Source organism: Oncorhynchus masou, chromosome 6, assembly GCF_036934945.1.
Source record: "Oncorhynchus masou masou isolate Uvic2021 chromosome 6, UVic_Omas_1.1, whole genome shotgun sequence".
NCBI lineage: Eukaryota > Metazoa > Chordata > Actinopteri > Salmoniformes > Salmonidae > Oncorhynchus > Oncorhynchus masou.
Window position 1 is genome coordinate 29,145,003 of NC_088217.1, and position 72,089 is coordinate 29,217,091.

The 72,089-nt window shown below is 42.9% G+C and overlaps 1 protein-coding gene across 5 annotated transcripts; it reads right to left on the reverse strand.

Moving 5' to 3' along the window:
* Positions 1–18,537: 18,537 nt before the first annotated feature.
* LOC135541849 (LIM domain and actin-binding protein 1-like) lies at positions 18,538–55,231 on the reverse strand. 5 transcript variants are annotated; one of them, XM_064968269.1, is made up of 11 exons: positions 54,939–55,231; positions 46,109–46,239; positions 38,507–38,552; positions 29,920–30,372; positions 23,905–23,959; positions 23,106–23,203; positions 22,531–22,596; positions 22,129–22,180; positions 21,730–21,812; positions 21,417–21,550; positions 18,538–21,094 (listed from the first exon to the last, which is right to left on the reverse strand). In XM_064968269.1, the coding sequence occupies exons 2-11, from the start codon at positions 46,231–46,233 to the stop codon at positions 20,014–20,016; spliced, it is 2,193 nt and encodes a 730-aa protein (XP_064824341.1). In that variant the 5' UTR covers positions 46,234–46,239; positions 54,939–55,231; the 3' UTR covers positions 18,538–20,013. The 5 variants fall into 5 exon arrangements, with proteins under 5 accessions (XP_064824341.1, XP_064824340.1, XP_064824343.1 ...); XM_064968268.1 differs by lacking the exon at positions 54,939–55,231 and adding an exon at positions 52,549–52,715; XM_064968271.1 differs by lacking the exons at positions 38,507–38,552; positions 46,109–46,239; positions 54,939–55,231 and adding an exon at positions 37,958–38,484.
* Between the last annotated feature and the right edge of the window lie 16,858 nt (positions 55,232–72,089).

Here is a 72,089-nt window from a genome sequence, read left to right on the forward strand (position 1 = left end):
ATGCAACGCAGGACAAGCTAGTTAACTACACATGGTTGATGATTATTACTAGTTTAACTAGTGATTATGTTAAGATTGATAAGATATGTTGCGTAACACAGGTGGTCAGCCTGCCATGCAGTCTCCTCGTGGATTGCAATGTAATCGGCCATAATCGGCATCCAAAAATGCAGATTACCGGTTGTTATGAAAACTTGAAATCGGCCCTAATTAATCTGCCATGCCGATTAATCGGTCGACCTCTAGTATGTACGTACAGTCACTGTGGGTTACGACGTCCTCAATGCAATTATTGATGAAGTCAGTGACTGATGTAGTGTACTCCTCAATGACATCGGAGGAATCCTGGAACATATTCCAGTCTGCTAGCAAAACAGCCCTGTAGCTTAGCATCTGCTTCATCTGACCACTTTTTAAAATTTATCTAGTCAATGTTGCTTCCTGCTTTAATTTGAGCTTGTAAGCCGGAATCAGGAGGATGGAATTATGGTCAGACTTGCCAAATGGAGGGCAAGGGAGAGCTTTGTATGCGTCTCTGTGTGTGAGTAATGGTGGTCCAGAGTTTTATTCCCCCCCTCTGGTTGCACATTTTAACATGCTGATAGAAATTTGGTTAAACGGATTTAAGTTTCCCTGCATTAAAGTCCCTGGCTACTAAGAGCGCCTCCTCTGGTTGATCAGAATACAGCTCATTCAATGCTGTCTTAGTGCCAGCCTCTGACTGTGGTGGTATGTAAAACAGCTACGAAAAGTACAGGTAACTCTCTAGGTAGATAATGTGGTCTACAGCTTATCATGAGACTTCCTTGGATATTGTGCATCAGCTGTTATTTACAAAAAGTACATAGTCCACCGCCCCTTGTCTTACCAGACGCTGCTGTTCTATTCTGCCAGTACAGTGTATAACCAGCCAGCTGTATGTTGATAGTGTCGTCGTTCAGCCGCGACTCCGTGAAGCATAAAATATTACAGTTTTGAATGTCCCATTGGTAGTTTAATGTTCCGCGTAGGTCATCGATTTCTTTCTCCAAAGATCGCACGTTTGCGAGCAGAATGGAAGGAAGTGGAGGTTTATTCGATTGCCTACAAATTCTCAGAAGGCAGACCGCCCTCTGGCCCCTTTTTCTCCGCCTCCTCTTCACACAAATCCCGGGGATCTGGGCCTGTTCTCGAGAAAGCAGTATATCATCCGCATGGGGCTTGTTAAAAGACTTGTTAAAAGGGGAAAAAACGATTCTGCCAATCCTTGGTGAGTAATTGCAGTCCTGATGTCAAGAAGATATTTTCGGTCATAAGAGATGGTAGCTGCAACATTATGTACAAAATAAGTAAAAAAATAAGTTACAAACAACGCAAATATACAAACAAAAAACACAATCGGTTGGGGACACGTAAAACGTCAGCCACCTTCTCCAACCCCATACAGTACATGTGTGCTCCAAAGACAGCGGCACTAACCGCTACATCACATGCCATGTCCTCCTACATTATCATCATCAACTTGATCATTATCATCATTCATTGCTATTGTCAATATTGTCATTATCTCCAGCACAATGAACATCAATGTCACCATTATGATTGTCATCATCACTCTACATTCTCATTATCCAGCCTAGAATGAGTCCATCGGAAACATGTTATACTTCCTTAAAACATTCTACGGTTCTTAATTCACTCTGTCACATCAAATGTTTTCATTCATTTTTTGTAAGTCTTCACAAGGTTTTCACACACTGTTGCTGGTATTTTGGCCCATTCCTCCATGCAGATCTCCTCTAGAGCAGTGATGTTTTGGGGCTGTTGCTGGGCAACACAGACTTTCAACTCCCTCCAAAGAGTTTCTTTGGGGTTGAGATCTGGAGACTGGCTAGGCCACTCCAGGACCTTGAAATGCTTCTTACGAAGCCACTCCTTCGTTGCCCGGGCGGTATGTTTGGGATCATTGTCATGCTGAATGACCCATAAACGTATCGTCTTCAATGCCCTTGCTGATGGAAGGAGGTTTTCACTCAAAATCTCATGATACATGGCCCCATTCATTCTTTCCTTTACATGGATCAGTCATCCTGGTCCCTTTGCAGAAAAACAGCCCCAAAGCATGATGTTCCCACCCCCATGTTTCTCAGTAGGTATGGTGTTCTTTGGATGCAACTCAGCATTCTTTGTCCTCCAAACACGACGAGTTGAGTTTTTACCAAAAAGTTATATTTTGGTTTCATCTGACCATATGACATTCTCCCAATCTTCTTCTGGATCATCCAAATGCTCTCTAGAAAACTTCAGACGGACCTGGACATGTGGACTGGCTTAAGCAGGGGGACACGTCTGGCACTGCAGGATTTGAGTCCCTGGCAGCGTAATGTGTTACTGATGGTAGGCTTTGTTACTTTAGTCCCAGCTCTCTGCAGGTCATTCACTAGGTCCCCCGTGTGGTTCTGAGAATTTTGCTCACCGTTCTTGTGTTCATTTTGACCCCACGGGGTGAGATCTTGCGTGGAGCCCCAGATCGAAGGAGATTATCAGTGGTCTTGTATGTCTTCCATTTCCTAATAATTGCTCCCACAGTTGATTTCTTCAAACCAAGCTGCTTACCTATTGCAGATTCAGTCTTCCCAGCCTGGTGCAGGTCTACAATTTTGTTTCTCGTGTCCTTTGACAGCTCTTTGGTCTTGGCCATAGTGGAGTTTGGAGTGTGGCTGTTTGAGGTTGTGGACAGGTGTCTTTTATACTGATAACAAGTTTGAACAGGTGCCATTAATACAGGTAACGAGTGGAGGACAGAGGAGCCTCTTAAAGAAGAAGTTACAGGTCTGTGAGAGTCAGAAATATTGCTTGTTTGTAGGTGACCAAATACTTATTTTCCACCATAATTTGCAAATAAATTCATTAAAAATCCTACAATGTGATTTTCTGGATTTTTTTCCTCATTTTGTCTGTCATAGTTGAAGTGTACCTATGATGAAAATTACAGGCCTCTCTCATCTTTTTAAGTGGGAGAACTTGCACAATTGGTGGCTGGCTAAATACTTTTTTGCCCCACTGTATAACACCGACACACCATCTGTTGTACAAATTCTAAATGTGCATTCAATATACAGTTGAGGTCTGAAGTTTAAATACACTTAGGTTGGAGTCATTAAAACTAGTTTTTCAACCACTACACAAATTTCTTGTTAACTAACTATAGTTTTGGCAAGTAGGTTAGGGCATATACTTTGCATGACACAAGTAATTTCTCCAACAATTGTTTACAGACAGATTATTTCACTTGTAATTCACTGTATCACAATTCCTGTGGGTCAGAAGTGTACATACACTAAGTTGACTGTGCCTTTGAACAACTTGGAAAATTCCACAAAATTATGTCATGGCTTTAGAAGCTTCTGACAGGCTAATTGACATCATTTGAGTCAATTGCAGGTGTACCTGTGGATGTATTTCAAGGCCTACCTTCAAACGCAGCGCCTCTTTGCTTGACATCATGGGAAAATCAATAGAAATCAGCCAAGACTTCAGAAAATAAATTGTAGACCTCCACCAGTCTGGTTCATGCTTGGGAGCAATTTCCAAATGCCTGAAGGTATCACGTTCATCTGTACAAACAATAGTACACAAGTATAAACACCATGGGACCACTCAGCCGTCATTCCGCTCAGGAAGGAGACACATTCTGTCTCCTAGAGATGAACATACTTTGGTGCAAAAAGTGCAAATCAATCCCAGAACAACAGCAAATGAGCTTGTGACGATGCTGGAGGAAACAGGTACAAAAGTATCTATAACCATAGTAAAACAAGTCCTATACTAACATAACCTGAAAGGCCGCTCAGCAAGGGAGAAGCCACTGCTCGAAAACCGCCATAAAAAAAGCCAGACTACGGTTTGCAACTGCACATGGGGACAAAGATCGTACTTTTTGGAGAAATGTCCTCTGATCTGATGAAACAAAAATAGAACTGTTTGGCCGTAATGACCATGTTTATGTTTGGAGGGGAAAGGGAGATGCTTTCAAGCCGAAGAACACCAAACCCAACCGTGAAGCACAGGGCTGACAGCATCATGCTGTGAGGGTGCTTTGCTGCAGGAGGGACTGGTGCACTTCACAAAATAGATGGCTTCATAAGGAAGGAAAGTTTTGTGGCTATATTGAAGCAACATCTCAAGACATCAGTCACGAAGTTAAAGCTTGGTCGCAAATGGGTCCTCCAAATGGACAATGACCCCAAGCATACTTCCAAAGTTGTGGCAAAATGGCTTAAGGACAACAAAGTCAAGGTATTGGAGTGGCCATCACAAAGCCCTGGCCTCAATCCAATAAAAAAATGTGTGGGCAAAACTGAAAAAACGTGTGCAAGCAAGGAGGCCTACAAACCTGACTCCGTTACACCAGCTCTCCCAACTTATTGTGGAAGGCGACCCGAAACGTTTGACCCAAGTTAAACAATTTAAAGGCAATGCTACCAAATACTACTTGAGTGTATGTAAACTTCTGACCCACTGGGAATGTGATGAAAGTAATAAAAGCTGAAATAAATAATTCTCTGTACTATTATTCTGACATTTCACATTCTTCAAATAAAGTGATGATCCTAATTGACCGAAGGCAGGGAATTGTTACTAGTATTAAATGTCAGGAATTGTGAAAAGCTGACTTTAAATGTATTTGGCTGAGGTGTATGTAAACTTCCAACTTCAACTGTATATGCAGGCCTCAATTCCAAATGATTGGGAAAGATGGGCACCATCTAAAAAGGTGGAATTAGTCTAAATGCCAATCAAACCTTAATTTTGGGGTGCAAAGGAGGTAAAATGAAAAATAAAATGAGGCAGTTGTTTAACCAGTCAGTGTCTTTGGTCAAATGTTGCTGTCACTTATCTCGCTAGCTCAGCCATGACTATCCTATCCTCCTTCAACTCCTTCTCCTCCACTTCTCTCACTATTTCCACCCCATTCAGTGTGATGAATGACGGAGAGGGGAAAAGCAAACCCCTCATTTGGTTTTCCGTAGAAAACACACGGTGTTCCATTTACATGCTAGCCAATCGTACTAACATGATAGCAACTCTGACTGAAGTGGAGTGTGGAAAATGTGCTGTATCGAAACCGGTCTCCACCTCACAAGATTACAGCCATATATGTCTCTCTCTCTCTCTCTCTCTCTCTCTATCTATATATATATATATATATATAGAGACATATATATGTCTCTCTCTCTATCTATCTATTTATCTATCTATATCTCAAATTATCCACCTATCGCTGCTACAAGCATGGTTTATTTCACTATTTCCAAGTGAATGACAACTTTCACAGTGTGGCAGTTTTCCAAGCATGGCTATTTAGCCGCTAGGTAGCTGGGCATTTTTGTCTGATGAGTTGCTTACCACTGAGTAGCACCATACACAGAAAGAAACTACATAAAAAGAAAAGTATGCAGCAAGTGCTGGTATTCTCTGGGTTACAAAGATCAAGTTGATATCCTAAAGTAATTAATTTGGACCCCTTCCAACGATGTCTCTCTGTATAATTCATGATGGTGATTATCTCCATATTGTGGGAGGGCTTGTCTAATGACTGTTTGCTCAATACAGAGACACCCGAACACATTATGACAGCAGAGATTTAATCCATATGGAATCTGCACATCCTGTTTAATATAAATCAAAAGAGCTGCTCCTTCAGATATGCCAGTTATTTGATCAGATAAGAGAACCTGGAAATAAGAGCCCCTCGTTACTGCTGGATCCTTCTTGATCTTTTTGACTGCATCTGGAGCTCCCACTCTTGTGACATCATGGAGAGTTTCAAGTAAGTCACAGTTCAGGTAGGCCTCCCGGTTTCAGCAAACAAAGGGGAGTAGGTTTGCTCAACAACAAATGGCAGGAAAAAACGATCCAAAATGACTTATTCAGAGGAGAAACGTGAGGATACCTGTGCTTCACCAGAGAATGGAGCAAAGCCTGAGCGTAAGAAGTAGATCTCTGCCTGTTTTTTTTAGTGCTCCAACTCCTGTTTACCATGAATTGTGCTTTTGGAAGTTTTTCCTGGGTAAGCCCTATTATTGAGGTTTTAATAGGTGTTGGTGTCTTCTATCTTTGGCCTGTACCTCCTGATAGCTAACCACTGTGGTCCCATGGCTGTTGTAAGGATGTGTTGTACCCAGACAATGAATGAAAGTCCTCCATTGGGCGTTGAAGCGAAACCATCCTGATGTCAGTTAGTTACGTTTGCCCAATTCATCTACCTTTGATCAAGTCCACACCCTTGTTAATCTCTGGGGTTGCCTAATGTCATATCACACACAGTCACTCTCCCTACCTCCTAAACCTTTGCACTCTTGTCTGTGTGTGTTGCTTGGCACTAAAGGCTGGATGAGGGCGAGAGAATAGAGCTCTGTGATTTCACTGATTTGTTTTCCGGGAATTGTTTTCTGAAGCAGTCGGCGGTTCTGGTGGGGCATCATAAATCCAGCAGTCTGCCATTCCTGAGGTTTCAGACTTCCACTGCTCCCCTTCACCTCCTAGCAGGCCCAATGAGCCATCCTGTCATTAATGTGTTGATTGTGAACCATTACCTCTCACAGGAAAAATCAAAGGCGGACGTCATCCCTGTTGAAAAACCACTTGTGAAAGCAGATCAGTGACAACTTTGACTCCTCTTTTTTTATTGGAGAACAGTGGGATGGTGTGATACACATTCCTGTGTCACTCTATCTCTCCGTCTCCTACCTCTCCATCTCTTTCTCATCTATCATGGTCTTCATCTTCACTTTTTCATCCCTTAAACATACTCACATTTAATCTCATCTTCCCATCTCTCCATTGCCTCACCTGTCCATCTCCATACCTCTCCCACTATCTGACCCTCTCTTTATCTACTGTCCTCTCCTCCCTGCGTCTCTATCTCCCCATATCTGTACCAATAAAGCCCTTGCCACTGTGGCCATAGGGGCTTCCATTGGCACAAAGGCAGCTGTTTTAATTATTCTCTAAAACAGTTAGCGTTAGTCGTGACCTGGTGGCACTACAGCCACCCTAGCTTCTATACCAGCAAAGAAGCTAGGGCTATTAGCTCCGGTGATGCCATCCCCAGCTGATGTTACGGTGTGTTAAAGATTAGCATCTGAGTGTTTTGGGAAAGCTGTTTCATTAATGGATAGCGGTTGCTGTGGGTAAAGCCTATAACAAATGGTGTCTTCAGAGTAGCAGTGACTCATCATAGTGTTTTATGGCTGCAAATCCAGATCATTTTAATGACACTTATGTGTCAAAATGTATTGCAGAGATGGAGTAGAGGAGGCTGGCTGAAAAACTAGAAAATAAATGCTCTTATTGTTCCTTCATGAGGACTTCCATTGTATGGGCTGATGGACAGGATGCACCCCCATTAAATGTGACTCATCTTCAGATCTTATCAGCTACAACACTGGGCCTTTGTTGGGGTTTCTTTGGATTACCTGGGGGCTCAATGGCACATTGGCAGGAAACTAAATCAATGAAACATCAATGAAACAAACTCAGCAAAAATAGTCCTCTCACTGTCAACTGTGTTTATGTTCAGCAAACTTAACATGTGCAAATATTTGTATGAACATAACAAGATTCAACAGCTGAGATAAACTGAACAAGTTCCACAGACATGTGTCCCTGGACGAAGGGGGGGGGGGGTCAAAATCAAAAGTAACAGTCAGTATCTGGTATGGCCACCAGCTGCATTAAGTACTGCAGTGCATCTCCTCCTCATGGACTGCACCAGATTTGCCAGTTCTTGCTGTGAGATGTTACCCCACTCTTCCACCAAGGCACCTGCAAGTTCCCGGACATTTCTGGGGGGGAATGGCCCTAGCCTTCAACCTCCGATCCAACAGATCCCAGACGTGCTCAATGGGATTAAGATCCGGGCTCTTCGCTGGCCATGGCAGAACACTGACATTCCAGACTTGCAGGAAATGTCAGGATGAGCCTGCCGGAAGGGTACCACATGAGGGAGAAGGATGTCTTCCCTGTAACGCACAGCGTTGAAATTGCCTGCAATGACAACTAGCTCAGTCCGATGATGCTGTGACACACCGCCCCAGACCATGACGGACTCTCCACCTGCAAATCGATCCCGCTCCAGAGTACTGGCCTTGGTGTAACGCTCATTCCTTTGGCGATAAACACGAATCCGACCATCACCCCTGGTGAGACAAAAGCGCAACTCGTCAGTGAAGAGCACTTTTTGCCAGTCCTGTCTGGTCCAGCGATGGTGGGTTTGTGCCCGTAGGTGACATTGTTGCCGGTGATGTCTGGTAAGAACCTGCCTTACAACAGGCCTACAATCCTTCAGTCCAGCTTCTCTCAGCTTATTGCGGACAGTCTGAGCACTGATGGAGGGATTGTGCGTTCCTGGTGTAACTCGGGCAGTTGTTGTTTCCACCCTGTACCTGTCCTGCAGGTGTGATGTTCGCATGTTCAAATCCTGTGCAGGAGTTGTTACATGTGGTCTGATACAGCGAGGACGATCAGCTGTCCGTCCTGTCTCCCTGTAGCGCAGTCTTAGGCGTCTCACAGTACGGACATTGTCCTGTCCACATCTGCAGTTCTCATGCCTCCTTGCAGCATGCCTAAGGCACGTTCACGCAGATGAGCAGGGACCCTGGGCATATTTCTTTTGGTGTGTTTCAAAGTCAGTAGAAAGGCCTCTTTTGTGTACTAAGTTTTCATAACTGTGACCTTCATTGCCTACCGGTTGTCAGCTGTTAGTGTCTTAATGACCGTTCCACAGGTGCATGTTCATTAATTGTTTATGGTTCATTGAACAAGCATGAGAAACAGTGTTTAAACCCTTTACAATGAAGATCTGGGAAGTTATTTGGATTTTTACGAATTATCTTTGAAAGACAGGGTCCTGAAATGGGGACTTTTCTTTTTTTGCTGAGTTTATACAATGGGGAGAACAAGTATTTGATACACTGCTGATTTTTCAGGTTTTCATACTTAAAGCATGTAGAGGTCTGTAATTTTTTATCATAGGTACACTTCAACTGTGAGAGACAGGATCTAAAACAAAAATCCAGAAAATCACATTGTATGATTAAGTAATTAATTTGTATTTTATTGCATGACACAAGTATTTGATACATCAGAAAAGCATCATTTTTGGTATTTGATACAGAAACCTTTGTTTGCAATTACAGAGATCATACGTTTCCTGTAGTTCTTGACCAGGATTGCACACACTGCAGCAGGGATTTTGGCCCACTTCCATATAGACCTTCTCCAGATCCTTCAGGTTTCGGGGCTGTCGCTGGGCAATACAGACTTTCAGCTCTCTCCAAAAATGTTCTGTTGGGTTCAGGTCTGGAGACTGGCTAGGCCACTCCAGGACCTTGAGATGCTTCTTACGGAGCCACTCCTTAGTTGCCCTGGCTGTGTGTTTTGGGTCGTTGTCATGCTGGAAGACCCAGCCACGACCCATCTTCAATGCTCTTACTGAGGGAAGGAGGTTGTTGGCCAAGATCTCGCGATATATGGCCCCATCCATCCTCCCCTCAATACGGTGCAGTCATCATGTCCCCTTTGCAGAAAACCATCCCAAAAGAATGATGTTTCCACCTCCATGCTTCACGGTTGGGATGGTGTCCTTGGGGTTGTACTCATCCTTCTTCTTCCTCCAAACACAGCGAGTGGAGTTTAGACCAAAACCTCTATTTTTGTCTCATCAGACCACATGACCTTCTCCCATTCCTCCTCTGGATTATCCAGATGGTCATTGGCAAACTTCAGACGGGCCTGGACATGGGCTGGCTTGAGCAGGGGGACCTTGCGTGAGCTGCAGGATTTAAATCCATGACGGCGTAGTGTGATACTAATGGTTTTCTTTGAGACTGTGGTCTCAGCTCTCTTCAGGTCATTGACCAGGTCCTGCCGTGGAGTTCTGGGCTGATCCCTCACCTTCCTCATGTTCATTGATGCCCCACGAGGTGAGATCTTGCATGGAGCCCCAGACCGAGGGTGATTGACAGTCATCTTGAACTTCTTCCATTTTCTAATAATTGCGCCAACAGTTGTTGCCTTCTCACCAAGCTGCTTGCCTATTGTCCTGTAGCCCATCCCAGCCTTGTGCAGGTCTACAATTTAACCCTGATGTCCTTACACAGCTCTCTGGTCTTGGCCATTGTGGAGAGGTTGGAGTCTGTTTGATTGAGTGTGTGGACAGGTTTCTTATATACAGGTAACGAGTTCAAACAGGTGCAGTTAATACAGGTAATGAGTGGAGAACAGGAGGGCTTCTTAAAGAAAAACTAACAGTCTGTGAGAGCCGGAATTCTTTCTGGTTGGTAGGTGATCAAATACTTATGTCATGCAATAAAATGCAAATTAATTACTTAAAAATCATAACATGATTTTCTGGATTTTTGTTTTAGATTCCGTCTCTCATAGTTTAAGTGTACCTATGATAAAAATGACAGACCTCTACATGCTTTGTAAGTGGGAAAACCTGCAAAATCGGCAGTGTATCAAATACTTGTTCTCCCCACTGTATGTGCGCACACACACTATTAATCAGTATCAGGAAGGTGTCATTAGATACACACACACCTCGTATGAGTCAAAAGAGACCTCATTGACATATTATCACTTAATTTCCCAGGATTACCCCAAAAACAGACACCCTGGCTGGAGCAGGGGCTCCATAGCCTATCATGCAGGTGAGTGTCCTGAGTCATGTAACGTCTGTCCGTCTGCAAGTGTTTCTGTAAGATGGTTTGTTTTGTTGCTTGAATGTTTCTATCTCTGTACCTGCTTGCCATACATGATTCTAATTATTGGTCAGACTGACTCCTGTGGCACCCTTCCTGCCCTTAGGGCTCTAGTCAAAAGGAGTGCACTATGTAGGGAATAGGGTGCCATGTAGGGCTCAGCAAGAGATTGCGAGATAAGCAGAGAGTTGTCCAAGTCCCCATGAATGGTGGGACACCATTATCAGTGTGTTACTGTTATTATAAGCCTGTGTGTTTATCTCTGCTTATCTGCCAAAGTGGTGATTAGGTGAAGCCCCACCTAGTGATCTCTTCATGTTTCATCTGTTCCATGTCATTGTTTCTTTCTTCCTAAAATCCACCCTAAAGATGAGAAAGTAGCTCTTTCCTCTCGCATTCCCCCTGACCTCTAGTTGACTATTCCACTGCCGAGGGAGGTTGAGATGAGGACAAATGGATTTTTAAGTTAATGTTCTAGCTCAGGAACACAGCAGTCATCTCACTCATTTGGAAGTTCTGGGTTGGGCTCATTTTCAATTCAGTTAATTTAGGAGATTCATTGAAATAGGAATTTTCTGTTTCCCTTGAACTGATTGAATTTGCATGGATTTGAAATACAGAATGATTCAAACTTGCATACATGCTCTCATATACACACACGCACTCTCTTTTCTCCTTCCCTCTCAGATGATGGGAAGCTCTTCCAGGGTAGTGGGGTGGGGGACGCCTTTGGCCCTCGCTGTTTTGAGGGGGGCGTCATGGGCTGTGGCATCATGTTCCCACGGGACTACATCCTGGACAGTAGAGGTGAGTGCACCATTAGGCTGCTGCCATCTGAGACAGACAACCATGAAACAAACAATGTCATTAGATTATAAAAAAATGTAATAAAGCAGCAAATGTGAGGAGGTATTTTGAATGGTAAACTTAGTTAACTGTATCCACGTCCTCCCTGTCTATCAATCTGTCTGTCTGTCTTTCTGAGCATTTCGGTGTGGCTCCCTCAGATGAACGTGACGACGGGGACTCAGAGTTGCAGCCTAAGCAGCAGCGTGTCCAGAATGACCTCTATATGAATAATGAAGACGAGGAAGAGGATGGGGAGGAACTGGAGGGGAGGAAGGTCGTGGTGAGAGACTTTTGTCTACATCAGCAAACCTTCAAACAGGGCCAGAGCGTCAGCTCTGTGAGAGGCATGAGAGGGGTTATGTTAAATTATTATGTTATGTTAAAATTCAGTGCCTACTGTTTTACCACTCCTATATCCAATCAGAACACATCACATATAAAACCCTAACTAATTTGTCACTTTTGTTCATATCCTAAATTCATTTAAATGGATTCAACCCCAACCCTAGTGTGAATAGTAGATCACTGTCGCCCCCTTGTGTTGTGCTAGGTGTTCTTCACACGGAATGGGAAGGTGGTGGGCCGCAAGGAGGTGGCAGTGCCAGCAAGGGGGTTCTATCCTACCATCGGCATGATGAGCACCGGGGAAAAGGTCAGGGTGGACCTGCACCCTCTAAGCGGGTGAGAGGAGAGGGGGAGGATGGAGGAGAGGAGGGTGGAGTGAAGAGAGTAGGGACATGACCAGAGAGAAGTAGCTCCAACACAGACAGACACACACACCACAAACTTGGAGGACAGGGCCAGCTGCATAAGCGGTCACTTATGGCTCCAAGCCACTAGCCCCCCCCCCCCCCCCCCCCAAAAAAAATATGTGGTTGTGCATTAGCAATTTTTCTCTTGGTATGTCAGTCACTTACAGTCACTCAATTAACCATGTCAGCTAACTATTTTAGATTGGTAAATTATTCTTGCCAGCTATCTAAACTAGTAATCATGGTAAAATACTCACAGGTCACGCAGGATGCATGCCCAGGGGCCCATTGCTTTTGTTAGTCACTTTCACTCAGATATCATTAACATGGCAAAATGTGAAGAATTACAGGAAATTAGCTTTAAACTGCAAAAAAAAAAATCTGCCCCATGGCAAGATGGGCAGAATTGGCCAACAAAATCTCGCTTAGGGCCCCCAAAAGGGAGGATGACGATATGATGCTAGACCAAAATGGGAATTTGTTGTCGTCACAGTGCAGTATCCCTTTTCTTCACATCACTCCTGGATCCAGCATGTTGTCTGGGAAGTCCCACCTCAGTTTAGTTGACTCTGGGTTGACTCCTATCAGTAGAGGAAACTCATGCTACTAGATAGTATGAAGATTAATATTATTCAAAGCTGATATGTCAAGACTATACTGTATGGGTGCCTCAAAGTGCTTACTTTTATCATGTCGATAGAAAATGCTAGAACCAGTTTAAAAAGATGCTGGACCAATCCCAGTCTTTAGCAACAATCATTCAAGTCTTATTAGTTCAACTATATTTTGAGATTATTAAAGGAATGCATTCAAAATGCTGAAAAAATGTAACCCACAGACAAAAATACAACTCTCAGGTATGCCAAAATCCAAATAACTATAACTAGGATGTTGTGTTATGTCATTTTTTTCTAAGACTATGATAATACCATATCATTTTATCACAAGCACTTTATTGTAGATATACTGAATTATGATGCATACTACAGGCATTTGAGAGGCTTTTTGTTTGGGCATGTCTATGTTCCTTCTCTTTTGGGTTCATTTAATATTGTGGAATGACAGGTTAAATGAAATACTAAATCAAGATCTGCCTTTCCAGACCATTTTAATTTGTTTTGATTAATCTTCTGTAATATCAGAACTGTACTCAAGCAATGTGCTGATTGATTGTATTTTATGATTAAAAAACTGAAGATCATGCACTAAACTGTTCCTGACAGAGTCATTTGATTTCATATTAGGTTCATTTAATCATTGATATGAATGTATGTGTCACCTCTAAATTGTGCACTTGTATGCAATGTTTATAAATAAAGATGAGTATCTATTTATAAAGGATGGCCTGCTTTGTGTTTTTTCTCTCATTTGGATGAGACTTATAGCCAGCAGAGGGAGCTATATTATTTTATTTAACTAGTCAAGTCAGTTAATTAAGAACAAATTCTTATTTACAATGACAGCCTACCAAAAGGAAAATACCTCCTGCGGGGACGGGGGCTGGGTTTCAAAAAAGAAATAACAAAACACACATCATAACAAGAGAGAACACTACATAAGAGAGACCTAAGGCAACAGCAAGGCAGCAACACATGACAACAACATGGTAAAAACATTATTGGGCAAGGGCAAGAAGGGAGAGACAATAATACATCAGGCAAAGCAGCCACAACTGTCAGTAAGAATGTCCATGATTGAATCTTTGAATGAAGAGATTGAGATAAAACTGTCCAGTTTGAGTGTTTGTCGCAGCTCGTTCCAGTCGCTAGCTGCAGCGAAATAAAACGACGGGCGACCCAGGGATGTGTGTGCTTTGGGAAATTTTAACAGACTGGCAGAACGGGTGTTGTATGTGGAGGATGAGGTCTGCAGTAGATATCTCAGATAGGGGGGAGTGAGGCCAAAGAGGGTTTTATAAATAAGCATCAACCAGTGGGTCTTGCGACGGGTATACAGAGATGACCAGTTTACAGAGGAGTATAGAGTGCAGTGATGTGTCCTATAAGGAGCATTGGTGATAAATCTGATGGCCGAATGGTAAAGAACATCTATCCGCTCGAGAGCACCGTTACCTGCTGATCTATAAATTATGTCTCCGTAATCTAGCATGGGTAGGATGGTCATCTGAATCAGGGTTAGTTTGGCAGCTGGGGTGAAAGAGGAGCGATTACGATAGAGGAAACCAAGTCTAGATTTAACCTTAACCTGCAGCTTTGATATGTGCTGTGAGAAGGACAGTGTACTGTCTAGCCATACTCCCAAGTACTTGTATGAGGTGACCACCTCAAGCTCTAAACCCTCAGAGGTAGTAATCACACCTGTGGGGAGAGGGGCATTCTTCTTACCAAACCACATGACCATTGTTTTGGAGGTGTTTAGAACAAGGTTCAGGGTAGAGAAAGCTTGTTGGACACTAAGAAAGCTTTGTTGTAGAGCATTTAACACAAAATCCAGGGAGGGGCCAGCTGAGTATAAGACTGTATCATCTGCATATAAATGGATGAGAGACTGCCTGAGCTATTTGTTTATTTTATTTTACCTTTATTTTACTAGGCAAGTCAGTTAAGAACAAATTCTTATTTTCAATGACGGCCTAGGAACAGTGGGTTAACTGCCTGTTCAGGGGCAGAACGACAGATTTGTACCTTGTCAGCTCAGGGATATGAACTTGCAACATTTCGGTTACTAGTCCAACGCTCTAACCACTAGGCTACCCTGCCTCCCTGAAATATTGTTGATGTAAATTGGAAAGAGCGTGGGGCCCAGGATTGAGCCTTCGGGTACTCCCTTGATGGCAGGCATTGGCTGAGACAGCAGATTGTCTGACCTTATACACTGCACTCTTTGAGAGAGGTAGTTAGCATACCAGGCCAAAGACCCCTCAGAGACATCAATACTCCTTAGCCGGCCCACAAGAATGGAATGGTCTACCGTATCAAAAGCTTTGGCCAAGTCAATAAAAATGACAGCACGATATTGCTTAGAATCAAGGGCAATGGTGACATCTTTAAGGACATTTAAGGTTGGACCTTCAAAAAAGAAGGTCCAAGCGTCTTCGATAGAGGGGATCAAGCTGATTCTATACCATTTTACAGAGGCTAGTTCATGAAGGAATGCTTGTTCATTAAAGTTTTTTAGCAAGCGTCTATGACAAATCAGGACAAGTTGTTTCACTAAGCAGCCATTACGAACACAGGCTGTAAAACAGTGATCACTAAGGTCATTACAGAAAACACCAGACTGATACATATCAGGATTATTTGTAAGGATAACATCAAGAAGAGTAGCCTTTTCTGGGTGTTTGGAGCCATAGCTTGTGGGATTGGTAATAATCTGAGAAAGATTTAGGGAGTCCCGTTGCTTTAGGACTTGGTCAGGTGGTTAAATGTTAGACATCCCAGTTTAGGTCGCCTAGCAGGACAAATTCAGACTTTGTGTAAGTGGACAGGAGAGAGCTTAGGGCATATAGGGTACAGGCCGGGGCTGATCAGAGGACAATAGCACCCAGCAACAGTCAACAAAGAGCTATTCGAAAGTTGAATACTTAAAACCAGCAAATCACATTTTTTGGCGAATGACTTGGTGGAGACAACTGAGCACTGAAAGTGATCCTTGGTAAAGATTGCCACTTTGGAAGATCTGTCTTGCCGAAAAAGGTTATAACCAGAAAGTTCATATCAGTATTCAAAACACTCCTCCTTAACCACGTCTTAGTAATGAACAACACATGTGGATTGGAGCTGTGAACCTACACTTTCAATTGATCAATTTTAGGTAATAAGCTTCTAGTGTTAACGTGCAGAAAACCCAGGCTTTTATGAGAGCAGAAATCAGTGAAGCAGATATCAGAGCACAAGTCAGAATTGGGGCTAGCAACAGTAGATGGGTCAGGGTATATGCACCTTTCCAGATATTATCAACAGTTATACAATCAAGGCACGGGAGAGGACAGGGAGAGCTCTGCAGTGCTGATTTATGACATCCGAATGTGCATTAGATGGAAACAAGATCCTATTGTACAGCAATTTCATCAGGTAACATGAATACAAAGCCGGCAAGAGGTGGTTAGAATGGGATGGGAGGCCAAAAGTCTGTGTAACCAATAGAGAGTCAGAGTCCCGAATGTGGGAACAAACATAGTCTGTCCCACGGTTGGGCAAAGAAAGTTCGTAGTCAACAAAGCATGCAGGAGTCATGAGGCAAATAGCAAAATGCACAACAACAAAAAATAATATACACTGCTCAAAAAAATAAAGGGAACACTAAAATAACACATCCTAGATCTGAATGAATGAAATATTCTTATTAAATACTTTTTTCTTTACATAGTTGAATGTGCTGACAACAAAATCACACAAAAATTATCAATGGAAATCAAATTTATCAACCCATGGAGGTCTGGATTACAGGCTGATCCAACTTTACAGGCTGATCCAACTTTGATGTAATGTCCTTAAAACAAGTCAAAATGAGGCTCAGTAGTGTGTGTGGCCTCCACGTGCCTGTATTACCTGCCTACAACGCCTGGGCATGCTCCTGATGAGGAGGCGGATGGTCTCCTGAGGGATCTCCTCCCAGACCTGGACTAAAGCATCCGCCAACTCCTGGACAGTCTGTGGTGCAATGTGGCGTTGGTGGATGGAGCGAGACATGATGTCCCAGATGTGCTCAATTGGATTCAGGTCTGGCGAACGGGCAGGCCAGTCCATAGCATCAATGCCTTCCTCTTGCAGGAACTGCAGACACACTCCAGCCACATGAGGTCTAGCATTGTCTTGCATTAGAAGGAACCCAGGGCCAACCGCACCAGCATATGGTCTCACAAGGGGCCTGAGGATCTCATCTCGGTACCTAATGGCAGTCAGGCTACCTCTGGCGAGCACATGGAGGGCTGTGCGGCCCCCCAAAGAAATGCCACCCCACACCATGACTGACCCACCAACAAACCGGTCATGCTGGAGGATGTTGCAGGCAGCAGAACATTCTCCACAGCGTCTCCAGACGGTCACGTTTGTCACGTGCTCAGTGTGAACCTGCTTTCATCTGTGAAGAGCACAGGGCGCCAGTGGCGAATTTGCCAATCTTGGTGTTCTCTGGCAAATGCCAAACGTCCTGCACGGTGTTGGGCTGTAAGCACAACCCCCACCTGTGGACGTCGGGCCCTCATACCACCCTCATGGAGTCTGTTTCTGACCGTTTGAGCAGACACATGCACATTTGTGGCCTGCTGGAGGTCATTTTGCAGGGCTCTGGCAGTGCTGCTCCTGCTCCTCCTTGCACAAAGGTGGAGGTAAAAGGCCTCCTCCACGTCTCCTGATGTACTGGCCTGTCTCCTGGTAGCGCTTCCATGCTCTGGACACTACGCTGACAGACACAGAAAACCTTCTTGCCACAGCTCACATTGATATGCCGTCCTGGATGAGCTGCACTACCTGAGCCACTTGTGTGGGTTGTAGACTCCGCCTCATGCTACCACCTAGAGTGAAAGCACCGCCAGTATTCAAAAGTGACCAAAACATCAGCCAGGAAGCATAGGAACTGAGAAGTGGTCTGTGGTCCCCACCTGCAGAGCCACTCCTTTATTGGGGGTGTCTTGCTAAATGCCTATAATTTCCACCTGTCGTCTATTCCATTTACAACAGCATGTGAAATGTATTGTCAATCAGTGTTGCTTCCTAAGTGGACAGTTTGATTTCACAGAAGTGTGATTGACTTGGAGTTACATTGTGTTGTTTAAATGTTCCCTTTATTTTTTTGAGCATTGTATATAACGACTTGGGGCTAGCCATTGTAAGTTCAGAGTCACTCGCCCCAACAGTGTGTGTGTGCTGGCCAAGGCCAGGGCAGATGGTGAACAGATCGCCAGGTGGAATCCAAGCAGCAGTGCAGCAGGTAATGGGAGTAGGTGTCACACCCACTTGGGGGAAACTTTTATTTCTGGAGGCAGATTTCTTGAAGAAAATGCCAGTGGATGGTCTTTGAACAGTATCATAACGCTGTACTGAGTTAAGCACGCTATAAACGCAGATCTGACATTTAAAGGTAATTTACATTTGGGCTGACATTTACAGCATTCACCATGAATGTGATGTCAGCAAACGCGGAAACATTTCCTTTCAAAGCTGGCTACAAGGGCGATCGTATTGAATCCCGGCCTTAGTTCATGTACTGAAACAAGACAACAGATGTATCAATGATAGACCATTTATTATTTATTTCAAACACATCAAGACGTACAATTCTAAGATTACTTTATGGAGGACCCAAAAAAATGAAGTATAAAACATTGAGGGTAAATATAATAATCTGTATTTATCCAGTTTTCTAAATTCATTATAAAATAGGATGCTTTTTATACAATTTAAAACAGGCACTGTGTCAAAGGACAACTAAAAATATACACCCAGGAAGAGAAAGGGCCCAAACATACATCACAGATAGTACATTGTTGGTTTAGTCATCACGGATCAAATTACCACATTCTGTCACAAGCCTTTTTTGATTCTTAAGGTATATTACAAGATCAAGTACTATCAAACCCATGAAGCGACTGCTTGTGATTATTTAAAGCAGCTCTGATCCTGGAATCCATCTGGCAGTGCTTTGTACTAGCACACTTAAAGGGGCAGTGCAGTCAAACGTGATTTCCCTATTTTATTGATATTTCCACACTTACGGGGTCGAAATAACACTGAAATTGTGAAAATGTTGACAATGCCCTTTTAGTGTAACAGCTTTTGAAAAAAGGGGGGTGTAGTTTTTGGCCCACAGCATTACATCACAATCTGATTATTCTGATTACTCTCAAGGGATAGGCTCTAGAGCCCTCAAACTCATCTCTGGACCTCCAAGCTAGTTCCACTGAGTTGTTCATTGTTCCCCTCTTATCAGGGACTGATTTAGACCGGGTGCAATTAATGATCAGATAGAACAGAAAACCAGCAAGCTCCGGACCTCGTAGGGTAAGAGTTGAATAACCCTGCTCTAGAGTCTAGGCCAGGTTTTCCCAAACTCAGTACTGGAGCCCACCCTGGTTGCGTATTTTGTTTTCTGCCCTAACACTACACAGCTGATTCAAATAATCAAAGCTTGATGATGAGTTGGTTATTTGAATCAGCTGTGTAGTGCTAGGACAAAAACCAAAACGTGCACCCAGGGGGAGGCCCCAGGACCGAGTTTAGGAAACCCTGGTCTAGACGATCCTATCCGCCAATCAGGGCTGTGTATCCTATCCGCCAATCAGGGCTGTGTATCATAAAGATCGTAACTGTATTCACTCCCAGTTTTTAAAAAGACACAGACCAGCCTTTCCAGCGTAAAAATACAAAACATGGAAAACGGTACTAAATGTTTTTAATCCAACTGTCTACAATCTACCAGTCCCTTCTATCAAGCTCCCTCAGAAATCACTAAAATAATCAGGCTATTTGGTTCAATGTAGTGTAAGACTGATGTATTGCTAACTTTTCTACTGTGAACGAAACAAACACTCAAAATGATCACAAATTACACACAAACAGAGAAAAATCACAATTGTTGTGTCCCTGCACTTAAGAACTCCCTGGGTTTTATAAAGTGGACAGGGAGTACTAGGGACATAATATGTTGGTGTGTGTCCATGGTGTGTGTCCAGTCTAAATCCAGTCTGATTCAGAGCTGTCTATTCAGACGTCGTCTTCCTCCTCATCTTCCTCATAATAGCGGTTCCTCTTGATCATCTCCTCTATGGTGAGCTGTTCCTCCTCCCCTTCGCCTCCCTCCTCCCCCTCCCAGAAGCCCACATCCTGGGAACTGCGGTTGTGTTTGGGCTGCGGGGGCGGAGATGATATGATGTCTGGAGTGGCACTTTTGCATTTTAAAGAAGCCCTTTCCTCTTCATCTTCCATTGCTGCTTCTTTTCCTTTCTTCATCGGCTCTTCTTTCTTGTCCTGCGTTGCCAGGAGACTCTCTACCTCCTCGCAGCTGATCTCTCCGTTCACCGCACTGCCGCTGGGCGGTGTGGGCCTTCTCCCCTCTTTCTCCTCCTCTCTCCCCCTCTGGAGTTGGGGTTCAGGTTCCTTAAGCGTGGAGCAGCTGTCCTCCAGCGACCCCCTCCTCTCCATCAGGGATTTGAGGGGCTGGCGGGGCTCCCGTGGCCCCAGGGTGTTGGTGAGGCTGGGGGCCACCGAGAAGGGCCGACTGCGCTCCTTCAGAGACGAGCTCCTCCTGAGGCTCTTCAGCTCGGCCCTGTCGGGGCTCAGGGTGGACGATGACACCTCACCCTCCGGGGGCCACTTGGCCCTCCAGGGCCGGCCCACACCACCACCCTCCAGAGCAGGAGAGGCTCCAGCATCACTGTCAGCAGGAGGGGGCCAGGCAACCCTAAGCCTGCAGGCCTCTGGTATTTTCTCGGCGGTGGAGAGTTTCTCAGTGGAGGAAATGTGGCTGTGTGTCTCATGAGAGGCAGTCAGCTCTGTCACCTTGGCCAGGGGAGACTCCTCCACCGTGGGGCTGGACTGCTTGGCTGGGGAGAGTGGTGTCTCGGCTGGATGAGACACCACCACAGCTCTTTCTGCCCGCTCCGCAGACCTCATCTCCACTACCCGGTCAACTCCTTCTTCCTCCTCTTCCTCGGCACGGGGCGTCCACAGGTCCTTGTGGGGGCGGTGGCCAAAGCCCTCGTCGTAGTTGCCTTTGGCCTTGAACAGCTGGCTGAAGTGGGGCTTGCAGTAGACCTTACCGTGTAGAGAGGCATAGCTCCCCAGGCTGAACAGCAGAGGGCAGCAAAAAAAAACACAAAAACATACATTAGCTAGATGCAGACACCGGTCACTGAAACAAATGTACATTTCAAAGCTAATGTTTTTCCAATAGATTCAGCTTAGGATAAATCCAATTAAAATGGCATATTGAAAAGATAAAAATATTGTCTATCGTGCATGATAATTCTATCATGTTCTTTTTTCTTTTCCCCCAATGGTTTCTAAATGTTTTGGAATGTGACATTTGAATGAAAAAGTACATTGACAAAATTACAATATAACGTTATTTGAAGTGTCCAGTAGTGAGTGAGCATCCCTACTAGTACCTGAGCTTGGTGTTGCAGTGGAGACAGCGGAAGCAGGTGGTGTGGAAGATCTGGGTGTTGGCCACCAGCCTCTCCAGCGGGTACACTGTCTTTAGGCACGTGATGCACGTCTCCCTCGCGGAAAGGCAGAACTTCTACACACACATTAAGGATTTGCCTTTCATACACTGAATTGTGGTTGTCAGTAACAGTAATGGATAAATACAAAAATTAAAAAACTCTTACTGTCAGATTTTATATGGATTTCCTTGATTTAATACATGTTACTACAGTTGTACGTGTCATTGTGATGGAGGCTAGGGAGAGAACTCACCCAGGCTGTCTTGGGCAAGTCACTGTGGACTGAGGATGAAGATGAGGTGCTACCCTTAAAACTAGATATGTCCATGCCATCCCCTGAAACAGACCAAACACATAACATACCGGTCAGACTACAGGGACTCCATCTTGACTCCAGAGGTCAGTGTCACAGCTGGGCAGAGCAATATCTATATATATTTTTAAAGGAGCCAGGCTTTTCACTAGACACAGAGCAGTAACTCAGTAACGACCCAGTCGGTACTCCACCCCTCTCTGCCCTTTAACCTAGAATACAGAGGACCAATCAGAGGCAAGAGCAGACGTTGCCCCGCTGTCCCCGGCGCCCCCAGCCAAGAGCTGTGGGGTTGACATCATGCGAGATAGGGAGGGAGAGAAATTAAAGCTTACTCACCATTGGTCTCTGCTACAGCAACTTTTCTGCTGTAGGACTCTAAAGCCTGGCTCTGAGTGGAAAAAAAGAGAGAACCTTGTTATAGAAATCCAAAAAACAGTATAGCTTGTTCATCCATTTAAAATAGTACAAAAAAATAGTTTACTGTCACTGTGTATTCATGTTTAAGAGCAGGTATTTCAGGAGACTATGTTCAGTCTTGTATGTTAATTTACTCACAGCACATCAGCTTTGATTGGTTTACAGTGTGTATCTGCTTAAACGCTGCTCCCCTATCCAATTAACTAATCTTCACACACTAACACAGTTTATCTCAAAGACTCACTATGTTCACTCAGTCGCTCGCTCTCTCACGTACCCACCTCAAAACCAACTGTCTCACACGCACACGTAGGTACTTACCACAGCCACACCACTAGGGGGCACATTCTCCTTCAGGCTGTTATACTCTCGCTCTGACTGACTGGTCTGCAGATGAATGGAGGTTGATCAGTAGAAGAACACAGTGACAAGAGAGACATGAAATGACAAACCAAGGCCATCTTTACAAAATATGTGAAGTATGATCTGTCTTTCTTTGACATTAGTTTAGCAACTTTTCCCATTTACACTATCCCATTTACACTATCCCATTTACACTATCCTTACATTAGCCATGAATGTTTTATTTTTTCTTACTGACTTTGCTGATAGCTACTTTGTACTTACTATGACTGTGATATGTGGTTGTCCCACCTAGCTATTTTAAGAAAAATGCAGTAAGTTGCTCTGGATAAGAGCGTCTGCTAAATAACTAAAATATAATGTGACCATTTAACAAGAGCAGAGGACCACTTTCTAAAAAGGATATTTAGGGCTGATGACTGAGTCAAAGGTGTCTCTAGTCTCTCCTAAATAGAGGAGACTAAATGTGAGGGGAGTGCGTAAAAAGTGTAGGATAGAGTCTATAATAAACAAACACACACACACAAACTCACAGTGTGTGCTTGTGGGCCCTTTTTGGTAGCGGCTGACTGGTACTTGGCCATTCTTTCCTTCAGGGAGGTGGTCTCAACCACTCTGTCAGGGGACAACACTACGAGGAAACACACACACAGAGATGAGCATAATGAAGTTTCTTTCTCATGATCCACCAACTAGTTCTGATACAATGTTATCAGAAGCTCTGTATGTTTATTTGAGACCAAAAACAAACAAAAAAATGGGAAAGCACAATCCTACATTAGCTACTATGACAAAAAACCTGGGCAAAGGGTATATAAAAGCTGCCAAAAGTGTATGAATTAAGTAAATAAAGCTGGTCTTTTTCGATGGAGCACAGTGCCCTCACTATGAATTGACGCACTGTTCTGCCACACAGTTCAACCACAGCCCTTCTAAAAAAATACAAATAAACCTGCAATTGTCTTATTCCTACTAGCACCAACTTAGCTGATAATGCTTTTATTGAGGTGAAATGTACTTACTATGACATGTGGTTGTCCCACCTAGCTATCTTAAGATGAATGCACTAAATGTCAGTCGCTCTGGATACGAGTGTCTGCTAAATGACTTAAATGTCAAATGTTCCACCGGTGGATAACAAAACAAAAATCTGTCAATGCAAACCCTGCATCCTCATCTGTAACATTCATGGATAGAATGAGTGCACTGGCACCTCTCAGCATGGGATCCTTTGTCAGTTGGTGCATAGTGCTGGTGATACCAGCTGTGAATTTGATTATACTATATGGGTCTTGTGCAGTGTGTGTGTATATGTGTGTGCTCATGCATTACCTCCTAGTCTCTGGTCCATGTCCTCGGAGGAGCTGCGGTGTAGTCCTGTCCTCACCTGGATGATAACACAGGGGTCAGGGTTCAGCTTATTACACAACCTCAGACAGGACTTGTACAATGTCCTCACCTTCAACCACAGACTCCTCCTGCTTTCTCTACTTCCATCTATCTTTAAGCCTTAGTTTGTTGGTCTCTGCGTTGCTACCCAAATCAACACTCATACAACATTAAGCTCCGTCATTGGTCACTCTTGACCACCCCCACAACTCCCACCTCTCACAATGGTTTGGCCCATTGACATCAAAGCCAGTTCCTGCATATCCTTTACATTACAATGAGCCACTGATGGTTGCTTAAACAAACCCCTATTAAACACAGGTACACACACCCATTTGGAGCATGTTCTATTCCCCCACACACCGTGCTCTATTTTATTTGATTTATTTGACCTTTAAGTCAGTTAAGAACAAATACTTATTTACAATGACGGCCTACCCCTGCCAATGCTGGGCCAATTGTGCGCCGCCCTATGGGACTCCCAATCATGGCCGGATGTTTATACATCCTGGAATCGAACCAGGGACTGCAGTGATGCCTCTTAGGCCGCTGGGCCACACGGGAGCCAGTATTTTAGCTCTAGACCTAACCAAAAACCAAGTGTTCACGTCAGTGATTAATCTATCTATTAATCTAATTTGCCCAAGAGAGAGACTGATGACAGTCAGGGACACTTTACTGTTAAACAACAAAACAATCACCAAATATCTATGGTGATATCATATTTCATAAGAAGCTCAATTGTCTCAAGTTGCTGAAACATTTCAAATTTGAACAAGATGGTGAATTTACTGCATTCGGCAAATTTTGGACAGCAGATGTAATGAATTCTACAGCTAAACCCAATTCTTAATGGTTATTAACCAAGAACCATTATGCATAATATGTATTTAAAATTGGAAAATAAACAAATATGACAAGACAAACCACTTCATAGATGTAAAACACTTCTAGCACCACACAACAGATGGAAACGGCAATGAACCATATAATGACTTACCAGAAAGTCAAGGGAGACGTGCCCCCTACACCACCACAAACCACACACACTACTGTATGTACACATACTGTATGGGTGCGGACATGTGTACACAGAGTTAATCCCCTAATAAGCTCAAGAGCCAGAGTCAGATAGGACTGTCTGTCCCCCCCACCAACTCCCCCATGACACAGCCACTCTACCCATTAACACGCACACCCAGCCTCTACACCAGTAGGCTATACACTTTAAAACACGGAGGGATGTTTTTCACAGAAGGAGCTCTATTTTGGTGGCCTTGACTCCATCTGAAATACACAGTGAAATGATTGAATACCTTAGTGAGTTTACCTCCTAGATTGGAAACATTTGTTATGGTATTCAAATCTAATTGCATGTGTCACATGCTTAGTAAACAACAGGTGTAGACTAATTGAAATGTTTACTTTTGTATTTATTCTGGATCCCCATTAGCGGCTGCTACACACAATAAAACAGTACTCAACACAACACATTATGAGACACTACTCTACCATGACAGAGTACCAGTCAAAAGTTTGGTCATACCTACTCATTCAAAAGGTCTTTATTTGTACTATTTTCTACATTGTAGAATAATAATGAAGACATCAAAACTATGAAATAACACATATGGAATCAAAACAAAATCAATATATACTTCAGATTCTTCACCCTTTGCCTTTACAAATTTGCACACAAAAATGTATTGTGTAAAAAGACATGACTTTACAATTTAAAATGACTGAAAATGTATGATTTCAGTGTATTGTTAGATGTTTTGGATATTGTTTAGGTCTAGGCCTATATGATTAGGACTATTTTTTCTAAGAGAACATGAAACCTTTAACATTTAACCTGTCTTCTCTTGAGATTAAAGTATTATTTACAATTTTACTGCAAGATGTGATTGCCACAAAAGTTCTCTTCAAATAATGTATTTTATTAAAACATTAAAATGAAATAGCCTTTACTTATCTTCAAAAGTAAAGGTTTTGTTTTTGCCACATACGTCTTGTGTCTGAGCTGTTGAATTGCGACTCCACTTTGTCTCTATACTGACATTTTGCCAGTTTGATTGCCTTACGGAGGGAATATCTACACTGTTTGTATTTGACCATATCCCCAGTCACCTTGCCATGGTTAAATGTGGTGATACACACTGATAATGAAACTGGCTCTCATGAGGACCACCACAGGAAAAGAAGTTCCAGAGTTACCTCTGCTGCAGAGAATAGGTTCATTGGAGTTATCCGCCTAAGAAATCAGCAGTTGAGTGCACCTTAGATTGCAGCCCAAATTAATGCTTCAGAGTTCAAGTAACAGACACATCAACAAACTGTTCAGAGGAGACTGCGTGAATCAGGCCTTCATGGTGGAATTGCTGCAAAGAAACCACTACTAAAGGGCACCAATAAGAAGAGACTTGCTTGGGCCAAGCAACTCAAGCAATGGACATTAGAACAGTGGAAATCTGTCCTTTGGTCTGATGAATCCAAATTTGCGATTTTTGGTTCCAACCGCCGTGTCTTTGTAAGATGCAGAGTAGGTGAATAGATGACCTCTGCATGTGTGGTTCCCACCATGAAGCATGGAAGAAGAGGTGTGATGGTGCTTTACTGGTGACATGGTCTGTTATTTATTTAGAATTCAAGGCACACTTAAACAGCATGGCTACCACAACATTCTGCAGCGATACACCATCCCATCTGGTTTGCGCTTAGTGGGACTATAATTTGTTTTTCAACAAGACAATTACCCAACACACGTCCAGGCTGTGTAAGGGCTATTATATAAAGGAGAGTGATGTAGTGCTGTATCAGATGACCTGGACTCCTCAATCACCCGACCTCAACCCAATTGAGATGGTTTGGGGTGAGTTGGACCGCAGAGTGAAGGAAAAGCAGCCAACAAGTGCAAAAGCATCCCAGCTGACTACCTCATGAAGCTGGTTGAGAGAATGCCAAGAGTGTGCCAAGCTGTCATCAAGGCAAAGGGTGGCTACTTTGAAAAATCTCACATATAAAATATATTTTGATTAGTTTAACACTTTTTTGGTTACCACATGATTCCATGTGTGTTATTTCATAGTTTTGATGTCTTCATTATTATTTCTACAATGTAGAAAATAGTACAAATTTAAAAAATTAAAAAACTTGAATGAGTAGGTATGTCCAAACATCTGACTGGTACTATACAAAACTATGCAAAAAAAAATGTATAACTTTGGTACCTATGTTTTGAATACTATGGTAATAGAGATAAGACGAATGCCAGTGACAAGCAATATAGGGTTTTATTTAGGGCCCAGCCAGGCAGTGAATCAGAGCCCAGCATGATCTGTTCCATCTCAACCTTTTATGTCCAAGCTCCATTGCAGCTATTTAGATGGACTGATATACAACATCCTAGCTCATAAGGTGGCTGGTACCAAGCCGAACTCTGAAAAAATGTGCATTAAAACAAGTCGTCTCTCGTTGAATAACGACAAACCCTTAATTGAAAAATCCCTGCTGTTGACCAATCACTGAAGAAGGGCCGTAGACGTCGGCTACTTGTCTTTTTTCACGAACCGTTCGGAAAAAAACCTTACCGAAGACCAAAACGTCACAAAATGTCATCATAATATTATGCACAGACTGTTCCGGATGGGAAGCATGCGGATTCCTTACACCCCAAGCTGATCAGACAGTAGAAACAAAGAGAAAGTGTGAATACAGAGAGTAAAAGAGAACTAGAAACAAGCGGAGAGAGGGGAGACAGGGAAGGTGTGAGTGAGTGAGTGAGTGAGTGAGTGAGTGAATGAGTGAGTGGGAGCGTGAGTCCGTGTGTGTACACCTGGAGACGAGCTTCGCCTCCCCCCATGCTCAACCCCACCTCAGCTCTGGTCAGCCAGGTGTAGTCAGCTGAAATGCACTGGGTAGCAATAAAGGATTTTGTGCGTATGTGTATTAAGGAAACACACACACACACACACACACACCGAGCACAGCTCTCAGACAAAGACGAGTCGAGGCCCTCCTACCGTCACTCCCCTCTTTAAAAGCTCTGGCAGTAAATTCAGTACAAGTCCTGAACCATGGCCATTGTGGCACGCCTCGTCTGACTGGCTGAGAGAACAAAGACTACAACACAACCACTGTTCTCAGACCAGTCTCCCTAAGGAGACACTGGGGGGAAATTCCAACATGTAGGCCTAGGTCTTAGACTAGTGGTCATCATGAACACACTTAAAAGAGATAAACACCAACGCGTGGTGGCAACTCACTCTGGTCCGAGTTGGACTCCACAGCCTTGCTCTCCCACCTGGAAAATGCATCAACACTGTTGGCTAAGCCAGGGTAAGCAGAGACCACCAGGAATACAATACACTATTGTCTCATAATAATATGATGTATACAAAATACTTTTATTTAAAAAAAAAGATTTTACCCCGTTTTCTCCCCAATTCTTGTGGTATCCAATTGGTTTTAGTAGCTACTATCTTGTCTCATCGCTACAACTCCCATACTCATAATAATATGGGCTCGGGAGAATTGGTTTTAGTAGCTACTATCTTGATGAAGGGTTGAAAGTCATGCATCCTCCGATACACAACCCAACCAAGCCGCACTGCTTCTTAACACAGCACGCATCCAACCCGGAAGCCAGCCGGAGGAAACACACTGTACCTGGCAACCTTGGTTAGCGCGCACTGCGCCCGGCCCGCCACAGGAGTCGCTGGTGTGTGATGTGACAAGGACATCCTTACCGGCCAACCCCTCCCTAACCCGGGCGATGCTAGGCCAATTGTGCGTCGCCCCATGACAGAGCCTGGCGCGAACCCAGAGTCTCTGATGGCACAGCTAGCGCTGCAGTACAGCGCCCTTAACCACTGCGCCACCCGGGAGGCCCACTACAAAATACCATTGTCTCAGAGTCACACCCCAAAGTTTTACTCAACTTTTATTAGACAAGAACATTTGAGAGGAAACAGGATACTTAAAAATAGGAGGAGCAGCAGTGTACAGAAGTGGAGTGTAATCTTGTGTGATGCTGAGAGAGGTGGGTTGGGGGCCATAGGGGGTGAATACCTAACTGAAGGAGAATGACAGGACACAGAGAGTGAAAGAAGGCAGGAGAATTCCAAAAATGGTGGGTCTTTGAAGAGCGAGACAAGGAATGTGGGTACCTTCTTGACCCTGGGCAATTATGTACGTACGTGTGTGTTTGTGCACTAAAGAGGGGGTTGTTTAGGAAGAGATAAGGGACAGGACATATGGGCAGTGTGAATAATTGAGTGAAGGAAACTTTTTGTGTGGACAGAAGAGAGGGACTGAAGGGTTGAGTTAGTTAGGCAGTAATGGGCCGGTTCATTAACATGGCCACGAATGAGTGTCTTATCTATGCTAATATCTGAGGAGCCACAGGAGACCCTCCCTCAGTGTGTCTAGCACAAAGTATTTCACTTCTCAACTGGGGGTGTCTCCGTCAAGTCAGTATGTGTATGCACATTTGAGAGACTCTTGTGTTATTAGATAAACTAGTTTTAGCATGTTTCCTCTAAGTGTGTGTGCGTGCTGAAGTCTCAGTGAATGGATGTTCTGTCTGTACTTAGTGATGTGCACTGAGACAGACAGTGGTCTTTGGGGTTCCTTATGAAGTCAAGAGACAGAGCTTTTTGAAAAGCAAGATTGCATCAGGTACCAAGGAATGTGACTGCTAGCATGACTCTAGTTCAAAGGAAGCATTCAAATCTCTGGCTGTTCAACAACAGATCAAGAGTTCAGCTGCATCCCAGCTGGATACAGGGGGCTAACCAATCACACACAGATGACTGACCTGACCCCACAACTCTGCGGAGCAGCTACATGTTGAGGAAGATGACAAGAGACAGAGAGAAGTATCATTAGGGGAAAGAGGGAAAGATACGGTGTAGAGGGATACATACCCACTGTATATGTGTGCCTTATCAGTCTTACCTTTCCCTTGGTGCCCTCTCCCTTCTCAAACATCATCTTCAGGCTGTTGAGAGGCACGCTGGGTTTCTCGATGGGTGTGCAGGGGCTGGGTGGCACCACCTCGTCTTCCACCTGCATCAGCTCTTTCTCCTCCTCTCGCTCGCTTGTCTGCTGCGCTTTCTTCTCCATCCCTCTCTGTCCCTCCTCGGCTATAGCTGCTGCTACAGGATACTGGAAACAGCTGAAGGCTGTGCTTTGACCACCCTGAGTGTTCAAGGATTCCGGAGACTTGGCTGGGGGAAGGTGCTCGGTCAGGGGGGTTGGTTTTGGTACGGCAGAGGGGGAGAGGCGGGCACGGGGTGGCCCGTTGGATAGCGGGGCTGGTCTGTCTTGGCGAGGACCTGGCTGCTCCCAGCGCATCTTCAGAACACTCAGGTTCCCTGAACGCAGGGTGGGAGGCAGGCTCTCCACTGACTGACAGGAAGAAGAGGAGAGCAGTTTAGTAAATGGTCAACAGGAAGAATGTCTTGAAGTTACTGACTAAAGCAATGTCCTGAAAGAGGTACTTGTGTGTAGGAGTAGTCTTGTATGAGAAACACAGTACCAATTTATAACAGTTAATAATACAAATAGTCAGTCTCATTTTTCAACTGTGTGGGATCAAATGACTAAACAAGCTAGAATGAAACCATTACCAACTAAATAGTCATCACCATTTACTTCCTACATCTACATCCTGTATTATGTAATCCAACTCCAAGCACCGAGACTGCAACCAAATGAACAGGAAAAAACGGAGGAAAAATCAAAAGCTCATAACTTTCTTCCTGAGGCCACAGTGGGAAAATACTTTGCGAACAGCAGTAGTTACTGACGTGGAAGAACTCAAATTAGTTAAGCAGCTGTTCCCAGAGTTGGTCCAGGAAAGAGATATGTTGTCACAGTAGCTGAAGTCAGAGCTGGCAATCATCAGCTGCTGTACAATCAACTCTAGAGAGGCAAACAAAGTCTTGGCTCAAGATGGAGAGAGAGCAGCACTAAACATGGAGACCTCTTTCCCAACCGCATTCCATTCTGTGGCACCCTACCTCACCTTTTCCTGAAAGTACAGAGGGTTCTCTGCTCTGCTAAGCATATAGGCTCAACCATCCATGAAGCTCCCAAATCATAACTGACGCCGAGTAGCAAGCTGAACTATTAGAGGACAACAATACTCCACTGTGTGACATCCACAAGTTTGATTTTCACTAGAAAATACGGAAATTAACACCCACTTGGAAACAGTCTGTGTAATATGGGGAAGTTCTGAAAAGGTATGTAAAACATATGGCCCTTTGAAAGCAGAATAGAGTCAATTAATTAACTAATAAAGTTAAGTTTACATGTGGAACTCTATGTTCCTGTCATGGAACCGCACTGGGCTATGGTAAATAGAGCCCAACTCAATACAAACCATCTAAATCGCACGGTTCACACCCATGAAGAAGAGAAACAATATGTATTCTAAGTGGTAAAAGGACATCCATAACACAAGCCCCAAGCATTAGGTAACCATCAACATCCACAACTCCCTAACAAAGAACAAACCTGACTTTTCCCTTCAACGTGATAATGAGGTGGTCAACCATATAGCATTGGAGGTCCACACAAACTTGAGAGAGATATAAAAAGCTTACACGACTTCCCAAAGTCATCGCATTGACCACACACACACACACCACAACCATGCAATTCCAACAAACCTAACCTGCAAAATACATCAAGTCATGTTCCACCAACAAAGGATGTGACAGAAGCTAGATGGAAACACATGAAAAAAGAGCAGAGCTTAAGGGAGGACTGAACGAAGGGAAAGAAGGTCAGAGAATCCCAATAATTCTCTTTGTGAGAGCAACTGGAGTCCACTGAGTAAAAAAGAAAAGGAGCAGCAGACAATGAAAAGTTTGTTCCTGTTTTTTTTAAAGAGAAGTGGTGAAACCTGTGAGAGCGAGACGAAACGAGGCGTAGTGGGGAGGCTAGGTGGCAGGCAGGGGGAGAGAGTCCTGTAGCTGGAATCAGTCTGCAGTCCTTCTCTCTGGTCTGTGCTAAGTGAGAGTGATCAAGTTCTCCCAGATGTTAGCAGTTAAAAAAACTCTGCATGTAAGAACTAGCCCACCCCCCCATCAAGACCAGGAGAGAGAGACTGCGGCGCGGTGGAGGGGGGGGAGGGGGGTAATACCCCAGGAAACCAGAAAAGGATACATTTGGGAAAAGGTTTAACTCTTCACTGACTTTTTTTAAACTTTAGTTTTCACTTCCCTTATTGATGTTGATCCCCAAATAAAGATGTTAAATATATGTTGTTATTTTTTTGTGTAAATCCAGCTCAAACACAGCTGAAGGTTCAGGGATTCCATTTTTGTGAGAAAGAAATATTTATTTTTTAAACTTTACTTCACCTTTATTTAAACAGGTAGGCCAGTTGAGAACAAGTTCTCATTTACAACTGCGACCTGGCCAAGAGAAAGCAAAGCAGTGCGAAAAAAAAAACAGAGTTACACATAAACGTAGAGTCAATAACACAATAGAAAAGAAAGATTTTTCTATTTATGTACAGTGTGTGCAAATCTAGAAGAGTAGGGAGGTAAGCAATAAACAAGCCGTAGATGCGAAATAACTACAATTTAGCATTAATACTGGAGTGATAGATGTGCCGATGATGTGCAAGTAGAGATACCGGGGTGCAAAAGAGAAAATCAAATTTATTTATATAGCGCTTCGTACATTAGCTGATATCTCAAAGTGCTGTACAGAAACCCAGCCTAAAACCCCAAACAGCGAGCAATGCAGGTGTAGAAGCACGGTGGCTAGTAAAAACTCCCTAGAAAGGCCAAAACCTACGAAGAAACCTAGAGAGGAACCAGGCTATGTGGGGTGGCCAGTCCTCTTCTGGCTGTGCCAGGTGGAGATTATAAAAGAACATGGCCAAGATGTTCAAATATTCATAAATGACCAGCATGGACAAATAATAATAATCACAGGCAGAACAGTTGGAACTGGAGCAGCCCCCCAACACAAACTACTGCAGCCTAAATACTGGAGGCTGAGATAGGAGGGGTCAGGAGACACTGTGGCCCCATCCGTTGACACCCCCGGACAGGGCTAAACAGGAAGGATATAACCCCACCCACTTTGCCAAAGCACAGCCCCCACACCACTAGAGGGATATCTTCAACCGCCAACTTACCATCCTGAGACAAGGCCGAATATAGCCCACAAAGATCTCCGCCACGGCACAACCCAAGGGGGTAAGTAATAATATGGGGATGAGGTAGTTGGGTGTGCCATTTAAAGATTGTACCTGTATGCAGCCAATGATAGGTAGGCTGCTCTGACACCTGTTGCTCAAAGTTAGAGAGGGAGATATAAGACTCCAGCTTCAGAGATTTATGTAATTCAGTCATTGGCAGCAAAGAACTGTAAGGAGAGGAGGCCAAAGGAAGTGATGGCTTTGGGGATGACCAGTGCAATTTACCTGCTGGAGTACGTGCTACGGGTGGGTGTTCCTATGGTGACCAGTGAGCTGAGATAAGGCGTGGCTTTACCTATCAAATACTTATCAATGAGCCAGTGGGTTTGAAGCAAGCTCTGTACTGGTAGTGCCCCGATTCCGTAGCTGAATCAACTTTAAGAGACGGTCCTGGCGCTTGCTGGACTTTCTTGGGCACCCTGAAGCCTTCTTCACAATGATAGAACCACTCTCCATGAAGTTCTTGATGATCCAATAAAATGGTTGATTTAGGTGCAATCTTACTGGCAGCAATATCCTTGCCCGTGAAGCCTTTTTTGTGCAAAGCAATGATGACGGCACGTGTTTCCTTGCAGGTAACCATCTTTTGAAGCTTCCAGTCTATTATTCGAACTCAATCAGCATGACAGAGTGATCTCCAGCCCTGTCCTCGTCAACACTCACACCTGTGTTAACGAGAGAATCACTGACATGTCAGCTGGTCCTTTGGTGGCAGGGCTGAAATGCAGTGGAAATGTTTTTGGGGGATTCAGTTCATTTGTATGGCAAAGAGGGACTTTGCAATTAATTGCAATTCATCTGATCACTCTTCATAACATTCTGGAGTATATACAAATTACCATCATACAAACTGAGGCAGCAGACTTTGTGAAAATTAATATTTGTGTTATTCTCAAAAATTTGGGCTACGACTGTATACAGAATGGTGTCGTCTGCGTAGAAGTGGATCAGAGAATCACCAGTAGCAAGAGCGACATCATTGATATATATTGAGAAAAGAGTCGGCCCAAGAATTGAACCCTATGGCACCCCCATAGACTGCCAAAGGTCCGGAAAACAGGCCCTCCGATTTGACACACTGAACTCTGAGAAGTAGTTGGTTTAACCAGGCGAGGCAGTCATTTGAGAAGCCAAGGCTATTGAGTCTGCTGATAAGAATGCAGTGATTGACAGAGTCGAAGGCCTTGGCCAGGTCGATGAAGATGGCTGCACAGTACTCTCTCTTATCGATGGCAGTTATGATATCATTTAGGACCTTGAGCATGGCTGAGGTGCACCCATGACCAGCTCGGAAACCAGATTGCATAGTGGAGAAGGTACGGTGGGATTTGAAGTTGGTCTGTGATCTGTTTATTAAATTGGCTTTCGTGGATTTTAGAAAGGCAGGACAAGATGGATATAGGTCTATAACAGTTTGGGTCTAGTGTCTCCCCTTTGAAGAGGGGGATGACCGCGAGGTGGTGCCACCCAGGTTGAATAGGCTTGTAATAGGGGTTGCAACAACTTCGGCAGATCATTTTAGAAAGAGGGTACAAATTGTCTAGCCCAGCTGATTTGTAGGGATACAGATTTTACAGCTCTTTCAGAACATCAGCTGTCTGGCTTTGGGTGAAGGAGAATCAGGGGGGGGGGCAAGTTGCTGCAGGGTGTGCTGAGATGTTGGCCGGGGTAGATTTATCGGTGGTGACAGAGTTTCCTAGCCTCAGTGAAGTGGGCAGCTGGTTGGAGGTGCTCTTATTCTCCATGGACTTTACAGTGTCCCAAAACTTTTTGGAATTAGTGATACAGGAAGAAAATTTCTGTTTGAAAAAGCTTGCCTTAGCTTTCCTAACTGACTGAGTATATTGGTTCCTGAATTGCCTAAAAAGTTGCATATCGCGTGGGCTATTCAATGCTAATGCAGAACGCCACAGGATGTTTTTGTGCTGGTCAAGGGCAGTCAAGTCTGGGGGAACCAAGGGCTATCTATATCTGTTCTTATTTCTACATTAATTGGATGGGGCATGCTTATTTAAGATGGAGAGGAAAGCACTTTTAAAGAACAACCAGGCATCCTCTACAGACAGGATGAGGTGAATATCGTTCCAGGATATCAGGGCCTGGTCGATTAGAAAGGCCTGCTCGCTGAAGTGTTTTAGGGAGCATTTTACAGTGATGAATGGTGGTCGTTTGACTGCGGACCCATTACGCACGCAGGCAATGAGAGTGATCGCTGAGATCCTGGTTGAAGACAGCAGAGGTGTATTTAGAAGGCAAATTGGTCAGGACGATATCTAAGAGGGTGCCCATGGTTACGGATTTAGGGTTGTACATGGTAGGTTCCTTGATCATTTGTGTGAGATTGAGGGCATCTAGCTTAGATTGTAGGACGGCCGGGGTGTTAAGCATCTCTCAGTTTAGGTCACCTAACAATACAAACACTGAAGATATATGGGGGGGCGATCAATTCACATATGGTGTCCATGGCACAGCTGGGGGCTGAAGGGGGGTCTATAACAAGCGGCAAAGGTGAGAGACTTGTTTCTGGAAAGGTGGATTTTTAAAAATAGAAGCTTGAAATGTTTGGGCACATACCTGGATAGTATGACAGAAGTCTGCAGGATCTCACTGCAGTAGATTGCAACTCCACCCCCTTTGGCAGTTCTATTTTGTCAGAAAATGTTAGTTAGGGATGGAAATTTCAGGATTTTTGGTGGCCTTCCTAAGCCAGGATTTAGATACGGCTCGGACATCCAAGTTGGCGGAGTTTGTTAAAGTAGTGAATAAAACAAACTTAGGGAGGAGGCTTCTGATGTTAACATGCATGAAACCAATGCTTTTACGGTTACAGAAGTCAACAAGAGTACGGCTAAAGGCTAAAAGAACTGGTTCAGAACAGAGTAAAAGGAGCAGGTTTCTGGGTGCGGAAGAATAGATTCAAGGCATAATGTACAGGCAAGGGTATGGTAGGATATGAGTACAGTGGAGGTAAGCCTGGGCATTGAGTGATGATGGGAGAGGTTTTGTCTCTGGAGGCACCATTTAAGCCAGGTGTGGTCACCGCATGTATGGGGGTGGAACAAAGGGGCTAGCTAAGGCATATTGAGCAGGGCTGGAGGTTCTGCAGTGAAATAAGACAAATCACTGACCAAAACAGCAATAGACAAGGCATATTGACATTAGGGAGAGGCAGAGAGGCAATTGTAGCCAAGTGATCATAGGGTCCAGTGAGTAGCTAGGCAAGCTGGAGGCACAGCGATTCAGACAGCTAGCAGGCCGGGGCTAGCAGGCTCCAGGCTAACTGGTGCTTGCATCGGGACAGAGACGTTAGCCAGGAGTATCCACTCGGATAGCAGCTATCTACCTGCGATGATCCAGAGTAAAGGTTCAGAGCTTGCAGTAGGAATCTGGAGATGTGGTAGAGAAAAGGAGTCCGATATGCTCTGGGTTGATATCGCGCTGTGCAGACTGGCAAGAATTGACCGGGCTGAGGCTGGCAGATGTCCGAGTTAACGGTGATGACCGCTAGCAGTGGCTATCTGACTACCAGCTAGCTTGCTGGTTTCGGTTCTAAAGTATTTTTTAAAATAGCAAATCTATACCACATTGGGTGATGTCAGAGCCATACCCATGCACTGATGTCATGTTGCAGAACCTCATGCTGGCAGTGTTGAGATCTGTGATGCCAAATCACATCATGACATTCAAATTCCTGACAGTGTTGTTGTACAAAACCAAACTCTTCACCTTTGTCCTCAAGAAGACAGTGTAAACTACAACACATTATGTTGTTCTGTTTAACCTATAGAGTCATCTCAGTCAATGACAGTCAGGTTCCTGCTATAAGCGGCTAATTTCCGCCATTACTGCTACTGAACACACACACACACACACACACACACACTTACCTCCAGGTCAGAACCCAAACTGTGACTCAATCTGACTGACTCAGCAGCAGGGAGTACCACATATTGAGAGTGCAGTAATCGACCATGATAGCTCTTAGGGAGTGGAGCATTCATTCCCCTGTAAAACGATCATTAACTTCTGCATGTATTTTGCAGTTAGAAAACATAGATGTCATTAAGAAGAAATAATAATACCTGTAATTACATACAAAACAATTACTGAGAATAGTCACAGTTGGGGGGGGGTTGAGATTCCACATAGTCAACATAATATTAGGAAGACTACAGGAGGCTCCTTACAGTTTATTTGTGGACCACCATGCCATCTCATAGTCTCATGTTAAATTGTTTTATGTAATCTGTCAGTTCCAAATGTACAGGTAATCCTTCATTATGACATCACTGCTGTTTTACCTGGAAAAACGCAAGGACAGAACAATGTCTGAAAAGTTACAACTCCTGACCCCTATGCTCCATACCGCAACACAGAGGACTGCCTTTCAGGTATCTCAGAAAGCAGACCTCTCTTCCTCCTTCCATGGAAAATGTACAGCCCACCCTTGACACCAGTGTTGCCTGCCTGCCTCTCGGTGCGCGCACACACACACAAACAATTGTGCTGACTGGACCTGTTTAACTCAGCACAGACAGGAAGGAACAGCATGCACCACACAGTAAGATCAGTGTGTGTGTGGCTCTGAAAGACTAAGAAAGGACCTTATGTTTAAACAATGTTGGTCTTTAACTACTTGAGCCTCTCCACAATGTTGTGTCACGCAGGGCAACTCCTGTGTTACAATCTAGGTCCACATTAACTGGCATCTCGGTAACCAATGATCAGAATACATTCCTCATCTATCAGCCTTTGGAAAATGGTAGTTACCTTGCACTCCTGCATAACATCGGCTGATCACTTTTTCCCTGTTCCCTTGTCCACTTCTCCAGCACTGCCCAACAGATAAAGACAACTATCCCAAGAGGGAATTATTTTGGGATTAGTAGACTGAGTCAGGATTAGGGTCATGACTGCCAGCCCATCCCAATAAGTGACCAGGCAGAGCTAGGCTTGGACTCCGTGTGTATTCCTCAGCCTGGATGAGGATAATACTGTGTGTGTGTGTGGGAGGTCGTTTTTGAAAAGGCCCACTAAAAAGGAGGCAGACATTTTACAATGTGAATGATAAAGTGCTTTATCCTATTTACTCACTGTCAAGCATAAATAGCCTAAGCAGAGAAGAGAGCACAAAACCACTCTGGCACACACTTGAGCATATAGTTCACTGGTGACAGAGTCAAAGAGAAAGGTTCCTGACCAAGAGGACAGCTCCACAAGTGTATCACTGAACTGGTGACTGTGTGTCTGATGTAATGATGTCACATCCTGTAATTCCATGAGTGGACCTCCTGTTGGGGATCTGAATGGAGAACTCACTGCTTTCTTCTTCTCTGCATTAGACCCCTCAGCAGCTCTCTGGTACCTGTGGGAGAGAGAATCAACATTGACCTCTGCTGATCAAGAGAAGAGGTGCACACAAAGTGGACCAAAGCATTTCCAACATTGGCATTATACTGGGAATGGAAGTTTGCATTGGTGTTGAATCAATAATATCCTTTGCAGGTCTGAAGAGACAAGGTAGGTGAGCAAGAAATATAAAAAGGGTTTATTGAGGCTTCTAACATTTTTCCTGACACAAATCCATTTTTTTCTGGATCTGCACACTGAAGGGTTAGGGACTAACGGTCTAGTGGCCGTCTAGACTGAGCTATATTCACCTCCCAATGACATAATGAAGGGTTAAGTTTCTCATTTTCTTAACTCATACAGTTGTACTTTCAGTCTGCTGCCAATACAATGAATGGCGACAAACTGGAATATCAAGATTGTGGTGAGGTAACATCTACTTTGCATAGCAACAGAAGAAAAGGACTTGTAAATATTTTATTAGGATCCCCATTAGAGTAGCAGCTTCCTTGGCAACAGCTAAACAGTGTGTTATACAAATTTACATTACAAACAATAATGTGTGGGTGTAGAGTGTGTGTTATAGAATGTGTGTGTTTCTCTTCACAGTCCGCATTGTACCGTGAGGTGTTGTTTAATATTTTTTTATTTGTATTTTTTTTATATCAGATTTTACTACTAACTTGAGTTACCTGAAGTGGAAGAGAGTTCCATGTAGTCATGGCTCTATTTAGTGCAGTATGCATTTCCTAGCCTCTGTTCTGGACTTAGGGACTGAAGAGTCCTCTGGTGGTATGTTGTGAGGGGTATGTATGAATGTTTGAGTTGTGTGTTAACCAATTGAACAGACAGTTCTGTACTTTTTACAAATCAACACCTCTCAAAGACCAGTATTGATGCAGTCAATCACTCCTCTACTTTGAGCCAGGAGTGATTGATATGCATGTTGTTGATATTAGCCCTGTGTGCATTTAAGGGCCAGACATGCTGCTCTGTTCTGGGCCAATTGTAATTAGCCTATGTCCCTTATATACAGCGCCTTCAGAAAGTATTCATACCCCTTGACTTATTCCACAACTTGTTACAGCCTAAATTCAAAAAGGATTCAAATAGATTCTCACCCATTTACACACAATACCCCATAATGACATCACAATACCCCATAATGACAAAGTGAAAACAGGTTTTTAGACAGGTTTGCCAATTTATTGAAAATGAAATACAGAAATAGTATTTACATAAGTATTCACACCCCTGAGTTAATACTTTGGAGAAGCACCTTTGGCAACAATTATATCGGAGTTGTCTTGGGTATGTCTGTATCAGCTTTGCTAATCTGGATTTTCTCCCAGTCTTCCCTGCAGAATTTCTCAAGCTTCGGCTGGGCCACTCAAGGACTTTCACATTCTTGTTCTGAAACCATTCCAGCATTGTTTTGGCCGTATGCTTGGGTTAATGTCCTGTTGGAACGTAAATCTTCATCCCAGTCTAATTTGCACTCTGAAGCAGGTTCTCATCGAGGATTTGCCCTGTATTTGGCTCCATTCATTGTTTCCTCTAGCCTTACCAGTCTCCCAGTACCTGGCTCTGAAAAGCATCCCTCATAGCATGGTGGTGGCAGCATCATGCTATTGGGGATGCTTTTCAGGGATGGTGTGAGATGGGTGATGAGCTGTGCCTGGTTTCTCCAGACATAGCGCTTAGCTTTCAGGCCAAATAGTAAAATGTTTGTCTCATCAGACCACAGAACCTCATCCCCATATTGTTATTTTTTTGCTCCTTTGCACCCCAGTATCTCTACTTGCACATTCATCACTCCTGTGTTTAATTGCTAAATTGTAATTACTATTTATTGCCTTACCTCCCTAATATTACCTCATTTTTTATTGTGTTATTGACTGTACTTTTGTTTATTCCATGTGTAACTCTGTGTTGGTTGTTTGTATTGCACTGCTTTGCTTTATCTTGGCCAGGTCGCAGGTGTAAATGAGAACTTGTTCTCAACTGGCCTACCTGGTTAAATAAAAAGGCAAATAAAATGTAAAAAAATCTCTTGACTTATGCTCAGTCTTTCACGTGCCATTTTGCAAACTTCAGTAGTAATGTCATGTGCCTTTTTCTGAGGAACAGTTTAGTCTGGCCACTCTCCCATAAAGCCAAGATTGGTGAAGTGCTACAGAGATAGTTGTCATTCTGGCAGGTTCTCCCATCTCAAGACAAATTTTATTTGTCACATACGCATGGTTAGCAGATGTTAATGTGAGTGTAGCGAAATGCTTGTGCTTCTAGTTCCAACAATGCAGTAATATTCAACGAGTAATCTAACCTAACAATTTCACAACAATTACCTTATACACACACACAAGTGTAAAGGAATTAATAAGAATATGTACATAAACAAATATATGAATGAGTGATGGTATAGATGGGAACGGCATAGGCAAGATGCAGTAGATTGCATAGAGTACAGTATATGTGTATATATGAGATGAGTATTTTTTTATTTTTTTAACCTTTATTTAACTAGGCAAGTCAGTTAAGAACAAATTCTTATTTTCAATGACGGCCTGGGAAAGGTGGGTTAACTGCCTGTTCAGGAGCAGAATGACAGATTTGTACCTTGTCAGCTCGGGGATATGAATTTGCAACCTTCCGGTCACTAGTCCAATGCTCTAACCACTAGGCTACCCTGCCGCCCCACCCTAATGTAGGGTATGTAAACATATGAAGTGGCATTGTCTAAAGTGGCTAGTGATACATTACATCAAGATGGCAAGATGCAGTAGATGGTATAGTGTACAGTATATACATATGAGATGAGTAATGTAGGGTATGTAAACATTATATGAAGTGGCATTGTTTAAAGTGGCTAGTGATACATTTATTACATCAATTTTTCCATTATTAAAGTGGCTGGAGTTGAGTCAGTATGTTGGCAGCAGTCACGCAAATGTTAGTGATGGCTGTTTAACAGTCTGATGGCCTTGAGATAAGCTGTTTTTCAGTCTCTCGGTCTCTGCTTTGATGCACCTGTACTGACCTCGCCTTCTGGATGATAGCAGGGTGAATAGGCAGTGGCTCGGTGTCTGTGTGGTTGGACCATTTCAGTTTTTCCGTGATGTGTACGCCGAACAACTTAAAACTGTCTACCCTCTCCACTACTGTCCCATTGATGTGGATAGGGGGGTGCTCCCTCTGCTGTTTCCTGAAGTCCATGATCATCTCCTTTGTTTTGTTGACATTGAGTGTGAGGTTATTTTCCTGACACCACACTCCGAGGGTCCTGCCCTCCTCCCTGTAGGCCGTCTCGTCATTGTTGGTAATCAAACCTACCACTGTAGTGCCATCTGCAAACTTGATGATTGAGTTAGAGGCGTGCATGGCCACGAAGACGTGGGTGAACAGGGAGTACAGGAGAGGGATGAGAACGCACCCTTGTGGCACCCCAGTACTGAGGATCAGCGGGGTGGAGATGTTGTTACCTACCCTCACCACTTGGGGGCGGCCCGTCAGGAAGTCCAGGACCCAGTTGCACAGGGCGGGGTCGAGACCCGGGGTCTCGAGCTTGATGATGAGTTTGGAGGGTAGGTAACATTCTCACATAGATATTCCTCTCTTCCAGATGGGTTAGGGCAGTGTGCAGTGTGATTGCGTCGTCTGTGGACCTATAGGGGCGGTAAGCAAATTGAAGTGGGTCTAGGGTGTCAGGTAGGATGGAGGTGATATGGTCCTTGACTAGTTTCTCAAAGCACTTCATGTTGACGGAAGTGAGTGCTACGGGGCGGTAGTCATGTAGCTCAGTTACCTTAGCTTTCTCGAGAACAGGACCAATGGTGGCCCTCCTGAAGCATGTGGGGACAGCAGACTGGGATAAGAATTGATTGAATATGTCCGTGAACACACCAGCCAGCTGGTCTGTGCATGCTCTGAGGACGCGGCTGGGGATGCCGTCTGGGCCTGCAGCCTTGCGAAGGTTGACACGTTTAAAATGTTTTGGTAGCGGCCCGCAGGTTTTGGTAGCGGGCCGTGTCAGTGGCACTGTATTGTCCTCAAAGCGAGCAAAGAAGTTGTTTAGTTCTGTCAGTGGTCATTGGGTTCTTGGTCATCTCCCTGACCAAGGTCCTTCTTGCACAGTTGTTCAGTTTGTTCGGACGGCCAGCTCTCGGCAGAGTCTGGGTAGTTCCACATTTTTTCCATTACCCAATGATAGAGACTACTGTGCTCTTGGAAACTTTCAGTACCGTCCAAAATTTGGACACACCTACTCATTCATGTGTTTTTCTTTATTTGTACTGTTTTCTACATTGTAGACGAACAGTAAAGACATCAAAACTATGAAATAACACATATGGAATCATGTAGTACCAAAGAAGATTCTTCAAAGTAGCCACCCTTTGCCTTGATGACAGCTTTGCACTCTTAGGATTCTCTCAACCAGCTTCACCTGGAATGCTGCTGCTGATCTCTATTTATCATTTATGCATAGTCACTTTAACTATATATATTCATGTACATACTACCTCAATTGTGCCGACCAACCAGTGCACCCGCACAATGGCTAACCGGGCTATCTGCATTATGTCCCACCCACCAATCCCTCTTTTATGCTATTGCTACTCTCTGTTCATCATATATGCATAGTCACTTTAACCATATCTACATGTACATACTACCACAAAAACAGCCTGACTAACCGGTGTCTGTATGTAGCTTCGCTACTGAATAAAGCCTGTCTTTTTACTGTGGTTTTATTTCTTTATCTACCAATTGTTAACCTAATACCTTTTCTGCACTATTGGTTAGAGCCTGTAAGTAAGCATTTCACTGTAAGGTCTACAATACCTGTTGTACTCAGGGCATGTGACAAATAAACTTTGATTTGATTTCAATTAACAGGTGTGCCTTGTTAAAAGTTAATTTGTGGAATTTCTTTCCTTCTAATGCGTTTGAGACGATCAGTTTTCTTGTAACGAGGTAGGGTTGGTATACAGAAGATTTGATAAAAGAGCAAAGCAGTGTTCGAATACTCATGCTAACCGCACTAACTGTACTTTTTGTGATGTTAATTGAGTATATAGTTTGCTTATTGGTCATGGTATGGATATAGTTAGTATGCCAAAATTTCCCAGATGTCGTACTAAATTCAGCAAAATATGAAGTATACACACAGGACACTTTCCGTACTTTAGGGCCCATAATACAATTCTTCAGGAAATGGGTGTGGCTTCACATTGTTTTCAGATTTGAAGAAATTATCCAACCGACGCACAATGAGAGCAGATACAAATTCATTGTTTGAACTAATTATGACAAATGTTAAGAAAATGTTGATGTAATAAAGAAATTACTTTTCAAATAAGTTACCTTACACGTTATGTTGCCTGACAATTTGTTAGCTACGCTGTCCTTACAAACCACATAGCATATTATTACAGCAGTATGTACAGGTGTTAGCTCCATAACTTAATTGGCTACTTATACGTCAGACTTGCCAATATATTAACTATAGGCTAACTAACTACCCAAAGTTTATTGACTTGATTATTTCCATCAATTTTAGCTCAATCGTATAGTCGTTGTGCGTTCTCATTCAGGTGCCTTCTTAAATTTGCTCTGGCTATCTACTCCGATTTCAGAGCACCCTGGTCTGAGTGTACCAGCGGGCAAAATAATGAATTTTCAAGTGCTCAACACCCATTGAATATGGCCGGTGTCAGTAAACTTCGGCAAAAAAAGCATAATTAAATTGTTGCCAGCAGCACAGTTAGTCACCAATGCTCTGGATAACATGAAAACTGCCTAACCAGCTCTGCTATGGCAAGTACATGATCAGAGTAGTCTCATTTGTGCCTGGAAGTAGCTAGCAAGCTAGCCAACGTTAGCTTGGGTCCTTGACTGCTGTTGTAAGGTCAGAATGCTCATCCAGTGTGCGCTCCGATAGCGAAACACTCTGAATTTACAAAATGGACAATCTGACAACGCTCTGAATTTATGAGTGCACTCTGGCACTCCAGATTGAATTTAAGAACACATCCAAAATCATAAAATGTCTAACTAGTCATTTGTCACGCTAACTAGCTAGCAAGAGGTTGCACAGCAACAACTTCAGGTAGACAGGTGAAGAGCTAGTCCGCTCAACTGATAGTATACTGTAAATAAACGAATAGTATATACTCATTAAATATGTAGTATAGAGTATGTTAGTATTGGTATTCGAATACAGCTCAAGTCAATACTATGGCAAGAACAGCTCAAATAAGCAAAGAGAAATGACAATCCATCAGTACTTTAAGACATGAAGGTCAGTCAATCTGAAAAGTTTCTTCAAGTGCAGTCGCAAAAACCATCAAGCGCTATGATGAAACTGGCTCTCATGAGGACCACCACCGGTCAGGAAGAACCAGAGATGCCTCTACTGCAGAGGATAAGTTCATTAGAGTTACCAGCCTCAGATTGCAGCCCAAATCAATGCTTCAGAGTTCAAGTAACATACACATCTCAACATCAACTGTTCTGGGGAGACTGTGTGAATCAGGCCTTTATGGTCGAATTGCTGCAAAGAAACCACTACTAAAAGGACACCAATAAGAAGAGACTTGCTTGGGCCAAGAAACACGAGCAATGGACATTAGACCGGTGGAAGTGGAAATCTGTCTTTTGGTCCGATTAATCCAAATTAGATTTTTGGTTCCAACCGCCGTGTCTTTGTGAGACGCAGAGTAGGTGAACGGATGATCTCCGCATGTGTGGTTCCAACCGTGAAGCATGGAGGAGGTGGTGTTCTGGTGTGGGGGTGCTTTGCTGGTGACACTGTCTGTTTTTTATTTAGAATTCAAGGCACACTTAACCAGCATGACTACCACAGCATTCAGCAGTGATACACCATCCCATCTGGTTTGCGCTTAGTGGGACTATAATTTGTTTTTCCAACAGGACAATGACCCAAAACACACCTCGAGGCTGTGTAAAGGCTATATGACCAAGAAGGAGAGTAATGGAGTGCTGCATCAGATGACCTGGCCTCCACAATCACCCAACCTCAACCCAATTGCGATGGTTTGGGGTGAGTTGGACCGCAGAGTGAAGGAAAAGCAGCCAACAAGTGCTCAGCATATGTGGGAACTCCGTCAAGACTGTTGAAAAAGCATTCCAGGTGACTACCTCATGAAACTGGTTGAGAGAATGCCAAGAGTGTGCAAAGCTGTCATCAAGGCAAAGAGTGGCTACTTTGAGGAATCAAAAATATAAAATATATTTTGATTTGTTTAACACTGTTTTGATCAGTACATGATTCCATGTGTTATTTCACAGTTGGGGACTTTAAAAATGTCTTTGGGGGGTATTTTTCTTAACACTGCATTGTTGGTTAAGGCTAAGGGCTTGTAAGTAAGCATTTCACTGTATGGGCCACACCTGTTGTACTCTCCGCATGTGACAAATACCATTTAATTTGAGATGGAGGATTCCGTAATCCCTACAGATAGATGTGAGTTTGGTAAGATGCATTTAGAAGATAAGTGTCTACTGTTCATTCAGACAGAAGTGTCTTTAGTGGAGTTGTGTGTCACTCACTTGGAGAAGCGCTCTGCGATGGCGTTGGTCTTGCCTCGCGTGCTGACCAATGAGAGCTCCCTGGCAGTGACGCGTAAAGACTGCGACGCCCACGACCTTCGGCTGAACGAACTTCCGCCTTCCATCTCTGCCTAGAATCACACACACACACACACACACTAGTAGTTAATGATAGAATAAAAGTGTAGACAATTTCAGTTCTACATTTAATATATGTAAAAAAAAATAAAAAATTTAAAAAATCCTACCAATACCCATCATATAGGAATTTACTAATACAGTGTAGTATCATACAGTCAGCCAGGAGAGCCTGGGTTCAACAACCCACACTGATGCTGTTGGATGACACCATTCTGCGGTGAGCAAACATTTTACTGTGACAACACCCAGCAGTTTGTCCATGGTGTGTACCATTACCTCACTGCTTATTAATTAACATAGACAACACAGGCAGACACTTTAATTGAAGGGTATTGGAAAAACATATGTTAAGAACTTTCATATCAACTTGTGTATGGTTAACAAACTTGAATAGAGTTCTGTATTTTTGTGTTGGGTGTCATGTATAGGGCCAGGAGTTTTTCCTGAGAACATAACCATACCAGGTAGCCTATAAGTAGGGTCCAAAGTTTTTCATGCAATTTATATGTAGTAGGTTAGAATTGCAGGAAATTGGCTTAGAAATGCAAAAATTGCTCTACACCGCCATGACGGGGGCCGCTAAAATTCAGCCATGCCAACCGCACCACTTGCCACACCCCTTACTGCGCCCAACACCTAAGCGCCTTTTTGATCCAGAAAAAAACCCACACACAGGATTGTTGCATGATTACAGGAGCAAGAAGAAACCAACTCTGCCATCATGATCAAGCGAGCAAGTTCAGACACTGCATGTGCTACTTGGACTGCGGGACTGGTACACAATAGACATCAGCAACAATGCTGTCATTGTGTGAATCAGAGCATATCATCATCATCTGGCTGAGACAGACAGGAGGTTCTGAGAAGATAAATCAGCACCCCGACTGCCACTTATCTCTGCCTGATCTTTATAAGCAACAATTATAGAAGGCCAGAGTATAACATATAGGACATACACACACAGGCAATAGTTAGTTACTATAGTTGCTGTGCTCCCGACAGACACGTACACATTAAAAAGCAGTTTGGTAACGCAGTTGGTAAGCCAGTAAAATAGTCATTTGTCTGGAAGGTAGAAACGTCAAAAGTACGTGACACACGTTAGAAATGGAACCACCTTTGGTACACTGCATGATGTGTATTTGTACAGTCGTTTTCAGATTAAATGTCAATAGGCCAACTCTAATGCAGCCATAAGAGTGTATGGACAATGCCCTTTCTTCTGCCCCTTTCATTAAGGTGTGCTTTGCAGGTATTACATTATTGTTACCCGACAAAGACACAGAGGACTTTGAACTGAACGTTACCAGAGCAGCTGGTTTTGTATTGACTCAGCACACACAAACATACACATGCAAACAACCAGCACTACTAGACAGTGACCATGACGAATGACCAAATCCAAAAGAATCTCCAACACTTCCTGTCCACAAACCATGGGATCCAGGAAAGGAATCATCTAAGCCACTGAGATGGCAGCCAAGTTCACAAAGAGAGAGACATCACATTAACTTCTCATAAAGACAGTATTTAACATGGCCACAGGGATAGTTTTAAACTTGGCCTTGCATATCTGTCGTATTTCATGAGAAAACACTAAGAAAAATCAGCCAACGCTTAAACCTTAGCTTAAGTGGATATTGGTTGAAACCCTGAGGTACTGTGTGTCTCAGAGGCAACGCAACATATTCATGTGCATCAGGACAGCTCAGGAAGCCAGACAGGCAGGGGACATTCCAATGGAATTCCTCCGAAAACGTCCTCAGCCTTTCCACCAAGCTAAGCGGAGTAAAAAACTAAGTCACAGTAGAAACCTAGATGCAAGGCTTGAAGAACTAGAGTAGCTGGAAATATTCAGCCACTCCTGGAGGAGAATGGAAGTCGAAAAAAAATATATATATATTTTGCGTTTCATCACTGAAGCCTTTATGGGGATGCTTTTCTATTAAATTTCCATTGTACTTATATCAATTATATGTGCAAGCTAAACCATCTCCTGCCGTTGTGACCTTGAGCAAGTCGCTTAACCCCTATAACTGCTCCAGGAGCACTGCACTGTTGCTGCCCTCAGCCCAAACCAGTGCATATTGTATGTCCTGAGGGGTTGGGACAAAGCAGAAGACAAATTGCCGTTGGACATTCAGGCTACATCTTCTTGTAAGCTAACAGAAGCAGTGACCGTGTAGCTAGCAGCATAGCTGTAGCAGCAGCAGTAGGTGTTATGGTGATTGTGATACATAGAGGAACAGGTATCCTAACAGAGATAAGGCTTCCTTCTCACATGGCATTTGTGTTCTTTCAACAAGCTGCGACAGCAGTTTGGTCAATCTGTTCCTACAACACCAGATCTACCCTCTCACCATATCTGAACAAAGTGTCTGCATGCATGGTGAGCTAGTCTATTGATATCTGGTAGTAAAATTAAATCTATAGGCTACACTTTACTTCACCATAGTTGATTTTGACTGCAAACTGGGGACAGGATGTCCGAAATAACTTTTGAACCCTTAAGTGACATTGACAGATCCTGTGGATGCGCCTTTTCCTGAGCAATCGTTATCGTATTTCAGTCAACTAGGCCTCTACGTCAAGCGTCTGTACCCCCCACTCCAAAAAATACAAATATGCACTTTCCAACTAGCACTGATCTTGCTGTTAACTACTTTGTTGAGGGAAAATGTACTTGCTACGATTGTAATATGTTGTCTCACCTAGCTATCATAAGACGAATGCACTAACTCATGTAAGCCGCGTCTGCTTAATGACTAAAATGTCAATTCAAAGCATCGCGTTTTCCCTAGAAATGCTGCATCCACAACAAACCCAGATATGGAACACAACACAGGATCAGTCTATTGCGCAATATAGCCATTTCATCATCAGTGCCTTGAGTGACATGAAGGTACAATCAGTCCTGAACAGCTCAATGCAGAGACGGTGGTTTATAAGTTGCTATTCTCCACCTTCCCTGAATACATTTAGGGAATATGTTTTTAAAAAACGAAGATTTAAAAAACTTTACATGTAAAATATTTATTTATTTTTACTTTGCAGCCAAGTAAATTCCAGGGACATTAATAGCAGCCATGTTAAAATGTCAGGATAACATTGACTGCACCAACTGACAGATCTAGGGCAGAGGATATTGCCTAAATTAAAGTCCTCTTTTACGTCATACCAAACATACTAGACAGGTAACACCTGAGACAAACCAATCTGTTACTCTATGCAAACTGATTTGCAGATAAGGTCACTGTATGTAATTAAACAAAGTACCATGAGGTGTAAAAACTAGTTAAAGTCTGGCTCCAAAACAAACTGAACAAAGAGTCATTAAACACAAAATCATTGTAGATAAACTAGCAGGTGACCAGGGTTTTTTTCCTGGATCAAAAAAGGGCTTAGGTGGTGGGCATGGCAGAATGAGAGATGAACTTGACATTTTAAAGCTAATTTCCTGCAATTCTACATATTTTGCCATGCTGCGGAGAGAAAACAATGTAGCAGTTTCAAAGGAATTCACACTAAATTATTCCGCTACTCTGTCATTTGCTTTATACTTTAGTCAGACTGACATCATTAAAGTTGTTTGTGGTGACAAGGGCCGTTGTATAAAGTCGTAGGCGATTGGATCATATCAGAGTATCAAATCCATGACAAATTTTCCAACCTCCGCTTTAACCATATGTGTTCTGGCTACTCAGATCCAGACTCATTGTAGAGAAAAAAACTAATGCCCATGGGCGTGGCGTAGAGCTTGGCCGGAGCAAGGAGTCGAGAGAAAATGTTGCAGTTTTAAAGAACATTTCCTGCAATTCTATGCATTTTCTTTTGCTCAAATAAACTCAACAAAAAGGGCAATAAATTGCAATGTCCATACTGTGAGATGCCTAAGACAGCGCTACAAGGAGACAGGACGGACAGCTGATCATCCTCCGTGGCAGACCATGTGTAACAACACCTGCACAGGATCGGTACATACGAACATCACACCTGCGGGACAGGTACAGGATGGCAACAACAACTGCCCGAGTTACACCAGGAACGCACAATCCCTCCATCAGTGCTCAGACTGTCCGCAATAGGCTGAGAGAAGCTGGACTGAAGGCTTGTAGGCCTGTTGTAAGGCAGGTCCTACCCGGCAACAACGTCACCTATGGGCACAAACCCACCGTCGCTGGACCAGAAAGGACTGGCAAAAAGTGCTCTTCACTGACGAGTCGCGCTTTTGTCTCACCAGAGGTGATGGTCGGATTTGCGTTTATCGTCGAAGGAATGAGCGTTACACCGAGGCTTGTACTCTGGAGCGGGATTGATATGGAGGTGGAAGGTTTGTCATGGTCTGGGGCGTCACAGCATCATCGGACTATGCTTGTCATTGCAGGCAATCTCAACGCTCTGCATTACAGGGAAGACATCCTCCTCCCTCATGTGGTACCCTTCCTGCAGGCTCATCCTCACATGACCCTCCAGCATGACAATGCCACCAGCCATACGGCTCGTTCTGTGTGTGATTTCCTGCAAAACAGGAATGTCTGTGTTCTGCCATGGCCAGCGAAGAGCCCGGATCTCAATCCCATTGAGCATGTCTGGGACCTGTTGGATCAGAGGGTGAAGGCTAGGGCCATTCCCCCCAGAATTGTCCAGGAACTTGCAGGAGCCTTGGTGGAAGACTGGGGTAACATCTCATAGCAAGAACTAGCACATCTGGTGCAGTCCATGAGGAGGAGATGCACTGCAGTACTTAATGCAGCTGGTGGCCATACCAGATACTGACTGTTACTTTTGATTTTGACCCCCACCCTTTGTTCAGGAACACAGTATTCCATTTATTTTAGTCACATGTCTGTGGAACTTGTTCAGTTTGTCTCAGTTGTTAAATCTTATGTTCATACAAATATTTACACATGTTAAAGTTCGCTGAAAATAAACGCATTTGACAGTGAGAGAACCTTTGTTTTTAGTACCAAAACCAATACTGTTGAATGTATTGTTTTGGAATGTTTTATTCTCCTACTGTCTAGCTTTTATTTAGGTGATTGTTTGTTAAAATATGTGGGTCTATTATTTTTTATACATACTGTACATTTGGAAAGTATTCAGACCCCTTGACTTTTTTCCATATTTTGTTACATTACAGCTTTATTCTAAAATAGATTAAATAAATGTTTCTCAATATACGCACAATACCCCATGATGACAACGTTTGCAAATGTCTTAAATAAAACAACTGAAATACCTTATTTACGTAAGTATTCAGACCCTTTGCTATGAGACTCAAATTTGAGCTCAGGTGCATCCTGTTTCCATTGGTCATCCTTGAGATGTTTCTACAACCTGATTTGAGTCCACCTGTGCTGAATTCAATCAATTGGACATGATTTGGAAAGGCACACAACTGTCTATATCAAGGTCCTACAGTTGACAGTGCATGTCAGAGCAAAACCCAAGCCATGAGGTCGCCGGGATTGTCCATAAGAGGTCCAAGACAGGATTGTGTCGAGGCACAGATCTGGGGAAGGGTACCAAAAAAATGTCTGCAGCATTGAAGGTCCCCAAGAATACAGTGGCCTCCATCATTCTTAAATGGAAGAAGTTTGGAACCACCAAGACTCTTCATAGAGCTGGCCACCCAGCAAAACACAATACCCCATAATGACAAGGCAAAAACAGGTTTTTAGAATGAGCTCAACTTAGTGTCCGAGTACCTATGTAAATAAGGTATTTATTTTTTTATATAAACACATTTGCAAACATTTCTAACATCCCATTTTCACTTAGTCAATCATGGGTATTGGGTGTTTTTTTAAATCCATTTTAGAATAAGGCTGTAACATAAAATGTGGAAAAAGTCAAGGGGCCTTAATATGTTCCGAAGGCACTGTGTGTATATCGATAGAGAGAAACATTGTTCAGACTTAGGCAAGCAAAAAAAAAAAAAAGGATTTCAATGGCAGAAAAATACCTGGACTCTGAAACACAGATCTCTCCTTCATGGCTGACTTGGCACCTCTCAGCTTAAGGTACTGATCAGGTGTCAAGCCTGTGTGTTTAGACAATAGCCTACATATGGTAGAAAAACATTCACATCCATGACATGGATACTGTTGGACTAGCCTTACTACACTAACAGTGGGAGTTACGGTCAATAGTACGAGAACAGAGAATTATTATTTGAGATATGCAATCGATATAAAACAGACACACAGTTACAAACAATGGCACAAAGGGAGTGGTAACTTAATTTCTCCCCAAAACATTTGAGTTAACTGTGACACACCTGCAGACATGAAACTCACCTTTTTTAATAGAGTCTAGTTTTTCCTGGTATCTTCGATGTAAAATTGTCTCATCTATTATTTTAAAGCACTTCAGTTTCGGTTCAGCATGTAATTTCAGAACTTCCGATGTGTCATACTCCACTGGTGAAACCTTGCGATACCTGACACTGTGTGTGCAATGTCTCTAATGTGTAAGAGTTTAAGGGGCGGAGTGCAGAGAAAAGTATCATGAGAGCGGAGGAAGCAGGTCATGTGATTCCCTGCACCAATGACCTTGGATTGCATTTCTCCTGCCAGGTACATTGTCTGTGTGTCTTCAGCAGAATTTCTAGGAAATAGCCTATACAACTCCCTGCTCTACAGTTAAAAGCATTTTAACAACCTGGTGAAAAACTCTAAACTGATCTAAATTATGAGATTCTATGTCATAACTTGATCCCCCTTTATGAGTGTTGTAAAGAAGGGGAGGTGGTAGTTACAACAAAGGACAGAAAGAAAGCTGGAGGAATGAGTTGAACAGAAAGGAGGAGAAACGAAAACAGAACCAGAAGCTCAGGTTTCTCTGCGTTGTTTGAAAGGGGACCTGGAGACACCGAGACGTCCCCAGGGGCCTTCATGGTGCTGTAGCAGGGAGAGAAAACCCTGGCTCTCAATACACTCCACACATTCTAACCACTACTAACCATTGCCTAACACCTGGAGGTGAGCACGCGCTTCGTCTGAAAAGTGTTTTTTTATTTTTTATTAAAACGTCAAAAAAATAAAAACAATACACAAACGTTTCACTAGGGCAGTTTCTCTATGACTTATTGTAGCAATGTATAATCAGAATAACCTTTATTCACCAAGTACATTTGAATTTAACAGGAATTTGACCTGGTAAAATGGATCTGCCACAATAAACATAATATACAGACAGAATGTATAAACAATGAAATTACACTAATAATATAACGTAAACGATAACACTAAATGCAAAACCACAGGCTACACTGTAAATCTATAACTACACTATAAATTGGTGAGTCAGAAATGGACAACTGAATCATAATGTAAATGTCTGTGTCTCTATTTATAAACAGACTTCACGAGCATGTCAGAGTTGAGGACATTACTCATTTTGCTAAGGAAATATATATATAAAATTCTGCCCAGCACCTGAACCAGTGAGATCTGTGTGTAGCCTATTTTCTCTTCAATTTATACAGGAAAGTCCCCTAGTTTGTCAATGTTGATCTGTCAACAATGAGAAAAGGGATCACAAAATTATGGTTACCATCATCAATGCATTCCACTGAGTCATCGTCACTGGGTCATTACCACCTGGCTCTGTGGTCTACCCTGTCTATTTGCAGAGAGAGAAGGGTGATACGGCGACATAGTCTGACAGTGTTTTCTAAGACTCAGCTGTGCCATTTCCAAGAAGACAGAGAGAACTGTATAAATAGTGCCATTAAATGAGCATAGAGATGCATTCAAATGGCCACATGGTGCGATCAAGGTACAAAGATGGACAGTCGGCATTGTGTGCTGGCTGACTGCTGGCACTGAGGTGAATACCAAAGTAGACTCCTCAATTCTCCAGGGACAGCCAATGAATACCCAGCTTGTAATACTCTGCAGGGGTTTGAATAGAATATAGCCTGGCTGTCAGGCCAACAGGTAACCTACTCTGAGAAGCCCAAGTCAACAAAATGGCTGTGCTGAGTATTAAACTAATAGTTCACTCCAAAATCTGTTTTTTTTAATGTTTTGAAAATTTAAGTGGTCTAGATGAGTCCATGTCTCACATGCCATCTATTGTACAGATCTAAGTATATTCCTCAACAACCCCCCCAGGCACCATCTACAAAGATTCCATTAGATGGTGTCTATCTTTCCCCTTCATTTGGGTTTGAGGAATATAGCTGGATCTACACAACAGATGGGGTGTGGGTAGTGGACTCATTTTGACACTGCACCCCTTTGAGTTTTGAAAACACTTAAACTTTTGTATAGACTCAATAGAGTATTACCTAATAAAACATCTGGTCACGCACTTGCAAAAGTGGCATCAGCAGGAAGGAGTGGTCCAATATGCATTTTTACCACAATAACCAAGTAGCCATAAGCTTACTGTATCCAAGTATAATGCATTGTGTCTCCAGTCCTCCACATAGGGAATACCCTCAAATGGGTTGGCCAACTCCCATCACCTCCCTGCAACCTCCAGAAGTAATAATGGTGCAAAAATTGGCAACACCTGTGAAATTGGCAAGCATTTTACGCTTGGCTACAGCAAATTCACCATGTGCACACCACTGCCTAAACTAGCATAGCTTAACACACATTTAGACTACTTTTATTAAAAAGTCAAATGTACATTGTATTATAATAACTGGATATATCAACACAAGCTCATAACAAACCTCTTGAAACTTTTCTTCGGCCTTACGTTTCTGATGTTGCCAACAACAGCTCCTCCGACAGTCCCACAGGTGCACAATAGAAAGAGAGGCGTTGGTTGTCGTCTGCTAACGTTCGTGTCTGAGATTTTAACTACATTTTTAAACTAACATAATTAACATGATTTGTTTAAATGTCTTGCTGCTAAACCAATACGTTTCATATAGCTAATGTAAGTGGCTTTGGCTAATTACACTCACAATGATTAGTCTTTTTTTTCTCGCGCGCTCCTCAAAGTATGTAATGTACTGCCACCGCGATATTACTCACGAGCTCATTATTGCAAAGTGCGCTCAGTAAACCACGCCCCAGGCATGTTGTTCATACATTGGGACACATTTTATTTGTAATATGGAGATAGGCCTCACATTTTAACAGTGGTGAAAACTATTAAAGTACAAATATTTAAAATAACTACTTAAATCGATTTTTTTTTGGGGGGGGGGTGTATCTGTACTTTACTTTACTATTTATATTTTTGACTATTTTACTTTTACTTCACTACATTCCTAAAGATTATGTACTTTTGGCTCGATACATTTTCCATGACACCCAAAAGTACTCCTAATATTTTGAATGCTTAGGACGGAAATTGGTTCAATTTATGCACTTATCAAGAGAACATCCCTGGTCATCCCATGGCAGACTCACTAAAAACACATGCTTATTTTGTCACTAAAAACACATGCTTATTTTGTCAATTATGACTGAGTGTTGGAGTGTGCCCCCTGACTAAATAATCTGCCATCTGGTTTACTTAATTTATGGATGTGAAATGATTCATACTTTTACTTTTGATAGTTAAGTATATTTTAGCAATTACATTTACTTTGGATACTTAAGAATATTTAAAACCAAATACTTTTAGACTTTTAGTCAAGTTGTATTTTACTGGGTGACTTTCACTTTTACTTGAGTCCTTTTATATTACTTTTACTCAAGTATGACAATTGGGTACTATTTCCACCACTGCATTTTACAATGCTAATGTGTTTGAGACATGCGTAGACTATTGCAGTTAATTTTGAATTTGACTTAATTATAAAAATATATTTGAGTAGCAAGCAGGCAAACGAGTTCCAGACAGTTCACAATATAAAATGTTCTGCCTGAGGGGGGCATTGTATACTAGCAACCTGGTTTGACATTAAATTCACATTACTGTTATTAACCCTTGTACAATGTGTGTAGAGACACAATTTGAGACACAATTTGAGACATTTTTGCAAACAAATTAAAAATTAAAAAACTGAAATATAACATTTACTTAAGTATTCAGACCCCTTACTCAGTAGCACAAACTCCAAAAAGTTATGGGACACTGTAAAGTCCATGGAAAATAAGAGCACCTCCTCCCAGCTGCCCACTGCACTGAGGCTAGGAAACACTGTCACCACTGATAAATCCGCGATAATTGAGAATTTCAATAAGCATTTCTCTACGGCTGGCCAAGCTTTCCACCTGGCTACCCATACCCTGGTTAACAGGGTATGGGTAACCCCTCCCCTCTTTTATGCTGCTGCTACTCTCTGTTGATCTAATATGCATAGTCACTTTAACTATACATTAATGTACATACTACCTCCATTGGCCCGACCAACCAGTGCTCCCGTACGTTGGCTAACCGGGCTATCTGCATTGTGTCCCACCACCCGCCAACCCCTCTTTTTACGCTACTGCTACTCTCTGTTCATCATATATGCATAGTCACTTTAACCATACCTACATACTATCTCAATCAGCCTGACTAACCGGTGTCTGTACATAGCCTCGCTACTTTTAATTTCAAATGTCTTTTTACTGTTGTTTTATTTCTTTACTTACCTACACACACACACACACACACACATACTTTTTTTCTCCACACTATTGATTAGAGCCTGTAAGTAAGCATTTAACTGTAAGGTCTACACCTGTTGTATTTGGCGCACGTGACAAATAAACTTTGATTTGATTTGATTTGATCAATGATGTCGCTCTTGCTGCTGGTGATTCTCTGATGCACCTTTAAGCAGATGACACCATTCTGTATACTTCTGGCCCTTCTTTGGATTCTGTGTTAACTAACCTCCAGACGAGTGTCAATGCCTCCAACTGCTCTTAAATCCAAGTAAAACTAAATGCATGCTCTTCAACCGATCGCTGCCCACACCTGCCCGCCCGTCCAGCCAGCATCGCTACTCTGGACGGTTCTGACATAGATTATGTGGACAACTACAAATACCTACAGTAGGTGTCTGGTTAGACTGCAAACTCTCCTTCCAGACTCACATTAAGCATCTCCAATCCAAAATTAAATCTAGAATTGGCTTTCTATTTCGCAACAAAGCAGACTTTTCTATTGTATTATTGACTGTATGTTTGTTTATTCCATGTGTAACTCTGTGTTGTTGTTTGTGTAGCACTGCTTTGCTTTACCTTGGCCAAGTCACAGTTGTAAATGAGAACTTGTTCTCAACTAGCATACCTGGTTAAATAAATGTGAAATAAAAATAAATTTAAAAAAGTGTTTTGTTGAAGCACATTTGGCAGCGATTACAGCCTCGAGTCTTCTTGGCACACCTGTATTTGGGGAGCTTCTCCCATTCTTCTCTGCAGATCCTCTCAAGCTCGGTCAGGTTGGATGAGGAGCGTTGCTGCACAGCTATTTTCAGGTCTCCAGAGATCTTAGATTGCGTTCAAGTCCGGGCTCTGGCTGGGCCATTCAAGGACATTCAGAGAATTATCCCGAAGCCACTCCTGTGTTGTGTTGGCTGTTTGCTTAGGGTCTTTGTCCTGTTAGAATTGTGAGCCTTCGCCCCAGTCTGAGGTCCTGAGCACTCTGGAGTAGGTTTTCAAGAAGGACCTCTCTGTACTTTGCTCCATTCATCTTTGCCTTGATCCTGACAAGTCTCCCAGTCCCTGCCACTGAAAAACATCACCACAGCATGATGCTGCCACCACCATACTTCACCGTAGGGATAGTGCCAGGTTTCCTCCAGATGTGACGCTTGGCATTCAGGCCAGCATCACTACTCAGGTTCAATCTTGGTTCAATTCATTCAATTTCATCAGACCAGAGCATCTTGCGTCTCATGGTCTGAGTCCTTTAGGTGCCTTTTGGAAAATCCAAGTGGGCTGATTGGTGGAGTGCTGCAGAGATGGTTGTCCTTCTGGAAGGTTCTCCCATCTCCACAGAGGATCTCTGGAGCTCTGTAAGAGTGACCATCGATTTGATTCTTGGTCACCTCTCTGACCAAGGCCCTTCTCCCCCGATTGGCCGAGCAGCCAGCTCGGGAAGAGTCTTAGTGGTTCCAAACTTCTTCCATTTAAGAATGATGGAGGCCACTGTGTTATTGGGTACCTTCAATGCTGCAAACATTTTTTGGTACCCTTCCCCAGATCTGTGCCTCGACACAATCCTGTCTCGGAGCTCTACGGACAATTCCTTCGACCTCATGGCTTGGTTTTTGCTCTGACATGCACTGTCAACTGTGGGACCTTATATAGACAGTTGTGTGCCTTTCCAAATCATGTCCAATCAATTGAATCAAGTTGTAGAAACATCTCAAGCATGATCAATGGAAACAGGATGCACCTGAGCTCAATTTCGAGTCTCATAGGAAAGGGTCTGAATATTTATGTAAATACAGTATTTCTGTTTTTTATTTTTAACAAATTTGCCAGCATTTCTATTTCTGTTTTCGATTTGTCATTATTATTGATGAGGACATTTTTTATTTCATCACTTTAAAAAAAAGGCTGTAAAGTACCAATATGAGGAAAAGGTCAAGGGGTCTGAATACTTTCTGAATGCACTGCACACCACTGCTACTGTCTATCCTGTTGCCTGGTCACTTTATCCCTACCTATATGTACAGTACATAGCTTCCTCAATTACCTCAACTCGGTATGGGTACTCCCTATATATAGCCATGTTATTTCTTGTTGTTATTCATTGTATTTATTCCTCATGTCATTATTTCCATTATTTTTTATCTTTACCTCTGCATTGCTGGAAAAGGACCTGTAACTAAGGATTACACTGTTAGTCTACCCCTGTTGTTTACGAAGCGTGTGAAATACAATTTGACATTGCACCCTGCATCACACAAGCCCACAAAGTGACATAATCTGCACCCAGCGAGCAGTTGTTGGGGGTTTAACTGCCTTGATTACGGCAGAACGTCAGATTTTTCAACCTTGCCAGTTCAGGGATTCAAACCAATGACCATTCAGTTACTGGCCCAATGCTCTTAACCACTAGGCTACCTATATGTGAGCCATATTCTGCCAGAGCAATAGCCCTGGCCCTGCCACTTTTTTGTAAACTGGGGGATAGGCTGGAAAAATATAAACACTCAAATTCATAAACAGATTAATATACAGTCTAAGATGAACTAAAACAGCCTTATAGATATAGAGTTATGATAGGCAGGGTCCAACTGATTCTGCATTGCTTTTCAATGGAATGGAATTGGAATGGACCTTGATAATAGTAGTAGTAGTAGTATACACTGAGTGTACAAAAAAATAGCAACACGTGCTCTTTCCATGATATAGACTGACCAGGTGAATCCAGGGGAAAGCTATGATCCCTTATTGATGTCACGTGTTATTCCACTTCAATCAGTGTAGATGAACGGGAGGAGACAGGATAGTAGATGCCAGGCGCACTGGTTTGAGTGTGTCAAGAACTGCGATGCTGTTGGGTTTTTTCACACTCAACAGTTTCCCGTGTGTATCAAGAATGGTCCACGACCCAAAGGACATCCAGACAACTTGACACAACTGTGGGAAGCATTGGATCCAGACAACTTGACACAACTGCGGGAAGCATTGGATCCAGACAACTTTACAACTGTGGGAAGCATTGGATCCAGAAAACTTGGCACAACTGTGGGAAGCATTGGATCCAGACAACTTGACACAACTGTGGAATGCTGTCTACCTTGCTGATATACTGTGCGTTATTTAAGCAATAAGGCACGAGGGGGTGTCTTATATGGCCAATATTCCATGGCTAAGAGCTGTTCTTTTGCACAACGCAACACAGAGATGGATACAGCCCTTAGTTGTGGTATATTGGCCATATACAACAAACCCAGAGATGCCTTATTGCTATTATAATTTACGTTGGTAACCAGTTTATAGTAGCAATAAGGCTCCTCAGGGGTTTGTGATATATGGCTAATATACCACGGCTAAGGGCTGTGTCCAGGCACTCCTCATTGTGTCGTACTTAAGAACATCCCTTAGCCGTGGTATATTGGCCATATACCACACCTCCTCTGGCCTTATTGCTTTAATATAGCATAGTGGGCTTCGTAAGCCACGCCCCAGTGGGCGGAGCTATGTATGGTGATCATGCACTGGGACACATTTTATTTTTTATACAGAGATAGGCCTCTCATTTACAATAGGTCTGCGGTGGTTCTGTGTATTTATGGTAGTATTTAAGACAAGTGTAGGCTTTTGCAGTTACCACACCCACTCGTGCCTTATTGCTTAAATAACGTACGGTATATCAGCAAGGTAGAATTCAATGTCTATAGTTGATTCTTACATGTACTATTGAGATGATTTTAAAAGCAAATGTCTAATTGAAAACATTATTGTCATTATGAACATCGAATTCAACAATAGCAAGCTGGCTGATGGGTTGGGTTATCTAAACGAGTAAATCTGCAAATCTGTTGCTAATGTTGCTATCTATTAAACTTGCTAGCTACTTCAGTAGCTGTAGCTGTTAAACACATTTCTAGCAGAAAATATGTTAAATTATAGCCATGGTATAAAAGGGATAATCAACTCGGGGCTCTATGCGTCCTCTTGAAATTAATGCAACTCCGTGGAAGGTGAGTTCCACTCTGCTAGCACGTCGTGGAACACACCCTTCTACGTCGTTCATTATTTTCCATAGAACGCTTAGCGTTATCCCATTGTTGATTAACCCTTCCATAAAGTCTTTATCCAATAGTTATTTTTTATCTCCAAGTTCTAGGTCCAAAAGGTTTCTTAATTTAACAGCTTCTACCCCTTAAGCCATAAGACTCCTGAACAGCTAATCAAATGGATACCCAGACTATTTACATTGTCCCCACCCCCCATTTTTACACTGCTGCTATTGTGTTTATTATCTATGCATAGTCACTTTAACTCTACCTACATGTACATATTACCTCAATTACCTCGACTAACTGGTACCCCCTTCACATTGGCTCTGTACAAGTACCCCCTGTAGTATATAGCCTCACTATTGTTATTTTACTGCTGCTCTTTATTTATTTGTTACTTTGATTTTCTATTTTTTACTTAACACTTGTTTGTTTTTTTTAACTGCATTGTTGGGCTTGTAAGTAAGTAAGTAAACATTTCACTGTAAGGTCTACTACACCTGTTGTATTGGGCGCATGTCACAAATACGATTTGATTTATTATGTAAAAAGGAATCATGTCAAGGTTCTTACCACCACCTAGTGGTAAGAACTTAAAAAAAACGTTTATTTATTTGCACAGTTTTACAGTTTTCATACAAACAGAGAAATAAACAAACAGGCTTCCAAAGAGACAAATTAATAGTATATTATATGATTATAAATAATAACTTAAGTAAAAGTAAAATCTGTCTCCCATGTTTGATGATGCAGTAGGCTATAGTAAAACAACGACTACAATTCCTATAGGTTTATCATTGGAACTCTTGCTATACAAAGTGTCATATAGACAAATACATGGTTTCAGTAATAATTGATGCTTAAGCTTCTGTCTTTGAAGGCTATCCCTATTAGGCCAATATAGTATAACAAAGACTTATTTTTCAAATAGGCCTATAATTGGAACAATATAACAGTTGCAATACAAAATGTCATAGACAAATACCTGCTTAAGCTATTGTCATACAAGTATACAATATATATATTTTTTAAATGATGTAACCTAGGACGCTCACCTACCTAGTTTTAATTTAATACCATCAATACTGTTGAATCTAAGTATTTACATTCTAATACTTAAAACTTAATTCACATTTCTGACAGCTTCAGCTCACTACTGTAATGTTGGGTTACAGATCCTTAGAGAGCCTGCTTGTGTATTGCGCTCAACACTAATTTCCCTATGAGGGCATCATTCCCTCTGTTTTTTCCAAAGCTGCTCGGAATCCTGGCTCCAACTTCCAGCCTGTGACATCACACACTCTGTGGCAGCTTTTGGTGTACTCCTGAGAGAGGAAACATGCAGTATTGCTTTTAATTCATTTCTTTTGAGTGAGATGTGCCAAATAAAACAACATAATTGTGGTATTCCGTGCACTGATTCAACTTCAATGTAAAGATTGTTGCCTGTTGAGGTCTGGACTGGGGGTGCCTCACCTGAGCACCTATAAATGCCGCACTACTTGTCTGATAAGATAAAATAGTCCAACTACATAAAGTATACTTTCAATCTGGTTGAACGAGCTCTTTACTTTTTTGTAAATCTTTTGGCGCAAGCAAAGCAAGGCCATGGACAAGATGGAGATAATGAAAACAAGGACCACAAGGGGCACAATGACACTATAGAAAGACATGCATACAGAAAGATAGCGAGTTAGCTAAATATTTTTGGAAAAACTTTATTGTAAGGTACACATACACTGAGTATACAAAACATTAAGGACACCTTCCTAATATTGATTGCCCCCCACTTTCGCCCTCAGAACAGCCTCAATCCGTCATGGCATGGACTCTACAAGGTGTTGAAAGTGTGCATTACTGGACAATCTTTAATAACCTCATTGTTAACCATAATAATTATGTATTAATAGTTAATAAAGAGCAAGATGCATAAGAAACAGGCTCTATATGGGACTAATACGGGCATAGTACCTTAAAATGTGTTTCCTATTCTAATGTGTTCCCTATATCCCAGAAATGAGCTCATTGGACAAAAAGGGGCACACTTTCCCACAAATATGCCATACAGCCAAATTTCAAGTCACAATTTAACATGAACAATTAACAACTAAACTTGACAAGAGGCATGCAGTCTTACATTGCTATTAATATCATGGACTCCACAGACTCCACTGGAGAATGAGTTGAATCTGAGAAAAAAATGTGTACTTTACATGAGTAGGTCAGATTCAGACATTGCTTGAAGTCTCTCAGTTGTACATGTGGGCAACGAATGCAATATTGGTCATGTTTACAATATTAAACTGTAGATTACATTTCCATGTCCTCGTGGCTTTAGACAGGAAAGACATTTCAAAATATATTATTTTCAAATACAATTGCATAATTACCCAATGCGATATTGACTGAATCAACTGTAAACACTTATTTCTGGCAATCACCCATTGAGGTAATGGTGTAGCCATCCTTGCAGCCACACACTGTGTCTGAGAAGGTTGAGCTGGAAAAAACTTGCCATCACCTGCCATGGGTCAAGCAGACATATAGAAACACTCAACAACAGATTGACCAGACTGCAAGCACATAAGAAAGTGAGGTACTAGTATGAACCAGCTCCTGAGTTGTAGCAAACAAAGAATGAATGGACTAATGAAATGTCAACTAATGTGCATTATCCAACTCTTCATTACTATGTCGGATATATCCATTTTAGATTTTCTTCAAGTCACATCTGCTGGGCATGCCAATCAGAATAACAATGAATTTTCTCCATCAAGTTAAACATGAGCGAAATAATAATCTTATTACAATATGTAATAGATTTTTGTTGTTGTTGTGTGTTTTACCTGAACAGTCACTGCATAGAATACAGGTACGTCCTGTCCACCCCACATCCAGCTGGCTGCAGTTTCTGATGGCAAATCGCCCTAAATGAGACCCATGGCAGGTGATGGCAAGTTTTTTCCAGCTCAACCTTCTCAGACACAGAGAGAGACTGTGAAGAACATAGTTAGCTGATGATTGAAACATAAAACCATCATTAGTAGGCCAATAAAGCTTAGCAGCGATATATCTCAACCCCCCATACAATTTGTTTTACTATGAAAGGTGACATTAAACGTCCCTTGCGGACAGAGTGGACAGTGCTGTCCACTGCAGATAAGTGCATATGCCATGGCCAGCAGAGAGAGCAAGATAATCTAGAAGGGGGAAAACAAAAAAAACAGTGGCTTCATTAAACAGGCAGCAGATAAGGTGTGTGCCTGGCTACAGGTCGCTATAGTATGTTACTGTTTGCTATCAGCAACATGCAGCATTGTAAAATATAGAGCGACATCTCTAGGCAATAATTAACATCTTTGGGACTAGGACCTAGGCATAGGGCTCACAATCACCTGATAACCTACTGCATGTGCGCTGTCAGGTTTATAGTATAAAGTTAAACTGGTAATACTAATCCAGCCTGCTGTTCTAATCATTCATAGTTTATAGACCTATAATTACATGGCTTTTGATTGGTAAATGAATTGAATGTAACAAAACATGGAATGAACCAATTGAATACGAATATTCTTAAAATACAATGAAAGATAGAGCTAGGGAAATGTAACCAAACTTAGTTTCATAGACAGAGCTATAGATTCAAGTATTGACATATTTCATAGTGTCACGCCCTGGTCGAAATATATTGTGTTTGTCTGCATTTATTTGGTCAGGCCAGGGTGTGACATGGGGTTTTTGTGGTGTGTTTTGTCTTGGGGGTGTCTAGCATAATCTATGGCTGCCTGAGGCAGTTCTCAATCAGAGGCAGGTGATTATCGTTGTCTCTGATTGGGAACCATATTTAGGCAGCCATATTATTTGAGTGTTTCGTGGGTGATTGTTCCTGTCTCTGTGTTTGTTATCACCAGATAGGCTGTATAGGTTTTTGTTCCATTTGTTGTTTTTGTGTAGTTCGTTTTTTCATTCGTCATTAAACATGTCTAAAAAATACCACGCTGCATTTTGGTTCGCTTCTCCTTAGAGCGACAAGAACCGTTACAGAATCACCCACCACAACAGGACCAAGCGTGGTAACAGGCAACAGCAACAGCAGGAGCAACAAAGAGAGGAATGGACATGGGAGGACAAATTGGACGGAGAAGGACCCTGGGCTCAGCCTGGAGAATATCGCCCCAAAAATGTCTTGGGGGGGGGGCTCAGGGAGAGTGTGGCAGAGTCAGGAGTCAGACCTGAGCCAACTCTCCCTGTTTATCGTGAGGAGCCAAGGAGGAGACCAGAACCAGAGCCGGTGTTGGAGGTGAGCGAAGCAGAGACTGTGAAGGAGTTAATGGGGAAATTGGAGGAGAGAGAAATGAGGGAGTTGCTGTGTTGGTGTTTTAAGCATGGAATTTGCCCGATGGAGCGTGTCGGGGATTTGATGGCACCTGGGTCAGGGCTCCATACTCATCCTGAGGTGCGTGTTAGTCGGCTGGTGAAGATGGTGCCAGCCTCACGCACCAGGCCTCCTGTGCACCTCCCTAGCCTTGCACGTCCAGTGCCAGCACTGCTCTCAAGATCTCCAGTACGCCTTCACGGTCTAGCCCATCCTGTGCCACCTCCACACACCAGCCCTCTGGTGGCAGCTCCCCGCACCAGGCTTCCTGTGCGTGTCCTCGGCCCAGTACCACCAGTGCCAGCACCACGCATCAGGCCTACAGTGCGCCTCGCCTCTCCAGCGCTGCCGGAGCCTTCCTCCTGCATGGAGCAGCCAGAGCTGCCAGTCTGCATGGAGCAGCCAGAGCTGCCAGTCTGCATGGAGCAGCCAGTGTTTTATGTGTTTGGTACCATTCCATTGATTCCATTCCAGCCATTACAATGAGCATGTCCTCCTATAGCTCCACCCACCAGTCTCCTCTGCACTATGCATATTTAAGCAATAAGGCACGAGGGGGTGTGGTATATGGCTAAGGGCTGTTTTTAGACACGACGGATCTCCATGGATACAGCCATTAGCCGTGGTATATTGGCCATACACCACAAACCCTGAGGTGCCTTATTGCTATTATAAACTGGTTACCAAAGTAATTAGAGCAATGCTTTGTCATACCCATGGTATATGGTCTTGTATACCACGGCTGTCAGCCAATCAGCATTCAGGGCTGGAACCACATAGTTTATAAATACCTTTTTAATTGCATTTTGAAGAGGAGCGTGAACTCTGGAACCCCAAATAACTTCCGGTGTGTTTGTAAACAACAGCTAGCTAGCTAGTTTAGTATAGTTGTATTCTAAATTACCATAGTATTCGCGGGTGGGAGGTCCTACGTCCGGGGACAGATCTATTTTTTGAGAACTAAGGTTTATAGATTTCCCAAAGAATTTATACAAAATACACGCACATACACATCATATTAAATAACACAATTTAGACAAACTAAGAAGAAAAAACACGCTGCAGCCCAGGCGTCCACTCCGGTTGCGGGGAATTATTCTTAGCAACAGTAGCAATGTATTAGGTGAGATCAGTCATGGGACAAAAGTACAACACTCATCACCAATGATTGCAAAAGTGTCCCCTTGACCTGCCAAAAGATCGTCAAGAGCCTCTCTGTTTTGCAGAGCCAATTTACACAATTATTTTAGCATTGCCAATTTTCTCTATGTCTCTAGAGATCTCCCGAATTTGGTCTATGGCACATGCATATTGACTTTCACAGGGAAGAGAGAGAACAGGTGTTATAACAGTTTCACACCAACCTTGATAAGAATGAGATTGTGGCAAGGTTAGCCCAAGCTACAATCTAGTGGCTCTCCTCAAAATTTTAGGGAAGCCTCACCTTCCCAAATCATTTATTAGAACTATTGATGATAAATTATCCAACCCACATTTTAATGACAGTCCTTAGTGCTTCATGTTGGTTCTATCACTTTAATTTAAAACCCTAAATTTAGCACACACCGATACTGGCAGAATGTACATTTACATTGACATACAGTATATTCTTCTTATTTTTCTAGCATTATTCTCAACTATTCTCATCACTTGTAGTAATGACAGACTGGTGTCTCAACACATTCTTAGTCTAAATTACTATACATTTTACAGTGTGCAGACCTCCACAATCAAGCTGATATCTAAAAAAAAACATTTTGGATAAGCCTAAATCAATTTCGGGCACGGTTGACCACCCCCCTCCCTCATTACACCATGTGCATTTTCAACGATTATCTTCTCGTTACTTGCTAAACACCATATGTATCTTGCTATACATATAAATAACACCCCAAATCCAGAAAATCACATTGTAGGATTTTTAATGAATTTATTTGCAAATTATGGTGGAAAATAAGTATTTGGTTAATAACAAAAGTGTATCTCAATACTTTGTTATATACCCTTTGTTGGCAATGACAGAGGTTAAACATTTTCTGTAAGTCTTCACAAGGTTTTCACACACTGTTGCTGGTATTTTGGCCCATTCCTCCATGCAGATCTCCTCTAGAGCAGTGATGTTTTGGGGCTGTTGCTGGGCAACACAGACTTTCAACTCCCTCCAAAGATTTTCTATGAGGTTGAGATCTGGAGACTGGCTAGGCCACTCCAGGACCTTGAAATGCTTCTTACGAAGCCAGTCCTTCGTTGCCCGGGCAGTGTGTTTGGGATCATGGTCATGCTGAAAGACCCAGCCATGTTTCATCTTCAATGCCCTTGCTGATGGAAGGAGGTTTTCACTCAAAATCTCAAGATCCCATTCATTCTTTCCTTTACACGGATCAGTCGTCCTGGTCCCTTTGCAGAAAAACAGCCCCAAAACATGATGTTTCCACCCCCATGCTTCACAGTTGGTATGGTGTTCTTTGGATGCAACTCAGCATTCTTTGTTCTCCAAACACAACGAGTTGGGTTTTTACCAAAAAGTTCTATTTTGGTTTCATCTGACCATATGACATTCTCCCAATCTTCTTCTGGATCATCCAAATGCTCTCTAGCAAACTTCAGACGGGCCTGGACATGTACTGGCTTAAGCAGGGGGACACGTCTGGCACTGCAGGATTTGAGTTCTTGGCGGCGTAGTGTGTTACTGATGGTAGGCTTTGTTACTTTAGTCCCAGCTCTCTGCAGGTCATTCATTAGGTCCCCCGTGTGGTTCTGAGATTTTTGCTCACCGTTCTTGTGATCATTTTGACGGGGTGAGATCTTGCGTGGAGCCCCAGATCGAGGGAGATTATCAGTGGTCTTGTATGTCTTCCATTTCCTAATAATTGCTCCCACAGTTGATTTCTTCAAACCAAGCTGCTTACCTATTGCAGATTCAGTCTTCCCAGCCTGGTGCAGGTCTACAATGTTGTTTCTGGTGTCCTTTGACAACTCTTTGGTCTTGGCCATAGTGGAGTTTGGAGTGTGACTGTTTGAGGTTGTGGACAGGTGTCTTTTATACTGACAACAAGTTCAAACAGGTGCCATTAATACAGGTAACGAGTGGAGGACAGAGGAACCTCTTAAATAAGAAGTTACGGGTCTGTGAGAGCCAGAAATCCTGATTGTTTGTAGGTGACCAAATACTTATTTTCCACCATAATTTGCAAATAAATTCATTAAAAATCCTACAATGTGATTTTCTGGATTTGTCTGTCATAGTTGTCTGTCATAGTTGAAGTGTACCTATGATGAAAATTACAGGATTCTCTCATCTTTTTAAGTGGGAGAACTTGCACAATTGGTGGCTGACTAAATACTTTTTCGCCCCACTGTATAAGCCTCCAGCTTCAGTGATTTTTGCAATTCGTTCCAGTCATTGGCAGCAGAGAACTGGAAGGAAAGGTGGGCAAAGGAAGTGTTGGCTTTGGGGATGACCAGTGCAATATACTTGCTGGAGCGCGTGCTACGGGTGGGTGTTGCTATGGTGACCAGTGAGCTGAGATAAGGCGGTGCCTAGCAAAGACTTATAGATGATCTGGAGCCAGTGGGTTTGGTGACGGATGTGTAGTGAGAGCCAGCCAACGAGAACACACAGGTCACAGTGGTGGGTCGTATATGGGGCTTTGGTGAGAAAATGGATGGCACTGTGATAGACACATATATTTTGTTTGCTAAAAATGTGGGGCTCATAACAGTTGGGGCTCTGCCCCATCTCCCCTGAATGACGGGTCGCCACTAGTGTGATGATTGTGAGGCGCAATACAAATTTGACAGTCACAAGATGGGGACTTCAAATAGGCCTATCTTATTTATTTATTTCAGCATCTTGAGAGAATGCGAATGCGGAGTTAGATAGAACCACAACCACAAGTGAGCTGAGATAAGGCAGGGCTTTACCTAGCAAAGACTTATAGATGACCTGGAGCCAGTGGGTTTTGCGACAGATATGTAGTGAGGGCCAGCCAACGAGAGCATACAGGTAGCAGTGGTGGGTATTATATGGGGCTTTGGTGACAAAATGGATGGCACTGTGATAGATGACATCCAGTTTGCTGAGTAGAGTGTTGGGGGCTATCGCCGAAGTCAAGGATCGGTAGGATAGTCAGTTTTACGAGAGTATGTTTGGCAGCATGAGTGAAGGAGGCTTTGTTGTGAAATAGGAAGCCGATTCTAAATGTAATTTTGGATTGGAGATCCTTAATGTGAGTCTGGGTATATTATAAGTACAATTTCAATCTGTACTTCAATGCACATCTGTTGTGCATTGTAGAAACAGGAAGAAAGAGGAGGTGGGGCGAGAGGTGTGAGAAAGTGTGTAAAAGACAGAAAGGGAAAGATGTAAGAACAGCATATGATTAATGAATTACAGTGCTACTAAACTTCATATTCTCTCAGGTCATCACAATAATATAATATCTCGAGCAGTGTCTCCTAACCAGCATTTGGCCCCCAGTATGTTATCTTAATTGTAGGGTAAAGTGGTGATGATGGGACTGGGGGTTGACATCTTCTCTTACATAAATCAAATTAAATGTATTTATATTGCCATTCGTACATCAGCTGATATCTCAAAGTGCTGTACAGAAACCCAGACTAAAACCTCAAACAGCAAGCAATACAGGTGTTGAAGCATGTTGGCAAGGAAAAACTCCCTAGAAAGGCTGGAACCTAGGAAGAAACCTAGAGAGGAACCAGGCTATGAGGGGTGGCCAGTCCTCTTCTGGCTGTGCTGGGTGGAGATTATAACAGAACATGGCCAAGATGTTCAAATGTTCATAAATGACCAGCATGGTCAAATAATAGGTCTAGGACAGGTAGCAAGTCCGATGAACAGGTCAGGATTCCATAGCCGCAGGCAGAACAGTTGAAACTGGAGCAGCAGCACGGCCAGGTGGACTGGAGACAGCAAGGAGTCATCATGACAGGTAGTCATGAGGCATGATCCTAGGGCTCAGGTCCTCCGAGAGAGAGAAAGAAAGAGAGAATTGGAGAGAGCATACTTAAATTCACACCGGACACCAGATAAGATAGGAGAAGTTCTCCAGATATAACAAACTGACTCTAGCCCCTCGACACATAAACTACTGCAGCATAATATTGGAGGCTGAGACAGGAGGGGTCAGGATACACTGTGACCCCATCTGATGATACCCCCGGACAGGGCCAAAAAGGAAGGATTTAACCCTACCCACTTTGCCAAATCACAGCCCCCACACCACTAGAGGGATATCTTCAACCACCAACTTACCATCCTGAGACAAAGCCGAGTATAGCCCACAAAGATCTCCGCCACGGCACAACCCAAGGGGGGGGCGCCAACCCAGACAGGAAGATCACATCAGTGACTCAACCCACTCAAGTGACACACCCCTCCTAGGGACGGCATGAAAGAGCACCAGTAAGCCAGTGACTCAGCCCCTGTAATAGGGTTAAAGGCAGAGAATCCCAGTGGAAAGAGGGGAACCGGCCAGGCAGAGACAGCAAGGGCGGTTCGTTGCTCCAGAGCCTTTCCGTTCACCTTCACACTCCTGGGCCAGACTACACTCAATCATATGACCCACTGAAGAGATGAGTCTTCAGTAAAGACTTAAAGGTTGAGACCGAGTTTGCATCTCTCACATGGGTAGGCAGACCATTACATAAAAATGGAGCTCTATAGGAGAAAGCCCTGCCTCCAGCTGTTTGCTTAGAAATTCTAGGGACAATTAGGAGGCCTGCATCTTGTGACCGTAGCGTACGTGTAGGTATGTACGGCAGGATCAAATCAGAGAGATAGGTAGGAGCAAGCCCATGTAATGCTTTGTAGGTTAGGAGTAAAACCTTGAAATCAGCCCTTGTCTTGACAGGAAGCAAGTGTAGGGAGGCTAGCACTGGAGTAATATAATTTAAAAAAAAATTGGTTCTAGTCAGGATTCTAGCAGCCGTATTTAGCACTAACTGAAGTGTATTTAGTGCTTTATCCAGATAGCCGGGTAGTAGAAAGTAGAGCATTGCAGTAGTCTAACCTAGAAGTAACATTTTTGGACAGGAAGTTTCTGATTTTTTGCAATGTTACGTAGATGGAAAAAAGCTGTCCTTGAAACAGTCTTGATATGTTCGTCAAAAGAGAAATCAGGGTCCAGAGTAACGCAGAGGTCCTTCACAGTTTTATTTGAGACGACTGTACAATCATTAATATTAATTGTCAGATTCAACAGAAGATATCTTTGTTTCTTGGGACCTAGAACAAGCATCTCTGTTTTGTCCGAGTTTAAAAGTAGAATGTTTGCAGCCATCCACTTCCTTATGTCTGAATCACAGGCTTCTAGCGAGGGCAATTTTGGGGCTTCACCATGTTTCATTGAAATGTACAGCTGTGTGTCATCCGCATAGCAGTGAAAGTTAACATTATGTTTTCGAATGACATCCCCAAGAGGTAAAATAAATAGGAAAAACAAGAGTGGTCCTAAAACGGAACCTTGAGGAACCCCGAAATTTACAGTTGATTTCGGTGAATAGATAAATACATACCTGCAGACAAGAGACAGATGGAGAGAGAGATAACATGCTTGTGTTTGTTTTATAACACTCTCAGTCCTCAATCATCAGGAGGTGAAATGCAAAACTGACCTTGGATAAGTAACTCTGGGACAACTACATCTGTATCTGTATTTCAATGTAAAGCATCTCTTTAATAATACTTCCTGTTGACACGGCGAAGTGGCCTCTCACCTCTGATCATGCTGTACAGAAATAGAAGTAGAAATCAAAGGGAGAGAAACTGGGAATTGAATAGCTGCAGTTGACATAGCTAAATAAATGGAAGAATACTATTACCGCAATGTGGATGGCTCTTA

Bases quoted from the DNA above. Each gene is read 5' to 3' on its own strand.
- LOC135541849 (XM_064968269.1), bottom strand. From the start codon at position 46,233: ATGGAAGGCGGAAGTTCGTTCAGCCGAAGGTCGTGGGCGTCGCAGTCT. The intron at 23,204-23,904 runs GTAATGCATGAG...GTTTCCTCGTAG, and splicing joins CATGGACCAGAGACTAGGAG to TGTTGTCCCCTGACAGAGTG. The intron at 21,551-21,729 runs GTGAGTTCTCTC...ATGTGTGTGTAG, and splicing joins ACTTGCCCAAGACAGCCTGG to AAGTTCTGCCTTTCCGCGAG.